Here is a 72089-nt window from a genome sequence, read left to right on the forward strand (position 1 = left end):
TAGAAATGTTTTCCTGCTTGTTCAAGATTTTCCTCCTTGGTCATGTATCCAATGGGCGCTAGACTCCAGTGCACCACACCAATAAATATTATTTTTAAGTTTGAGAAGAGGACATGGGCCAGATGAAATTATCTTGTGGGCTAATTATGACCCATGGGCCATCAGCTGGACAGCACTAACTTAGGCTACAAAGCAAGTCAATTTAGTCAAGCTACCAATATCCCTCCCTCCTTTCCCCCAATGAATCCAATAATCTTCTTTCTCTGTCTTCCTTAATGGTTTTCAGTGACCTTCCTTTATTTCTTTCCTCCATTCCAACACATCTCTGGGCTTCATTTTATTAGGTCATTTCTTTCTTTCTCTGTGATGGGCTATAACATTCTTTTCACTACTTCTTAGGATGTTGCTTGTTTCTTGACCTGCCTTCCCCTGCCTAAAGCCACTTCCCAAACACTCCAACCCCTAGCAGCTCTGGCTGCTTTTCTGCAAAGTCTTGATACCGTTGCTTTAAAAAAACCCTTGAAATGATGCCGAGACTACACCAAAGTACTTGAGATTTTAAAGTTACAGCATTGGAGGGCTCCACAAAACTCCCCAACAGATTTTGACTATACAAGGAAGGATGGCCATTTGCAGAATCTTATAAGTCCATCTTATAATCAGTTTGCATTGCAACAATTTAGACTGTGTGTGGTTGTGGTGAGTTCAAAACTAGCTGCATGAGAATAAGGAAACATATGCATGAAGAAAGGGGTGCAAACAATATGAGTAAATACTTTCAACAGATCTTCTTAGGCACCAACCATTGCATTTTGCTCTTTGTCATACCTATGCGATCTCATTGAAATCAGTGAGCGTGCATGGCTGAGGTCAGAATTTAGCACTATTCCTTCACATTTTTCACTACAACAGAATCCAATAGACCAGATGGAAGTGGAAATTTGATTACTAGTGAATGTTTAAATTCTTCCTGTATATTACAATTAAAGAAACTGAGCTTTTCCATTATGCTGATAATGCTGAAATAACCTTCAAACAGTCTGACTTTTCATCCTAGACCTGAATTGGTCTACTAGCTGGATATCATGCTGTAGGTAAAGACTGTGTCCAGACTTCTCATACCATACTATAGAATGATAGGTGCACATCAAGATTGGACAGACATTTTTGTTTTATGCCATATCCCTTTCTGTTTTACTGTATTCCTACATCTAGCTGCTATGATAATTGGCAAACCATCAGTAATTTAGGGAGGTAGACTAGATCGCTAAATGTAAGCTCATCCCCCCCCAAATTAATTTCCCTCCCAGTGCAAGAAGGAAATAAAATACTAGCTAAACTATGGAGCAGGTAGTGCATCCATTCTGCAAACTTGCACATTGGCTCCAAGTAGAGGTGAACATGTGACAGTGAAGGATTTTCATAATAGGATTTTGTGCACAATGCATTGATCCCAAGGTACACTTGTGCATCTCTCTTTTTTAAAAATAAGATTATGACCTGTAACTAGTAGTGTTAGGTTTATGTGGCACATGGCTTGTGAATTGTCAGTTAACCTGGGACTATGAAGTGGTATGTAAGGTAAACATAGCCGATTGAGGGGAAAATGGATGACTGAGTAGAGCAGGCATAAAAACTAGGGTTGGGCTTATCCATTTGGAGAAAATTCAAGAGCATCTAAATATGAAGGTGCTCATAGGAGAAGTGAAAATTTTGATTGTATTCTTTCTTACCATCCCACTTACTTTTTGTCTCGTGCATGCAGACATATCAGGAATCCTTTCCCCCAGAAAAAAATAACAGCTTCTTCCAGTGGAGTTGTTTTGCTGAAGAAGGTGGTAATACGGTGGCTTCACTGCCCAAAAAACAGCCATCAGAGGAGATATATAGACAGCCATTGGAGAAAACAGGCAATGTCGAGTGCCATACTTCACAGAATGAGAAGTGTGATCTCTCTTATAAGATACGCAAGAGCACTTTGCAGAGCCCACATCCAGTATGTTTCTTTTGAAACTTTTAACATGTGTCAATAGTTAGGGAGATCGCTCTCTCACACAGCCCCCCTCTATTCAATGTTTTGCCCTAGATCAAATCCAGGAATACACAAGAAACAACTAATGCTTTCACATAACTCCAAAAACATGATCGGAAGTAGTCTAAATGGTTTAAAAATGTATCTGGAATGATAAGAGTGAGAGAATTGCAAAGCTGAGTGGTTCTGGCACCTTTACTTCAAACACAAGGAGTATCTTAAATCCAGTTGTACCTCTTCATTGATTAACTTACAATATATCATTAACATTTGTTCTCAGAGTTAGAATTCTCTGAATTTTTGTTCAGTGTTAGAAAATATGCCTTTAAGGAGAACTCCCACACACTCTGAATTAATGTTTTCCTGGAGGAAAACGTCCCTTGTTAACCAGTTGGGAGGCATCATATTCTGAAAGTTGCACACAACATTACTCAGTTCAGTTTTAGAATGTAGGAGAATTCTGTAGGCTACCGCCGAGAAGTCATCATGCATGATAAAACCCACTATGTTAAATACTGCAAGCTACGTTGTTGTTTGCACTGTATGTAGGTGCATATGCTGGAAAACTTTCTTATTGGCAGCAGAAGCATATGGCAGAACTTGCTACCCCAATTCTGGCAGGTTCATATGCATACATTCTGCAGAATAGTCCTAGCAACAATAGATTTTGGGGTCTTGTGTGCAGCTAACCATATGGAATATAGGTGCATGTGTGCTGCTGTGTCAGCATACCAACTTGGGTGTCCATTGTGGTCTTTCCAAATGTCTATTATTTAAATGCACAAATGTTATCTGAAGTATTTATACTGAAATTTCATTCATAATGCAACTAAAGCCTGCCCCGTTTCTAAATTTAACTATACAAATGGGCTTTTAAAATTGAGTTTTGCTTAAACAGTGTTATAGTCTGTGAAATATACTATTAAATCCTGTACTCATAAGATGGTTCATATATATCTTTCCCTTTCTCAAGTAACTGTGCAACCTCAGAATAACCTTGCCATTTACAAAATGAGCCAATTAAGTTTACATTTTAGGGAGGTTTTCAGTTTAATTATCACTGTTGAAAGATATGTCTCCATTAGTTTTGTGCAAACATGGCAAAGAAAACTTTAGGTCATTGATGGATTCTTGTTTTATGCAAGCACTTTTCCAAGTATGCAAGCTAACTGTGATCAAGATAGTTGTCAACTTAAAAAAAATTAGGGCCATGAAGTGAAATAGATCAATGAAAATCCTTTTTAATTTTCTTTAGAATCCCACTTGGAATTTATTTTCAGCTTTACAAAATGAAATTCCAATGTGGAAAAAAAGAGTATAAGTCAAATAAGGTTTTTAAAATTTTCAAACTCATAATTATACTCATTCAAATGTTTTTCTTAACTTTCTTCCTGTTTTTACAATATTGAACATGTTTGCTTTCTGAACATTAACCAGATTATTTAGGTGAACATCAATCCAGCACTCCACTCATTTAGTAGAAATGAAAAGATGAATTTTCTATTGAAGGCTGTATTCCTCTGCAGTTGTATGCATTTCATTCCCATTGTGTGGTTCTTTACCAAGTACAAACAGAGCTCTTCTATTCCCTGAGGACAAAGAACAAACTGTTTGGGGAAAAAATATCTACAAAATCGTAAATCTTTCCTTCTCCTATTTATTCTTCATGCCATTCAGTCAAATTTAGAGAATGGCTAATTAACTCCAGACTCATGGCTGACTCAGATGGGCCAACTTTCGCTTATCTGGTAAGATGTAGCCAAACTTTCAGACACTTTCTAGTAGACTGCAACTCTACATTTTCCTCATTTCTGAACTTTTAGGGCTACTTGTCAAATGCAGTATTCCTAACTTGAAATTCAACTTCAAAAAAGATAAAAGACACCTTTCCTCATATTTTGACCACCAGAAACACTGCAAATATAGAGACAATGTCAGGTCCAGTGTTGGTTTTTATGTACATGTTAAACTGATTTCCCAAATGAGAATATTTCCACTGCAAAACATTTAAGAATTGGTAAGCTACTCAATCTTTTCTAGTTCTGCAATAAAATAAATAGATTTTCTTTGTATATCCATCCAGTTCTTTATTATTGTGATTAAAATTCTTTAAAGAAATCTGTTTTTTAAGAGTTAATGTGCTAGTTGTACACTGTGCATCACCAATGTATTGAAATATACAGAAAGCTGCAGTTTTACAGAATGCTTTTCCTATGGTAAAAACATGCTGCAAAAATAACACTTTGTTAGATTACTATAGTCAGTGAAGAACAACAAACTGTTGACTGTGTTGTGTATCTACTTAGTGAAAGCCAATGCACTGTAAAAAAAAATTGCATCATGATTAACTTTATCAGAGATCTGCATTATTAAACCATGTTGCATACTTGTAATTAATCTTCATATTGTATATATATTCTTGAAATTTAGGTTTCATTTTCAATCTTTAATACACAATATTTAGAATCCTGAAAAAAATATAAGCTCTATTATAAAAAAAATACTGCTTTTAAATTGTTTCACGTTGACAAGTCACAAAGTTGAAAGTAAACTATGTTAATCTTATCCGACTTCTACTTTGATATCTCATACATTGGTGTCTGAGTTGCTGTAACATGGTAAATGGCAAATCTGCAAAGAAACGCTATATCCTTAATCTTAATTGTACACGGCAAGGAGCAGGTATTTTGTGTGTGTGTGTGTATGTAAACAATATGCTGCATTAAGGGCAATTCTGAAAATACATTATTTTACCCAAATCCTGTAAAATTCTCTTGTACAACTTCCATCATTTCCTTTCTCATGTGGTCCCAATCTTGCAGTCCTAGTACAGGCAGAACACCTACAAAAATCAATGGATCAGGCCTATTACTAATTTGCTTATTGTCTATTTGTTCTAATACTTATTAATATCAATGGGAATCACTGGAGAGATAACTTGTTTGTTTCCTTTGTTGTCAGTTTTCTCAACCTTTTTGACTGAGTGATCTCACATTTCTCAACTATAGAAGTGTTTGTCATATGTCCCAAACAGTGGAACATGTGATACCAATAAGAGCCCAATCCTGTATTCCTTGCTCACGCAAAACTACCATTGACATTAGAACTATGTGTGAGGCTCTAAATGATTCAGGCAGGAGAAGCAAGCAAAAAGATTCCAGCCGGGAGTGGGAATATTTATTTACTCACCCACATCACTTCTGATTTCCCAGATGAGAAAGAAGATATCAAAAGAAAGTACAAGAAGGACATCTTCACTGTGGAGAAATAGGATTGTTTAATGTTTGCCTAACATTTGGTTTGAGTTTTTTAACTCAGAACTTTTTGGGGGGAAAGAATAAGGCAAATGCCAAAACCAGTTGGGCAAAAACTGTAAGCTTTGTATCTTATCTATGAGAATCAGGTGATGTGGGTCATGCTAGTTTTTACAGTCATAGTCTATAGTCTTCCACTGATAAAATCAAATTTGACAGTAACACAATATAGAGGTTTAACTGACAGCACACACAGCACATTTGCTAGTCATAACACCACAGTTTAATGACTGATGCATGTGGGAAGCTAATTCAGATTTTTTTTTCTGAATGGGATAAATGAGCATCCAGTTAATACCAATCATGAATTCAAGCCATGTGACAAAATTGATGCTACATACCCTGTTCTCGTTTTGCATATTCTGCAAATTAAACTGCAGGAAGAGAGCCAGTTTGTACACACATCCGGAAAGAAAGTTCATTCTGCATTTTGACACATCTACCAATTGCAGCTAAATGTATCCTGCTTGCTGCTGTTGTGTCCACAAACTAATCAGCCTTTATCTGTTAAATAGCCTAAGAATTACAAATTGTATGCCTGTTTTGAGGGAAAAGTACAGGTTATAGAATTATACAAGCAGACATAGTATAAATAAAATATTCATATAAAAATAGTCTCTTACAAAATATACTCTTATCCTATGGTTCATTTTCCAAAAGGTGGAAGTTTGTCTGGAGTTTCATATTTATTTTTGATGTATTCCAAACTGGATTTTCATAACGCTCCTCTTTAATTGGAAAAAAAAAGTGTATTGTAAAGAGATTATACTCACTACCAGTTTGATTTTTCCAGACAACTAGCAGCAAACAGAAAAAAATTATAAAAGATGCCTGCTTTTGTACTTAAACATCTAGTACAGCAGAAAATATCCTGCAAATCCAACTAGTAGAAATATCCGAGTAAAGAATAATATATACAGCTTCAGTTTTTTCTTGCCGTATCTACAAAATAATTATTCCACAAAGAAAGCAAGCTATCTACTTTAATTGCAGAATAGTTCCAAAAATGTGTAGAGTTCTTTTTTATTTAAATAAATTAATATTAGTTTTATCTGAATAAAGTGTTAAATATTGCTATTATTATGCCCAGATGTCCCAAATCCCTGTGCTAAAATCTGCAGCACAAAAACAAGAAAGGCTGATAAACCAGTGTCTATGGAAAACGTCAACAGTTCTACTTGCTGTAGCAAATTGTGTGAAATGGAAAGACAGGCAAGACCAGCAGAAGCTTTTCACAAGTGTAGAAACCTAAATCTGCACAATCCACACTTCAGTAGAAATTCACACTGGAGCATTGTCACCCCATCCTGTGCAAAGACCATTTTAAAGTTTTGATTTGTTTCTCCCACCCAACCCACCCCTTATGCACAGTAGCTTGTGTATTTAACCATTTTTTTCCAAACCAAAAGAGTCAGTTGCCAAGCTCTCCAATTGTTTCCACTTGACTGGGTGTTCTTTTCGTAAGGCAGTCATTGCATTAAGCGTTGGAGGTGCAGATTCATTTAGATTATTTTTTTTCTCTGTTTTGTGTGTCAAGTGGCTTGTTTTTTTGTTTTGTTTTGGGGTTTTTTGGATAATTTATACAAGTCTTTAATGTGTATCCACATAAGTACTGAAACATGAGAGGAAAAGACAGATCCGTTCATTAGCTTTTCTTTTGGAAGAAAGCAGGTCTTTGCTACAGTCTTGAGTAGTTGTGTTGAGCTCATGTGCAAATGTATTCATTCCTAGGGATCTAGAGTCACCTTCCCCAGCCACACTTTCATTTACAGGTGTACACTTCTGTTCTTTCACTGCACGTATTACACTTTACGTAGCAACACCAATGAAATTTACAGTTGCACTGCCACACTCGTGAGTACTGGTGTGTATTGTAACCTCGACCACAACACATCAGATCACAGCCATTGGTTTGCTGGGCTGTTTTGTTGCACATTCTGCCCTGTGTTCCCACACTGCCAGTGACAGGGTCTTCTTCACAGTAATTTGGAGATTTTTCTATGTACACTAAATCTGTATCCATGGGTTTGCGGTAGGACAGTGGCTTCTTTATTTTAAGGAAGGTTGGACGCTTGTTGCGACTTGCCCTCACCGGTTCAACCTGAACTGCTTCATTGTATTTGTCCTTAAGGATGTAGCCCAGCTCCCGGAATTTAGGAAGGGTTGTCCAGCATGTCTTAGTAGTACAAGATCCTGAAACTCCATGGCACTTGCACTCTAATTTCATGTTTTCTTCAAGAATCTAGATTTGAAAGAACACAGAATGTGTTAAAACATTAAGACTCCATCAAAGAGACATTCGTCTGATGTAATGAAACTATTGTTCTCAAATGTGCTCTATATAATAATGGCTACTAACCCCAGGTCAAAATTCATGCCTGCCCAGGCTGCAGATCTCACTTGCTGGCTATGTAATTGTCACAGGCATCAAACTCCTATTGATGTCAATTGAGTTCTGTCTCCAGAACATGCACAACTGATTCCATCCCTACTCCATGTTGATCAGAGAGAAGAACTTTATCCAATTTCAAACAAAAGCAAAAATGGTGTCTTTACCAACCAACTGTGATCTTCACATTGCTTACTATGTGTTTATACCTGTGCCCATCATGATGTGTCTATTTTGCAATTTTGGCATATGCCAAGAAGATGGAGAGTTGCAGAGAAGCACAAATAACACACCTCAAGTATGGTAGTTTCACATGAAATCTCATATGTACCACATTCTGAAAATGCAATGATTTTTGCTATAAATGAATTATGCAAGCCAAACAGGGAAAATAAATTCTATTCCAGTACTTAGACCTGAAAATGGCATGAATAAAGCCAGTGAAAAACGTTGCAGGAAAACTTTCACCCATTTTTCCTCATGGTAAATGCTGCAAATTAATGTTACATCTAAGAAAATCTATACATTACTTTCCTGTGTAGTAGTAGTAGTATGTGCCATGTACTCAAGTCTATTCTCCATGTGGAGAAGAAAACAGGACCCCTTAGTCTGTAAAATTCTCAGCCTTCATTGTAGTACAACTGTAGATTTCTCTTCCAATGTGAAGCAGGGATAAGAATGAGAACATAGAATTCTTTAATATTTTAATTTGTCGTCATCAATTATCTTTGAATTTTTTCTATTATCTCTTTTGGTAGCTTAATGCTTCTCTAAGGCACTACCACTAAAGCAGTGCTTGTTCTACCTGGTTTGTGTCTCTTCCCCCTGCTCCCCTCCCACCTCTTCTTTTTTTTTTTTCTTTTTTCTGTAAATGTCTCTTTTCTACATCTTGTCATCTTCCTTTTTCTTTCAGGGGCAGGAAGCCCCATAGATTCCTTATCCCACTGTTGCTTTCTTTCAACCCCCCAGATCTCTTGTTGGCTTACTCCTGTACTGTTCTCCTGCTGCTGGTGGTTTCCAAATGCTGGCAGAAGACAAACTGATTCATTTAGTGCTAGCTGTAAGAGCCCTGTAGTTGAGTTTGCGTACCACCTGCATTGGGTTAATGTAAAAAATACGTGGATTTCATAAACTTCATTTTGTGCTGGTATGCCAGATTATGAATTGTGAGACAGCAAAATAATGCTACAGGCAAGATTCGCCTATGCCTTAAGGCAGAGTCTCCATTTGTGGAGCGACTGTAAAGGGTGCAAGAGGCCTAAAACCTTCTTTCTCAAGGACTTGCAGCTGGCCAGCACAACCCCAAAAGTGGGCAGCCTGCCAGGAATAGACATGGCCAGGGTGACCTGGAAACTTGGAGCATCCCTTCAGCTGCCTTTGGCCAATGCATCTCCTGTGGATTCCCAAAATCAGTTTAAAGCTCCCCACCCCTGTGAAGCCCTCATGAAAGGATGACAGTGAAAATACTGTCTATTCTCTTAGGGGCAAAGTGGCCAGGTTGTCATAAGAAGATGCAGACTGCATTAATGGGGACAAAACCCAACTCTACATGTTCAGAGAAATAGAATGCTATGTACTTAGGACAGTCTTAAATCACAACACAAATGGTGGGCTTCTTAAATTGTGTGCTACTTAATCCCAACCACAGAATTTTAGTTAATATCTGGTGCTGACCAGACCAATTCTTGTGCAAGTTGGGGTTACTGAAGATGGAAAAAATCAAGCTACTTTAAGCATTGCAAGTATAGGTGTTACACTCATTGCTTTTATATACTGTAGCCTTATAGGCCGTATAGTGACTGCTATTGCTTAGCCTTCTGAGGAAAGTTGGAACAATTTTTGTGTGTCTGCTACAAAAAATAATGTTACTAGGCTTTTCTGTTTTTGTTTGAATTTTCCCAGCAATGAAAAGTTGGAGTTCAAAAAACATTAGATATGGCCTGATCTCACTTTTGTTCCATGTGTTGAACTGTGGACTGATGCCAGGACTGGTAACGTATCTAGAGAGTATAATTCTGAACAGATGATAGCAATAATTTTAGGGTACAATAGAGCACATTTTGTGGAATTATGGGAGAGTTTGCATCCAGATCCAAATTTAATGATTAGCAGTGATCTATCTAATGGATGGACCAAAATCCAGATCTGGAAAAGTTTAGATTCAGATCTGCATCTGAACAACTTTGCAACTCTGCTTAAATTTAGGCTTATATTATGGATTATGTTGGTTATTTTGAGATACTTCCTCACTCAGTTACTGCATTCAGTTATTGCTCAGTCATTCATAATGGTAGTACATCAAGGAGATAGATGGGGAGACAAAAAAAAAGGAGCGATCGCTCAGGAACCTGAAAATAATACAGATTCTTTCAGCCTTAATTGTAATGTATCTGTCTTTTGAGGTGACCTGTGATACATTTCTCATATTAATAACTTATCTTGTTCAAAAGGCTGGTTTTGCAACCTAGTGCAAATGTTCAGAGTGGCAAGAAAAATAATAAAGTCTAACAACCTTGTACTAATTCTCACATGAAACCTCCATCAGAATAGTACAAATTGTCTTGAAATGGATGTTTTATTGTCAATCTACTCATGAGGTCCTCCCCCGATGTAGGTTACATTTTAGATAACCTCAGTTCCCTTTCAGTATATTTCATTAACATCCTGTTTACAGACAGTGATCACTGAGGGAATAAACAGTTTGGTTGGAAAGAGCTGAGTAAGCTGATGCAATGGATCAAAGATTGAAAGGATCCATGCCATGTGTTGAGCTTGCTTTTCTGTGTGATGTATCTTGATGCCAGCTGGAAATAGCTTAGGAAGTTTTCTGGGCTCAGTTAGGACTGGGTGAAAGCAGTTGGGATAAAAAGACCTGACTTCATTTGAACATGATACTTTTGAATAATAGTAAATGAACCCAAACATTATGGGTTCTTTTTAGAAGAACAAAACAACATTTTTTGTGTTGTGCCATGACTGATGGTGCCCTTTTAGTTGTTTTTAATGTAAGTTTAGACTGAACAGCTAACTCTTTTTGTGATTTTATGCATCATCTAGGTGGGGCAAGTTTAGAGTCACTGTGCCAAATTCACCTCAATATATCTTCATAAGTGGTCCATTGTAACTTGCAAATGCAAGTTCACTTCCCATCCCACCTCTGCCTTTCCTCCTCATCCACTCTTCCTACCTTCAATCCACAAGCCCTTTTATTCTCCTCTATCCCTTTCTTCCTGCTGCTGCTTCCAATCCACTACTAAGTAAGTTCGGCAAGAGACAAATCAAAACCATAACTCTGCATACAGTCTATCCTATACCTGAAGCAATGCAAAACTGCAATATGGTGGTTTGTTACACTGTACTATTGTGATGTCAGAAGCTTGGGTTATTTGTTCTGCATTAAAAGGTACATACATTGGCACCTTAATGCTTCTGGGTTACCTCACTACTCCACCAGTAATTCAGTTGGCTTCATAAATGCAAGGAAGGACCTGGGTGATATGTGGCTACCTAAAGCAGTTGGTGAGGGGGTGTGGAGCTATTATTCTCTTTGGGCCTGGGCATCACACTGCATGTTTGCTGCTCAAAGGAAGCAGCTTACCCTTAAAAGCATCATTCTCTATTACAAAAAAATTAAACATAAAAATGCCAAGTTGCCATATTTCAGGAAAATCAGGTTCTGTTTGTTTGAAGATTTAGTTAGTGGCTCATATTTTTCACATTAGACTAGGAACTAATATACCATAGTTTGATTTGCTTTAAAATACTGGGGTCTGGGGAGTGCATAACTGCAAACCTATGTCCTTTGTTTCTTCACCAACTTACCATACCCAACATTATCAGCCACAGAAGGCACATCTGTTGTGTACCAGTGAATGCTCAGGACTGTGCTAATTGCTGACAAAGGGAGTGTCTTTAGTTTTGCCCACTTTTTTTTCAAGTTCCTACAGTAAACTGTCAGTATTTGTTGATCTTTCTTTCACCCCCCATTAGCCTCTGGGAAATAGTTTACAGTAAAAGGGTGTGGAAAGGAAAACCTGCACTAGTACTCTGTGGTGATATTACCAGCAGCTATCCCATCTTTGGGCACTTCCATGAGGAGTTTAAACAATGGACAAAAAAGAAAAAAGTATGAGGGAAATATACAGGTTGAGAACTAATTTCATGTCTAACTTTTCCATAATATGTTGTCAAATCAGATCTTGTAGTATTTCTGTTACAAAAGTTAGTCAGAATTTCATACTTTCATTTTTTTAAATAGTTTTTTTCACAGTTTCATTTGCTAATCCATTGATATACTCTTCTGGGATGGTTTTACTGTGTCAAGATAGCCTATCTTTCAATGCAATGGACAATGCAAGGTCCTGAGTTTGGTGTGACACCAGTGCATTGATAATGCTTTACTCTGTCAGCACAAACAAGGACACAGGACCTTGCTGGCAAAAAGTCACCCAAAAAGTGAGTAAGGCAGGCCACGGGATTCATAAAGTCATTATACCTCCTGAGCAGCCTTCACCAACAGGGTTTCTGCAGAGTACCCTGCTCTGGGGACTCCTAAATATAACCCCTGAGCTGGAGGGGACCTCTCTACCAGCAGGGATGAATCTGGCCCCATTCTATATGTGCAATATGGATCCTCAGTGTTGAAGGAATGTATGTAGCCACTGCAGTCAAAGCATACTCTGATCCTTGCCATAACAGGTGTATAATCTTTTGTAACTTTGGCTGATGTCATGTGATGGACTAGGAAATATACCAGTCTTCTACAAGTATTCCTATGTGTACCTTTATTATATGGCAGTCAGAAAAAAAAATCCATCATTGGAAAAATGAAGCCACACTCTATCTGGAAGAGAGCATGGCAGAAAAGTGACGGAGGTGGTTGCAACCCTTAGCTGCCATACTGTAGGCAAGTAGTATTAGAGAAGTTGGAGAGGATGAAATCCTTTCCTCGCCCTCTGGTTGCCAACTTTCTATGTGCCCAAAACCAAACACCCTTGCCCTGCCCTGCCCCTCCTCTGAGGTCCTGCCCCGCCCCTTCTCTGCAGCCCCAAGACCACTTACTCCATCCCCACTCCCCTCTATCGCTCACCCTCCCCACCCTCACTCACTCACTCATTTTCAGAGGGCTGGCTCAGGGGGTTGGGGAGCGGGGGCGGTGAGGCCTGCAGGTGGGGATGCGGGCTCCTGGGTGGGGCAAGAAATAAGAAGTTCAAGGTACGGTAGGGGGCTTCCAGGCTGAGGCAGTGGGTTGGGATGTGAGAGGGGGTGAAGACTCCATCTGGGGGTGTGGGATCTGGAATAGGACCAGGGATGAGGAGTTTACAGTGCAGGAGGGGGCTCTGGGCTGAGGCAGAGGTTGAGGTGTGGGACTGTGTACGGGCTCTGGGCTGGAGGTGTGGGTTCTGGCGTGGGGCCAGAAATGAGGGGTTCAGGGTGTGGGAGGGGGCTCTGGGCTGGGGCAGGGGATTGGGGTGCGGGGGCTATAGCTGGGGGTGCAAACTCTTGGGTGGGGCTGGGGATGAGGAGTTTGGGGTGTAGGATGGTGTTCCAGGCTGAGACTGAGGGGTGGTGGAGGGCAGGAGGGGATCAGGGCTGGGGCAGGAGGTTGGGGTGCAGGAGGAGGTCAGGGGTGCAGGCTCCAGGTGGCACTTACCGGAAGCTGCTCCCAGAAGTATCAGTATGTCCCCTCTCCAGCTCCTATGCCGCGGCATGGACAGGTGGCTCTGTGTGCTGCCCCATCCCCAGAAACCATCCCCACAGTTCCCGGCCAATGGAAACTGCAGAGTCAGCACTTTGGGCGGGGCAGCATGTGGAGCCCCCTGGCTACCCCTATGCATAGGAGCTGGAGGAAGACATGCCACTGCCTCTGGGAGCTGCACAGAGCCAAGGAAGGCTGGGAGCCTGCATTAGCCCCACTGTGCCACCAACCGGACTTTTAACGGCCTGGTCAGCAGTGCTGACTGGAGCAAGCAGGGTCCCTTTTTGACCGGGTGTTCCAGTTGAAAACAGGGCAATCCTACCTCACACCCTATTTACATGTGCCAGACCCAGAGATATTGGAGAGCTACATAATTTTCTAGTGGGACCATGAAGGGTAAAGCCAACCGCTAGACAAAATCCTTCAAAAACTTCAAGACAAGTATTTACAAGAATGCCACATGGGAAAGACACATTTTCTTTACAAGAAACCATATGCCAGATGAGACCATTGATCTTTATGGATATGTCTACACTTCAGCTGGTGTTGTAATTCTCAGTTTGAGGAGACATACCTGCAGTAGCTCTGTTCAAGAACGTGCTAAAAATAGAGTATAGTCATGGTGGCTTGAGTCATGGAAGGGGCTAGGCCTCCCTTCCCCCATGTATGTGCCTAGCATCGCAGGTGAGTACCTACTCAGGGTGGCTAGCTCCTCCTGCAGCTCATGCCACCGCAGCTTTTACCATGCTAGCTCAATAAGAGGGGATATATGTCTTCAAATTGGGAATCACTTCCCATTTCCACGCATAGATATACCCTGTGTTATAGACTGATGATAAAGTTAGGTCATATGAATTTGATCAGTTACCAGATGAACTAATTAAAGACCAAATTATTTGTGCTAAAACTGGTAACCTGAGCAAAGCAAGGTTATTACAAGAAATAGACCTGACTTTGAAAAGAGCAGTGGAGATCTGCAGAGCTAGTGAAAACTGTACTTCACAAATAAAAGTTAGCAAGCAGTGAAAGTACTGAAATGCATCTAATTAGAAAGGACTACCACCACCTAAAGATAAAGGCAAACAACTAGCAGAGACCAGATTTGTTTGCTATAAATGTGGAGGCAATCACAAGATGATGCAAAGGGGTCAAGCATAAGGAGTGTGTTGTCATCCATGCAATAAGAGCAATAATTTCAATAGGACCATAGAAATGTAGGGGCTGGATGGGACCTTGAGAGACAATCTAGTCCATCCCCTCATGATGATGCAGGACCAAGTGTACCTAGACCATCCCTGACAGGTGTTTTGTCTAAGATGTTCTTTAAAAACTTTGTTGGGCATTCCACAACTTCCCTAGGTAACTTGTTCCATTGCCTAACTATTCTTCCAGTTGGAAAGGTTTTCCTCATATCTAACTTAAATCTCCCTTGTTGCAGATTAAGCTGATTACTATCTGTCCTATGCTTGGTGAACAATTGATCACGATCCTCTTCATAACAGTCTTTTATATATTTGAAGACAGTTACTAGGTTCCTCCTCATTCTTCTAATCTCTTTAGACTAAAAATGCTAAAATCTTTCAACCTTTCCTCATAGGTCAGATTTTCCAAACCTCTTATCATTTTTGTTGCTCTCACTTGGACTTTCTAATGTGTTCACATCTTTGTTAAAGTGTGGTGCCCAAAACTGGACACAATACTCAACCTGAGGCCTCACCAGGGCTATGGAGAGTGAAAAATTACCTCTTGTGTTTTGTATATGATACTCCTGTTAATATGCCCCAAATATCTTTTTTTGCAACTACATCACACGGTTGCCTCGTATTCAATTTGCAAAAGTGTGATGCTTTAACAGTAAGATAGATTCACAAACATACACTTTGAGGATAAAATGGTAAGGCAGAAAAAGTTATTTGAGTCTCTAAATACATTTACAAATCAAGTTTCTACAACAGGTTGGGTTTGTGGCATTGGATTAGATATTGGAGCAGGGTGCACTATAACCCCAGAATGCATATACACAAAAAGATTAGTGACCACCCAATGTTAAAACTAAGCTTGGTTTGCATAGCTGGTATAAAATGAGTCTGGTAGCAAAGCTACACTAGAATGCCTACATAAGGACAGGTTTCACTCAGAGTTTAGAATAATGGAAGGAAAAGACAAGTGTATTTGAGCTGAAGAGCAGAGTGCACATGCCTGTGATCAAACAGGGGGTATAACTTACCTGAACAGGAGGCAAAACAATACAGTGTGGGTTGATTACAGATAAAATAATTACATTGATATAAATATATTATACGCCTATTAGTAATGAGAGAGAGAGTTAAACCTGAGCTTAGCCAGACGGTAAATAAGACCATGTCTCTGCTTCAAAATGCAAGAGTTGTTTAAGTTTGGGATGTATGTCAAGAGTTTTGGCAGGTCCAATTTCATACTGAAAGTATAAAACTGTGTACCTTCAACTCTTCCTTTGGTAGATATGTTTGAGCAACTTCCCTTTGGGATTGCCTTGAACAGGAAGTGTATCAAAGTATCATGCTCAAGACCTTCGAGGATCTGGAAATAATACCTGAGGATCTGTTGATTTAGGGTAAAAACAATGACAATACCATGAGAGAGTATACGTTCGACAATTAGATTCAGAGGAGTTTGACCGTAACCAAGAAAGATAGAGGCATTTGTTCAAATTGGACCAGAGAGAGAAAGAGGAAGAATGACAACTGGGAGAGGTGGAAGACCAAGCTCCAGTCTCCCTGCACCAATGACTCTTTATTTAACCAAAGTGGAACAGTTTCAACAGGAAGGACTGAGGGATCTGAATATCCCATAGCTCAGTGGTTAAAGCACTCCCCCGAGAGGTGTAGGAGATCTCCGTTCAAACCTTTTCTCCCCATCTGCCTGAGGGAGGAATTGAACCTGATCTCCCACATCCCAAATGAGTGCTCTAACCATTGGGCTAAAAGTTATAAGGTGGGCACCACTACCTGCTCCTCCAGCCAGAATTTGTATGGGACCTGATCCACTGGGTGGCCTCTGAGCATGCATACTGGATTAGGTACCACAGGTGAGATAGGCACTCCTGCACCTATCTTTTCCCAGTTTGTGGATTGCACATGAGATGGGCATCTGGAAGCCTAGGGTGAGGCAGCAGTGAACATGCCTGGAGACAGAAACTTAGTCACCTAGTGAACTTTGACTCTGAAAATTTAGGCACTGAGTGAATTAGGGGGGGAGGGGTCTACAGGATTAGCAGGCAGCCAAGAGGCAATTTTGTGGATCTCAGTGGCACCTACCACTGGGACTTTGGTGTCCAAGTGCTTTTGTGGATCTGAACCATAAAGATTAAACTGTTGCATATTCTGTATGACGGACATCCTGTTTATAGTACTACACAGCATGATGTCAGAAATGCTAAGCTTTGTATACAAGACCCCTCTATCCATTGAGAAGTGTATGAAGAGAGCCTGAGATGTCTATAGTGGTCAGGCATGAATGCTACTATCAAAAATAAGTGTGGAAAATGCATGAAACAACTTGGAAGAGCACTGAAACTACACGATTATCCTTGCTCCATGATTAGCAAAGATCTAGTCCAATTAACCAGGAAAGATTATCTCTGATCAGTGGACTACTACTAAATCTCTCTTTTCTAAAAGGGAGCTGTTGCAAAACAGTGCGTAGTAATGTAGTAACACATTTTAAATTGAAATTCCATGGTAAACTAGGGGGGAAAGGACATCAGCATCTAACCATCTTCTTGAGCTAAAAGCCATTACCCCTGAAGTAGTTGGAAAAGAACTAATATGGCAGCCGCCCTGTACGGAATAAATATACAACAAGAATTCTGAACAGTCAACCCCATTGATTGCAGGTGAATAGTCAGTTCAAATAGAAAATGGCTGGCAAACTGCCATGTGGCATCATTACCCCCACCACCACCTCTGAGAGCCAGTCTTACTCTAGGACCAGAAGACAGTTAAACAGGCAGGATTGTTGTTCACTTGTACTTCAGGACGCCCAGAATACTATTGATAGAAGAAACATATGCCTGGTAGTGACCATGCAAGAGGTGCTTTCTAAGGTGCAGTATTTACTACTTCGGGACATAACACAAGAATTGCACCCAATAAATAATCCTACCTTGATAATAAATGGTCTGTTTCTGAAGGGCAAATAGAGTTCTTCCTGATTCTAGCTGATGACCTCCATATGAGCCTAAACGTGAAGACTGGTATCCCTTTTAACTTTTTCATGGCTTATGCAGTCATATGATGGCTTTGATTCTTGGCCTTCATGCTGAGTTCCAGAGTTCTCTTATACATAGTTGACTAGGGTTTAAAAAAAACAAAACCCTAATCTTACATTTGCTACCCTTGGATACCAACTACCCCTTTGCTTTTGCATTATGGAAAAGTCACCATTCTATAATAACTGTTTTCCAAACATGCTTTGTATTTAAATGAGATAAACAAGTAAAGAAATTAAAATCATTGCACAGTCATGCTACCCCATGTTGCTGTCAGCCCCGGAAAATTGAGTAGGATTCAAATGTTAGTCTGTTTTTCCCTGAGGTCGATGTCATTAGGGAAGAAGAGCCTTTGTATATTTTATTGATCAGCACTGTATAGAAAAAAAGAAAGTAAAAAATACCCAGTGGGACACAGAAGAATTCTGAAGAGCAAAGTTGAGAGGAATGTAGGGAAACAGTCTAAAAAAAACTATCTTATGTCTGATTTCCCTGTAATGATGATAAATACCACATTAGACTACTATGCTCTAAATCAGAGGTTCTTAACCTTTTTCTTTCTGAGCTCCCTCCCCTTCCCCAACATGCTATAAAAACTCCTCAGCCCACCTGTGCCACAGTAACTGGTTTTCTGCATATAAAAGCCAGGGTGGCATTAGGGGGTAGCAAGCAGGGCAATTGCCTGGGGCCCCATGCCACAGGGACCTCCATGAAGCTACATTGCTGAGGCTTCAGCTTCAGCCCCAGATAGCAGGGCTCAGGGACCTGGGCTTCGGCTTTCTGCCCTGGCCCCAGCGAGTCTAATTCTGGCCCCTGCTCAAGGACCCTTAGGGGGCCCTGGGCCCCTCGTTGAGAACCACTGCTCTAAATGTTTTTTTTCCACCTCTGTTGATATCAAAGAAACAAACAGAGGAAGAAAATTCACTTTACAGGACCCATTAATTTGAGTTATTGTTGTAAAGAATAATTTTGAAAAGAGAATAGAACTCTGCAGAAGAATATCACTTTTGAAGAATATGGACAGTGAGTAATACAGATTCTCCCATTCTTCTTAAATACGTGCATGGAATGCCCTCCCTGACTTAATCCACAAGACATGACCCTCTCCTTCAAATCATAGGAACTGTCATACATGATCAGATCAGGGATCTATCTAGTCCAATGTCCTGTCAGTGACCACAGTTAGCACCAGGAAAAAAACCTGCATTAGCCAGTTGGGGGGTAACCCATCCCCCCAAGGTATGATTTCTTCTAGCCCTGCTCAGTTCTGAAAAGTGATTATAAAAATAGGATTCCGTGTATATGTCTCAAAGATTCTGTATCAACCTTGCTCGATCCTTGATTTTTTTCCCCTGACAACCCTGCGAACCTAATTTTGGACCCCAGGTCAAACTATATTCCTAATTCTCAGGTGCCTTCACCAGATGCGCCCTGCCATATTATGCCCCCAGTTACTTCTATCTCAGCAACCCCTGTAGTTGATAACTGAGCAAATCTGATATAGAATCCAAGGCACAATAAACATAGAATGCTCCATATTGAGTCCCTTTTGAGAGTAGAACTGTATATTAAGATTCTTACTTCCACTTGCCTTCTTTCTCCCAGTTCTATCATGTTTGATAACACGGTGGTCTCCTGGATAGCTTCCTTTTAGATATCATATGAAGAGACCTCAGATGCCGCCCATTGTCCACCAAAATATAGATTGAAACTAACAAATTCAGCTTGTTTAGGACCTTTGAATAAATGATTTTAGTCACCTGGCTCAAGGTTGATTTCAAACATACTCAGTGACTAAGCTTGCAATGTGAAGCCAAACATTTTAAATCACCCTTTCTTCTATCAGTTGGCACTGGACTCATACAAAAGTATTCATGATTATGCATTCACGCCTTTCTACCAGTATGACTACATGAGTTCCTGTATCAGGAAATGCATTGCAAATTACTTATCCCCCATTACTTTATTGGCAATCAAGCTTTTAAAGTAAAGTTGCAAATAAAACATCTCTGCGCTTACAAGTAGTTTTAGAAAAGAAAATTTGAATTTTGTTTATATCAAACCAGTGGTTACTGTTGTTCTTGGTGAATATCAAGACCAGCTACCCTGAAGGCTGGCACCAGTTTCATTTAAATGTCAGAATCTATAGACTGCAAATGCTAATCCAAATATTTTTACAGAGAAAATGGAATTGTGTTTGAAAACATAACTATCATTGTTGATGCTAAATTGCAACCATTGTTTTTAAAAAAATAACCATAGGAAGACCCATTATCTAGATTAGGTTAGATCAGTGAAGTGCAAAATAAGTGTAATCACATAGGAAATATAAAATAGATAACTAAAAGGTACTTGGAAAAACAGCTTTTGAAAAAAAAAATCTAAATTTTCCAGCTTTTTATTTAATTTTAATAGGGTAAAGCAACTATCGATTATTTATTTCATCTGATTTCTATGCTGCATTAGGAGGAAACTACCTGTTCTGCCATGGACTAAAAGTGTTGTCAACAGCAATCACTGGAAGGTAACCAAACCATAGAACGATTCAACACATAGTTACATGTATTATAAAACAACCAGAAGCATGATGTCCTGGGTGAAATGGGACAATGACACTAGGAAAAGTTTTATTTCGGATTGTCGCTTACTCTCGTCCAAGCAAAGTTCTAAATGCTTGTGGAGGACAATAGATCGCAATATGAGTTAAACAGCCCTGTTGCCTAAAGTACTGGCTTCTTCATGAAGTTAATGTTGAAACTGATTGGAGAAAGATCTCTGTCATGAAATTAGAGGTGTTTGGGGTGTGGGGTGAATATTATATTATCTAGTCCATTCTCCCTGTTGATATAGAATTGTCCCCTACTGTGCATTACCTTCATCTCCAAAGAGATAACGGATGGCATCTTCATGCCAAAATGAAGGAAAAGATGATGGATGTAAAGGCTGTAGAAAAGAAAATAGCAGATTAGGTGAACTCCCCTAACCTAGAGGCAACTTTCATTAACTTGCAAGGAAAGACAACAGTAAGTGATTTTCTGGAATTAGACCTGACATACACAATAACAATTTATTACCATTTGATCTATCTTCCTTGCTACATGTTCACAGATAGATCATCTATAAAATAGCTGACTGCTGTTGTACTCTGCAAGATGTTAGAAAAGCAAAAGACACTTTTTCAGTGCACACTTTGACCTTAGGAGCTCAGTTCTGCAGTCCATGTACAGGCAAAAATCCAGTGGGCCCCAAAAGAGAATCTTTAGCCTACATTTTGCTTTCAGACTTGCTCTTCTATTAGTAGTATGTGAGTTGCCATTATAAGGCAGGATAGTTGTGCTTTTTCACTCAAGAGTTGCTGAGTGTATAGTACATGTTTCTGTATGTTATTTATGAAGTGCTTTGAGGGTACTTCTGGATAAATGTGCTGTAATATAACTAATTTACAGTGATGAGTTTGAGAATAGAATGTATGAAAGTTCTGTCTCATTCAGGTTTAATTACAACCTTACTGTCCTAGGAATGGAATACTCCTGTGTCATTGACACTTGTCACTGACATTTGTCACTGCAATCTTTGTTGCAGGGAATGATTCATTCCTCATTATTGTGGCAAAGACTGTAATGGAAGCAAGAAATGATACAACTTGAATCCATTCTTGTCGCAGTGAATGTCTACAAAGTGATGTGTTAGATTGTTGACTCATTTCCACTGAACTCCATCTTCCTTGCAACTTTCTCCACTGGGAGTCAAGTACTTTGAGTTAAGAGACACTGGTGTTCTATATCGAAGAATCATGAGTGACCCAGCTAGATCTCTTCAACAATGCTTAAGTTATCAAGAAAAAGGCTTCCAAAGAGTGATAGAAACCAAAACAACAGTCTCACCAGTTTCCAGACAACTCATCAGAAAACATCTCTTTTGTGCTATTTTGGACAGTTGACAAGAAGGTGTGAGTAACAGTAGGAATACATTAGAATTGGGGAAATTAAATTTAGGTTTTGTAATGACCCAACCACTCCCAGTCTTTATTCAGGCCTAATCTGATGGTATCCAGGATCTACAACCTATCCTGAAGGACAATCCCTCACTCTCACCGAACTTGAGAGATGGGCCAGTCCTCGCTTACAGACAGGCCCCCCAACCTGAAGCAAATACTCACCAGCAACCACAACATCAACCCAGGAAACAAACACTACTACAAACACGTGGTGCCCAAATCTGTCACACTATCTATTCAAGGGACACCACCATAGGACCTAATCACATCAGCCACACTATCCGGGGCTTGTTCACTGCACCAGCTACCAATATGATATGCAGCATGTGCCAGCAATGCCCTCGCCCTGTACATTGGCCCAACCGGACAGTCTCTATGCAAAAGAATAAATGGACACAAATCTGACAGCAGGAATCATAACATTCAAAACCAGTAGGAGAACACTTCAACTTCCTTGGTCACTCAATAACAGACCTCAAGTGGCAACTCTTCACCAAAAAAACTTCAAAACAGACTCCAACATGAAGCTGCAGAACTGCAATAATTTGCAAACTGGATACCATCGATTAGGACTGAATAAAGACTGGGAGTGGTTGGGTCATTACAAAACACTAAACTTAATTTCCCCCATTCTAATTTCTCCCTACTGTTACTTACACCTTCTTTTCAACTATCTGTATGGGCCACTCTCTTACCACTTCAAAAGTTACTTTCCTCACTTGGTATCCTGCTGTTAATTGATTATCTCGTAGACTGACTTGGTAAAGCAGCCCCAATCCTTTCATGTATGTAGGAAAAATATCGCCTGCTGTCCTGGAAATTTGCATCAGTGGAGACACTCCCCAATTTTCGAATTCCTGTTAATTTAGATGGGAGGAATAGCTCAATGGTTTGAGCAGTAGCCTACTAAACCTAGGGTTATGAGTTCAGTCCTTGAGGGGGCTATTTAGGGAACTGGGGTTAAAAATAATAAATTAAACTTATCGGAAATTTGCCCTGCTTTGAGCAGGGGGTTGGACCTAGATGATCTCCTGAGGTCCCTTCCAACCTGATATTCTATGATTTATACCTGCTCCTGTATTTTTCACTTCATACATCTGATGAAGTGGGTTCTAGCCCATGAAAGCTTATGCCCAAATAAATGTGTTAGTCTCTAAAGTACCACAAGGACTCCTCATTTTTTTTTGCTGATACTGACTAACACAGCTACCACTGAAACCTGTCTAACCAATATAACTCATACAGGCTCATGTAAGTACATGCATGCATTGAGAAAATTAACCCTCCGGTTACTGGATATAAAAACAGTGAAAAGCATATACATCCAAAAAATGCAGTTGGTGTATTTTTTCTTATTATAATTCAAACTTTTCAGGTGATTTCACATTCTATCCAGATCTCTCAGGAAGCACTGTCTCTAACAGTGTCTTGATAAAGGTAAAACCGACAGACTGCCAAGCCTCTGCTTTGCCCATAAAGGGAAATAAAAACCTCTGAATCCGGAAAAGGCAGAGTATTTCTTCACATTTCATTCATAGAGATAGTGTTTTTAAGCTTCAGAGGCTAATAACATTTTATACTTCACAGTAAATTACTGATATATTTAACTCTTAACATTACTTTACAGTCAGAAGGTAGTCCCTGAACCAATTACTTTTAAATGACACCTTTATCCATTTCCTGTCTCCTCCATCTTTCCCTGCCTCCCCAGTCTCCAAGAGTATCTTTAGGAAAGAATACTCAGTCAGGCTTAAGCCTTGCTAGTTTACTGATCTTTAGAAGTTGACATGAATTCTATGTCATGGTTCAAAGCATATTTCCAAAGATAGGACCTAGGAACAGTCACGTTATGGGCCACGTTGTGACACGTCATATTGTATACTCACAACTCGATATCTTGATACAAATTTGGCTTTTAAAAAATAATTCCAATGACAGCTTTAGCTTTTTTACTATTCTAGTGTGGCCTTCATGCAATTCTTCCAACAATGTGACTTGCGGATCTCATTGTCATCGCACAGAAACCTAACATACAGAGTCACTATTGTGGAGTTCATCTTTCCACACTGTGTGCTCCACCATACAAAACATTCACATCACCCTTGAAATATGCAGTTTTAATTAATTTAATTTAAGTACTGGTTTGTTGCTGCTGCATTCTTTCTTGCAGAAATAGGAACTTCTTCCAAAAAAATTTAAAAAATCTAAAAATTGGACTTGGCTTTAAAGGATTTGCCACCTCTAATTGCAACTGGAATACATCAGCACTTCCATGTTTTCAGATAGATTATACTATCAGAGATAAGATCCTACCATCAGAGCCTATCTCAGCAGCTGCTAGGTTACAAGATTAGCATACTCCTCTTCAGGTCAAGAATTTTAACAAGGAGCTTCTGGCCTGCTGTCAATGAAAATTTCCTCCCATGCAGAAGTACCTGGAATTTCCTGATTCCAAGAATAATACCCAGAGATTCTTTTTCTAAACAAAGGTTTGTTTAATGTCTTGGTTTTGCTTACAGAATCTTTAATTAATTTGTCTTGGTCCCAACAAGCATTTTATGTGTATGATGGCATCTATACCTGCAGTGGGATACCACAGGCTAAAAGTTCTAATCTGGGATTCAAATGTACTGACATCTTGGTACATTAATAATTCTTGGTGTGCTCAAATGTCCTTACCTTCAGTCCAAACCCAGTTACTATTCTTTATTAACAGTCTCTATTTATTACTGTAGACGTGTTAGATAGCAAAATTCCCAATAAAATGAATGGCCCCTCTTTATATTAAGGTTCCATTTAGAAATCACTTATAAGGGGTTATAAATAATCTTTTAATAAAGGGTTAATCAATTAGAGTTTACCAGGACAATAGATTGCTTGCAATCATGGCTTATAACTACTTATTACATCTTGTAGTGGTGTGCTTATACCTATCTATAATACATATCACTCATGCCTGTAATATGCTTACACATCTATAATCATTTATTAGCCCTGTATAAACCATCTACAAAAGGAACCTTAATATAAAGTGTCACCCAATTAACTAGGGATCTGACTACTGTGGCATGCATAGACATAGTTACCGGGTATTTTGGAAACTGTTCCACTTTTTTTTTCTGGAGGAGGTTTTAATCCTTCTACTTGCATCATTTATCTTAAGTCTCCTGACTAGAAAAAAGGCATGTTTCTCCTTTAAAAAAAACAAACAAAAAAACAACCCTATAATCCAAACCTTTTGGGTTCTTTTAATATGCATTCCAAACTTCTCAAATAAATTTCCATATTGTCACCTTCATTAGTATGCCATCCATATGGTTGATCACTTAACTTAAACACTTTCATGCTGGATCATTTATATGCCATAATATAGCCAATGTGCTAGCCACTCCAGGGAAAAGCCATATGGAAATAGCTGCATAAGAATATTGATGATCAGATATTTAAAGGCTCTTGATTGTGCTTCACCTACTAGTATGCTTAAGGGAAATCTAATTTCATTAATATTGCCACCTTCTAGCAGTGGAAAAGATGCTCTGTTTTAGCACTGGAAATGGATCCGCATCTATCATAGTTTCTGAAAATGTGGGCACTGCCATCTTCTTTCTGTATGCCCACAATGGACCAAATCTAAAGGAGTTTGGTCCCTTGTGCGCTTTGCAGGTTCCAAAAATGTCAGGACACCGGCTAACCAGTTCTCCTAAAGATTTGCAACAGTCCCTGCTTTTGGCATATGGCACTGCTCTGGTCTTGATAAATCTGGCATCTCCTGTGCAGCCACATGTGACTTAGCATTTTACTAAAGCCATTACAGGAGAAAGCACTTCAATATAATTTTCATCTACCCTTTCTAGAATATTAGGTATTTTATATACCTTGGATCAGTTTAGGTGTTAAGTGCTTTTAACCATTTATGACCCAATGATGATAAATCTGAATATGTTGTTAAAATGAAGTCCAGAATATGCTTCTACTCAGATCATTTTCCTAAAACCTCAAATCTTTTGTGCACAAGTTTTCAATACATCATTATTGAAAACACAAATGATAGTTCTGGCATTAATTCCCAGTTTAGCTATATAGTCATGTAAAAGTACATGTACCTATTACTCTGTACTCATTAGTAGAGTGCCAGGAAATGTTAGCTACACAGTCATTTAACAGTACTTGTACCTGTTACTCTGTGCTGATTAGTAGAATGCTCGAAAATATAACGGGCATTTCACCTTCAGCTCTATGTCTGGCAATATGGGTCTTATCTTTTCCTGGCTGTGCAAAGACTGTGCTGCTTCACAAGCTCTTACACAGCACATACTCTTCAGGTTAGCCCTTTAAAGAGCATGTCACTCTCTCATGTTTTCACGATAGACATCTAAGAAACTTTTGCCATTGTTTTCCCAAGATGATATGCTGTTTTTTACTGAATGTGTTTTAAACTGCTTGCTTCCAGATTTCTGGGCACTCCTTTTCATTAAATCAAACCTCTCTAGCCCATCTGAATGGCCAAGGCTAGTTCCAAGTCCTTTCTACGTATGGGTTGCAGTAAGCATTCTCAGAGCTCATGGCTTTGCAGAGAGCAGGGTTGTGGTCTCCATTGTGCTGATCCCAGGATATTAGAGAGATAGGCTCACCTACCCTTTCTTCAGATCATCTGTGTAAGCTTGAAAGCTCATCACGCTCACCAACCAATAAAAGATATTGCTTCACCCACCTTGTCACTACAGGCTACTTAGAGAAACTTACATTCATTGGGCTAAACTGTCTGCTGGTTTAAACTGGTGCAACTCCATTGAAGTCAAGTGCCTCTCACATGCATTGCTTCAAACATCTTTATTTAGGCCAGCTGTAAAAGTGGGTTTATAATGCTTACCCACCTTTGCAAGGCTCTTTGAGAGCATGAGTATTTGTCTTCTGAGTTACTGAACTTGTTAGAACTTTCTTGCACTGTTTACCAATGTTTGGAGTAATAGGCATGCATATGTAATACCTTAGCTTTGGGTATTGTGTCGCACACACAGAACACAGTATCTGGCCCACATATAGGGTAAGAGTCAAGTACATCAACAGTTCTTTGGCTCAAGTTGTAGAGACTTGTGCTGAAGGCCCCAGGTTCCATTCCTGCTGACATCCCATGATGGGAGGAGCATTAAACATATCTAACTCATGTAGATGCACAGTGACTGAATATATCTTCTCAGGAATGCACTGCATGAGGCAAGACTGCACAGGATCCTTTGTCTAATTTGTGTTGTAGGTTATGTGTGGTGTAAACACCCATCTCTTTAGGTATGTGGAAAATGACATTCCAGAAGGACCTAGCCAAACAGTTATTAGCTTGTCAATAACTTGCAAAAACATTAATAACTTGACAAGCACCAATAAATCCTTTAAAATCTGGAGACTCTTCTATTCCATTGATTTAATTTTTAATGGCCAAAAATCCATATTACCATGCCTAGGATAGATGCACAAATCCATATTTAGATACCTAAATAAGAGACTTGAATTTAAGGGGTGCTAGATACCTATAACTCCCAATGAAATTTAATGGAAGTCGAGTCACGTTAAGCACCTAACTCTGAAAATCTTACCAGCTCTTTCAGAGGCCTAACTTTAGGTGCCAATTTTGAAAATGTTGGCCTATGATGCTCTTTTTCCTTTATGTAAGCAAATGAACAATTTCAAAAACACAAACAAAGTCACTGACTCACACACCTACCTACACAGGGAAATTCCAAACACAAGTACAAAGAAAAACATATTTCAACATAACCAGGATCAAGATAACAGAAATTATACAGAAGAAGCCTCTGCCATCCATAGGACAGAGCTAAGGTTGTTGTGATGTGATGTAATGTAATATGCATTTCTTTATCTTGATCACAATAATATGTTTGTGGTTTTTAGTATGTGAATAAGGTAAGATTTATGATGCTGTAAACATTCCATTTCTTTGCTTTTAGTATTTAGGTTTTGTAAGCGATGTGATAAGTAAGTACACTGTTGTCTCTAAACAAGTGTAAAACAAAATGCTTTGGTTTTGGAATATTAGTGAGACACTGACAACTCTTAGAGGGTCTATTCAAAAGCACACTGAAGTCATAGGGCATCTTTCCATAGACTTCAGTGGGAACTGGATCAGACCTATAGAACAGTGTACTATATAATGTCTAAAATAATCCTTCATTTCTTCTTCAGTACTTATGATGGAGTGTCCACCCCACACAGGATTAGAAGAGGTTTAAGTGGCCACATAGACCAATTAACTCCACAGGCTGCACCTGGAGAGAGAGCCAGGGAGCAGGGAATTGATGGTGAGCTGGCTCAGCTGTACAGAAATAAATGGGGCCTATAAACCCCAGGAGCTAAAAACTGACAGGGTGGCTGGGGAAAAGGGCAGTCACTCCCTTGGAAGAGGGAGGAAGAAGTTGGTTTAGAGCTGGTACTCTCAGAGAAGGAGGAACAAGACAGAGTAGGAAGCAGTCCAGAAGACGCAGTGAGGGCTGAGAGGATAGAGCCCAGAACTGCTGAGCTGAGGGTCCTTGGATTGGAACGCAGAGTACAGGGCAGGCCCAGGTTCTCCTACTGGCCACTGGGCAAGTGGCATCATCAGGGCAGCACAGGAGAAGACTGCCTGAGACTATTTCTATAGAACAGTGGTTCCCAAACTGGGGTTTGAGAACCCCTGGGGGTTCACAAAATGTTACAGGGAGTTCTCGAGAAAAAATTCCCTAATGGCAGACAGAGCTGTCCCTAGGGACCCTGGGCAGCACAGGGCCAGCAGCCTGGAGCCCCTGGACTTCCAAGAGTTAAGAGGATCAAATCAAGTATCTATCACAATGAGGAGATTTAAACTTCAAGACTCCTTATAAGAAAGGGAAGTGGATATTTTTTGCTGTTTTTAAAATTAAATAGGCAGCTAGTATTGTTTTTCTTAATTATTATGACGAACAAGTTTAAGCTTTGTTGTAACATGTGTCATTTGTCTGGACTGCTCAACACCTGAATGCTTGTGTAGGAGGAACTCTTTGAGCTGGCTTCTTAAATACCTTCATGTTGTTTCACATCTGATACTCCTCGATGAAACATAGGAGCTTTGTCTTATAACAGGCTTATTCAAAGTGATACAAGCTATGAAAGTGAGATCTCGGAAGAGTGTTGCCATTTTCATAATGTAATAAAAATACTGTAATGATAAGTAAAAATATAAGAATGGCCCTACTGGGTCAGACCAAGGGGCCATCTATATCAGTATCCTGTCTTCCAACAGTGGCCAGTGCCAGGTGCCCCAGAGGGAATGAACAGAACAGGTAGCCATGAAGTGATCCATCCACTTTCGTTTATTCCCCAGCTTCTGGCAAACAGAGGCCAAGGACATTTAATACATAGTGTGTAATAAGCATGTCATAAAAACAAATTTTATATTTTCAAGATCACTGCTTTTATAATTTATACTCAGGCGAATGAGAAAATCCCTGGAAATATTCATTTTTAGGAGGGGATTCGTGAGACTTGACATTTTAGTGAAAGGAGTTCACAGGGTGTTAAAGTTTGGGAACCACTGCTACAGAAGAACTGTAGGTAACCCCAGAAGGGAGAATCATGAAGAGGATGCTGCAGTTCCTAGAGTGAGGCAGGTCTGCAAGGTGAGCGGATAACAGGAGAGGTACCCCCTGAAGAGGGTGCACCAACTGTCAGAGCTAATCCACAGGATGGCCCGCAGGAGGTGCCGCTGCGGTGAGTAGACCCTGTGACAGTCCTGTATCTCAGTGGTCACTAAATGACTTATGCTGCCAACTTTCCAAAGAGCAAATGTGAATTAACTTTGGAAACATCTCCCATCTTCCTTGAAAAGTTGGCAACACAGCCAGTGACTTTGTATTATTTAAGCAAATTAATCATTATAGTGACCCTCTAATTGTTTCTGTTATGAAAAATTCATGATACTAAATGTGGAACTTGAGAAGGTTTTTATTATTTATTAACAAGACTTGGCCCTTTCTTACCTATCTTTGTCAGCACTAGTAATCACCCTCATGAAATGCCTGTTTTGCTCATAATGCCAGAATCCTCTAAAATTGCGACTGCAGGTAAGTGATAGCATTTATCATTCCCTAATCTTCAGTGTAAATCAGGAATTCAATTTTCAACCACATAAGATATAAGAGGGAGTTGAAAGCCAAAATACAAGTAGGACCATGTATCACAACTTCTGATGAGTTGAAAGTGGAGGACAAGTGGAATGAAAATTCATTCTTGTGGATTACAGCTCTTGTGCAGTCTGATTCCTTCTCATAATTTAGAATAACATTAATGTTCCCTTTATCTTTACTCTGGGCTGTTGAGAAGATGCAGAGCTTGTCTGTCAAGTTTAGTCTTGTTTTAAGACTATTATCTAAAAGCAGTAGGAAAGCCATAAAATAGATCTTTGATCCCTTCAAATGCAAACAAAATACTATGAGAGAGCCCAGGACCTGTATTTTTTTCACACCTAGGAAATTACCGTGCATAGGCCTGTCAGGTGTAGTGCAAACATTCACCCGGGGGGCGGAGGGGCGTTAAGAGAGGAAAATGGAGGGTGGAGATTCCAAAGTGATCCGCATTTATCTTACTTTAAATGAATGGAAGTTTCACCATTGACCTCACTGGGAGCAATGCATTCAATGCTTGGCCTTCTTGAAAATTCTACCTTACAAACTGCATGTCAAAGGAGTGGTGCATGGGCTTGCCAGAAATGACTTGCTGTGTCCCGTAGATTGCCTGGAACTATGAAATCAGGGCATCATTGTAGTGATGGTTTGTACAGGCCCCATGCAGTGGTTGTCAAGGAGCAAGTACACACTCTCCCTGAGCAGAATGTCTACAACAGTGCAGGGATTGCAGGGGTGGGATATGTCCAGGCCTCACAAAAACAAACTGCTCTGTCAGGAAAGGACTCTAAATTGGGCTGGCTTGTGCTCTTCCTCCACATTTGGCTGGACGTAGGAACCACACCAATTGGGAAGTTGGAAGCAGCTTGCTGGGAGCAGCCTTGTTGCCTTTGTTTATGGGTCTCTGGCTGCAACAAGGCATTTGTCTAGGACATTTGGATGAGCCCTGTAAGTCCCCAATGATTTTTGTTTGTTCTTCCCCTGGCTTGAACCAAGCTGTCTTGTCACACTGTTAAATCAGTGAGCAAGCCAATGTGTACGGATATTTGGGTGCCTAGAAGAGTATTTTCAAAATGGTACATGCAGTTTTAGCAGTAGAGCTTCCATATATTGAGATCACAGGTTTGAGTGAAATACAGCACGCTACTTTCAACAGTTTATCCTGTAAGTATTTCATTTGTGTTTTGGTGAGTTTCCTTTGAAATTCCCTTTATTTCTTCAGCTGTCTGCATCCCTGCCCCCTCTATATCCTCACTCACCCTGCCCCACATTTTTGGACTCCAGTATTGCAATAACCTCCTCTGGCCAGAAGGACTAAATACAGCTGCTAGTGGAGCCTGTCAACATCTCTCCAGCTACCACCTGGAAGGGAAAAAATTGCCAAGGTGAAAAGCATTCCCTCTTCATAAAGGAATGAAGGCAATGAAGTTAAACCAGTGAAGTAGTCTGTCTGTCTCCACAAGGCTCCCAGCCTCTGTTCCTCAGGGGGCTAGGACCCAAACTCTGATCCTTTGTTTTATAGTACAATACAATGTCAGACTCTGAGGCTTAAGGCCAATCTACTTCTTTGTAATCCATGGGAATTTGGCCATTGTCTTTAGTGGGACAGTTTTACATGACAGATTTAAGTAATAAGTAATAATTTACCATTCATTGTAGAAGCAAACTGGAAAAAAAAAAGTTTGGACCAGTTCAGTACGACATACCGGCACTTTTGGGATTTCTGTGACTAAGTGGCTTTCCACACTCAGAAGCCAGGCACATTGGTGTTTTTACGATACATCCCCTTTTAAAATGGTGTGGTGCCACAGCCAGTTCTTCTGGATATATTTGCCTCTCCAAATGTTCCTAACACCCAGTGATATGAGCAACTGAACAGAAGGTGGAGAATAAACTCCTGAGAGACTATTTACAACTTTAAACTATTTTCACTCAGGAATAATTAACAATTGTGATTATTCCATTAATATTTACTGCCTAACTGTAATGCTGAAAGTGGATTGTTAGCTTGACATTTAAAGGGCATGCAAAAAGTTAAACACTGGACATTTCTAAAAGCAAAGATCAGTAGGTTTTTTAAGTAAAGTTAGAAAATAACTAGTGTAACTTTTTAAAGGGCATTAGAAAGTTCTGAGCTTCAAGAAACATATGGCTGGGCTGCCAATACTTTTGGTATCAGTAATCAAGTGATATTACAATGACAGAGCAGCCTTACCCAGTTTTTAATTATTCCACTATAAGTTGGTCTCCTAGACCAGTGATCCCCAGCGCAGTGCCTGCGGGCACAATGGTGCACACCGGGGCATCTATGTGTGCCTGCGTACTGGCTGGCAGACTAGCATCTGCCGAAATGCCGCTGAAAAGCGACATCATCAAGAGACGTGGCCACCAAAATGCCACCAAAAAGCAGCATCGCCAAGAGGCGCCGCTACCAAAATGCCACTGATTTTCGGTGGCAATGCCTCTTGATGACACTACTTTGGCGGCATTTCGGCGGCAATGCCTCTTGATGTTGCCATTTCTCAGCAGCATTTCAGCGGATGCCTGTCCGCTGGCCATGGTCCTCAGTGGCTTGTTGTCCAGTGCCTGCCACCTGGAAAACATTGGGGACCACTGTCCTAGACTCTCTGGAGTCTAAGGTAATTTTCTGCAGCTCCAGACACAGTAGAGCATTTATCCTGATGTATAACCCATTTAAGACACTCCTGCTAGTCTGACTGTTGGGATATTTGAATACAAAAGTACATACATTTACTTATTGTACATTAGTCAGTTGGTCTCTGTTCAAAGCTCTCTAAGAGCCAGAATGCGGCAGGCTCTTTTCCCAATACAAGGGCCATTCTCCCCTTGCCAAGGCCACCCAGAGGATTCAGGGGGCCTGGGGCAAAGCAATTTCAGGGGGCCCCTTCCATAAAAAAAGTTGCAATACTATAGAATACTATAATCTCATGGGGGGCCCTGTGGGGCCTGGGGCAAATTGCCCCACTTGACCCCCACCCCAGGGCGGCCTTGCCCTTTGCTCACTTCTCGTGCTGTCATGGTACTGTGACTGCTCCCTGCCAGCACTCTTGTGACACAGCCATCTCTGATGAGGTGGGGAGGGCAGGCAGGGCCTTAGCTCCATCTCTGCCCCAAAGTGGCTAGCTCAGGGAGGGCTTTTCACCCTGCTAAAGGATAATACAATTACTGCACTCTCTTTAACAGACACTGTAAATACATAAAGCTGCAACACAAATAAAGGTGATTGGCAGTCTGTTCAAGAGATTGCCACAGGCTTGATTGCCCCTGGGGTCTACTCAGGCAAGTGTCACCCAGGCCTACTTGGTATGGTGCTGCTCTGTTCCACTCTAGGGGCCCCCAGACAATCTAGAGATTGACGAGTCTGCTACAGCCACGGCTAAGAGCCACGTGGCTTTTAGCTTGTGCATCAGAGGCTCATACGCTGAGCTTCAGAGGTCCTAGATTCAGTCCCTCTGATGACTGGCGTCTGCCAGCGTTACACAAGCTGGCAGAGCCCAAGAAGTAGGTCCCTCAACACAGAAAGTCTGATGAGACAAGAGGTTGTCGCTGTGCAAGACAATCCACAAATGCATTCTTCCGGAAGGCCTGGAGCCAGCCAGCATAAATCCTTGACAGTCTCCACTAGGGTGACCAGATGTCCTGATTTTATAGGGACAGTCCCAGTTTTGGGGTCTTTTCTTATATAGTCCTTACCTCCCACCCCCTGTCCCAATTTTTCACACTTGCTGTCTGGTCACCCTAGTCTCCATAGGTGGGGCTTCTATGGCACCCAGATTGTATTTTCAAACTGCCCTCCTCTAGCTGGACCCTCTTGGAAGGGGAGCAATGGAGATATCCTCCCTCAGGTGCAGCTGCTCCATTTGATCAAGATGTTGCCAGCTGCATTCCATCCCTATTCCACACCAGCAGGGGTGAATCAAGCCTCAAGCATGCGCAGGCAGGGGGTTGGGTATAGTGGTAGAACTCTTGGTAGCTTTTACAATGCCTGACTGCGTTTTGTCTGGCTCCAGGCAGTGTTGTTAGTTCCTTTAAAGCTCATGCATCGATTTGAAATTTTAAAATATCTACATGGCCTTTAATTTCATAGCATTATTTTTTCAAGCTATTTCTTATTGTTGTTTTAAGTGTCAATAGTGTGCTGGGTGCAGGGCCGGTGCAAAGATGTCTCGCACCTTAGGTGAAACTTCCACTTGCGCCCTTCCCCGTCCCCGAGGCCCCGCCCTGAGGCGCTCCCCTCTCCCCGCAGCAGCTCCCCCCCTCTGCCCTGAGGTGCCCCCCCGTGGCAGCACCTACCCTCCACCCTGAGGCACCCCCCTCCCAGCTCACCCCTGCTCCGCCTCCACCCAAGCACACCGTCACTGCTTCACTTCTCCCACCTCCTAGTCTTGCAGCACCAAGCAGCTTAGGTTCCAGAAACTTGGGAGGTGAAGAAGTGAAGAAGCCACAGCATGCTCAGGGAGGAGTGAGGCAGGGGTTTAGCTGGGTCGGGGAGTTCCCCTGTGTGCCCCGCCCCCATTACTTGCTGCCTCCCCACACTCCCCCTGCCCCACGCTCCCTCACCTAAATGCCGGCAGCGACCAGAGTGGCCGAGAGATCTGGTCACTGCCGAAGAAAATAGCCACCCCCTAAATCCTAGTGCCCTAGGCGACAGCCTAGGTCGCCTAAATGGTTGCAACGGCCCTGGCTGGGTGCTTTATTAAAAAATAGTCCCCCACACCCAAGAGCTTACATTATTATTTCATGTTCAGTGTTACCATGTTACGTCACATGCATGGACTGAATTAAAATATGTTCAGATTGAATGAGAAACTGCTGTTAACTGGAGATTGGCAGTTAACTTCCTTGACCTCACTATAGGGGGTCTGGTGATGCCATCCTGATACGAGCACCAGAGAGGGTGGGGAAAGTTACAAGGCAGCATGTCTGAGGAATCAAAACCTATTTCTGAACTTAACTCTTTGCTAGGGCAATAAAAGGACAAGGACAGGAAAGGGGACTAGAATGTCATGGTTAGGCATCACACAAAAGTTTGTGGTAACACCGTTAGTCCTTCATTTCTAAGCACCACTGTTTCATCTCAACTTCCCTCTTCCCCAAAAATAAGACAGTCATAGTACAGTAGATTTATTCTCAGTTACTTGATCAATTTGGGAATGCACTCCTTATAATTTCTCATATCCTTCGCTTGATAGTTACAGTACCCTCTGTTATGTTCACTTTGAACCTCTTCTACAATGCATATTTAAACTCAAGAGCCCAAAAAGAATTGGCGCATTACCAATGCATCAGGGCCGGTCCCAGGCACCAGCAAATGAAGCAGGGGCTTGGGGTGGCCAATGGGATGGGGCAGGGGCAGCACGTCCGGGTCTTTGGCAGCAATTCAGTGGCGGGTCCCTCAGTCCCTCTCAGAGCAAAGGACCCGCCGCCCAATTGCCACTGAGGAATGAAGCAGCGAGGTTGAGCTGCCGCCGAAGTGCCGCTGCTCATGACTTTTTTTTTTCCCCCTTTACTGCTTGGGATGGCAAAAAAGCCTGAGCCGGCCCTGCAATGCATGATAGAATTACTAAGTTAGCACACCTATGTGTGTCTGCAAAGAGAAACATCAAATAAAAATCCACTTTGATGTGCCCTTGGATTACAAAAGCCTTCTAATGTAGCCTGTGTCATGATTTATAACAATGACTCATAATGTGGCATTATATTTAATATGATGTAACTCTGATGCAAGATGTCATTCACAGAACTGCAATGTCAGAGAGAGCAATTTGATAATGTCCTTGCCTCTGACTCAGAATGAAAATCTTTCAGTCAAATCACCAAAATTTCTAGGCCCTTTCATAACTACTTTGCTATTTTAGCAGTTATACTGGTATAAATGTATTTTTCCCCCTGGGCCATAACTACCTCTCAGCAGTGGGAGTTACCTGCAATCATTTAAGTACCTCTGTATGTGGGAAGTCTAATTTGCTAACTGAGGATTCAATCCCACAGTTGTTCCATGTATGGGATTCCTATGCAGTTAGTGGAAATTCTAAGTGCAGATCAGTAGTAGGATCATGCCTACAGATTAATAGGAGCTTTATTTCCATTGTCTGATGCAGCTGTTATGATTTCTCCTACAATTCTCCCTATGCTTCTTGCTTCTCACTGTGGTAAATCAGCATTTCGGGACATACTAATTCACCTGATATGATGTGTCTCCGTATGGGAACAGAGCTATAGGAACCATCATTAGCAGAGACAAGACAGGCCAGAACAAATTGACCTATGAGCTTCTAACATTGATTGGGGGACTTTTATCAGGGTGCATGCAAAATCCTTCCCAGGATTGTAATTTGTAATGTTCCCAGTTTGGGTACTATTCATGCACTAATTTGGATTGAGCTAGTGGCCCTAAAAATAGCAGTGTATCCTGGGTGGTGCTATGGGCTAGCTTGCAATTACTTAATTAGGAGGGCTGGAAGGGGATTTTACTCAGGTGGCTAACCTGTACCAATGCAGCTACGCTGCAATGTTTAGTGCTAGCTCTAGCAAAGCTAGCATGTGTATGTCCACCCACGCTGGGAATTATATCTCCAGCTGCAATGTAGATGTGCCCTAAAGAGAGTTTCTGGGAATTCCAGCACTGCACTACAGGAGCAATTGTTGAAGAAATTAGGAGAACTTCTTGCTTGCACAGGTTCAGAAGGAAACCAGAAAGACAAAATGAAAACTGTTTATCCCTTCACTCAGGCAGATAAACCTTTGTACATACTGTAGATACACGAGACCAGTTGCTGACAGCCATGGTCAGTACTGGGTCTATTTCCTAGCATAGATGGGATTAGAGACCAGGAACACATTATACAGATTGATTCTACATGGGGCACTCATTATATTATCCTGGGTCTGAATGTTACTGCTTTATGTGCATCAGAGTTCATTAGCTATTACACTAGTGAGGACACTCTCAGGAGAAGGAGGCTGAGAAATTAAAATCAGAAAAAAACAAAAAATGGCATGGTAAAAAATCAACAACTACATGTGAAGTACCTACTTATACTTACTAAAGTTCTTCTCTCGTGACTCTTCTTACTAATCAGTCTCAATCATGCTTGCTGAAAACCAGCTGATAACTCTCTTATCCTGTCTGCACTAGCAATTAACCTGTTATCAATAGGCTGTTCCAGAGAACCAATTGCTGACAACTATTGTCAGCAGTAGGTAAGTCTCCTAGAGTAGACCAGGTTATTCCTAGTATTTGGAATCTCTTGGAAAAAGAGCCCCAAAAATATACGGATCTCAGATATTCCTTGAGTGCTGCCTGTTGACACACAACATGCCAATCTTTTCTCTGCGTCCAAGTTCAGCATTTAAAAATCAGCAATCTCTCCCACTTTGATGCAAGCCTTCAAGTAGTGCTTGCTGTAGAATGAAACAGGTGATGAAAACATTGTGATCCCTCACAGGTATATGGGAGCAAAGCCTGATTTCTGTACTAAACACAGTCATTAGCTCTTCATTCTCTACTGGTTTGTGGACATACAATAACACCCTCCCAAGCTTGTGTTGGTCTCCACCCCACTAGATCATTAAAGATTTCAAATAAGATCAGTAGTTCGGCACTCTGAGGGTTTCAGTAACAGGTATACAAATATCTCCATATCAGATTAGATTCTGAGCCTGCTGGAGACATGGCAGTTTGCCAAACATAGCACACACCATAGCTCTTCCAGATAGTAACACAAACACAGTGAAACTTCCCAGGGTCCATTTTTTTAGGACACACAAACTTGTGCACACAAATTAGACATACAGTCATTGTGATTGTGTGCACATTGGTGGCAAAGGCAGGAAGAACATTGTGTGTTGCACATCTCAGAGGCACAACACAAAGCTCACAGCCTAGAGAGGCAAGGGCATGACTGCCATGTTACACTGTGCTTCTGCCTTGGCTGGCTCCAGGACTTCTACAACCCCTGTACCCTGCCACAGCAACATACATACAGCTATAGTGGGACCCAAAATCACATTGCAGGACCCAGATGTCTAATACATTTTAAAAAAGCAACAAAGAGTCCTGTGGCACCTTATAGACTAACAGAAGTATTGGAGCATAAGCTTTCGTGGGTGAATACCCACTTCATCAGATGCATGTATTCATCCACGAAAGCTTATGCTCCAATACTTCTGTTAGTCTAAAGGTGCCACAGGACTCTTTATCAATTTTTACAGATCCAGACTAACACGGCTACCCCTCTGATACTTAATACATTTTGTCTATATAATTCTGAAAACCTGGGCCCTGTAACTATAATATGCAATGTTTGGGATGCTTTTGCCCCATCCTTCAGCTGTGCATTAGTGATGCTTCCTAAAAAATCCCCAGTGCCAACAAGCTAACAGTCAGCCAGATTTCAGAAAGCCATTTTAAGCTTTTTTTTTCTGCGAGCCCTGAGCTGCAACCATTACGTGTAAATGAGCCTCTCCAAGAACCAGCTCTTGCAAGATACAACAAAAAAGGTGGAAATCCGCATATATGGTCCAATTCCTCTGTTATCATTGACTTCAGTGGAGTTACACTGATGTACACAGAGTAAACGTAACCTACATGTTAAAAAGCTGTTGGAATATAAACTGGCTATGCTAACTTCATCTGCTGTAAAGAGCCTAGCAGCCAAGATGCTGAGTCTCAGAGTCTAGTGCAGGGATTGTTAAAATCAAGCTCTTTGAACAGTTACTCTCTAAGTTCAGAAAACATTAATATTTCTGTTGTGGTAACAACTTAGTGTTCTGAGAGATCATCTCTGCACTGGAGTGCCAGACCCAGGCATCTGGAACACTGAAAAAAGAAATGTTAACATAACCTCTCTAGCTTTCAACGGGAATAAGTCTGAGGAAGGCTATGCTGTTGCTTGTGACAGAAACAGTCGTTCCTTCTCAAGGCCCAAATGCTGTGGTCTTGTGATCTCTCAGAGCCGTAATTATGTTACTGCAACAGAAATATTAGTGTCTTCAATCCACTTTCCTCCTTCAAGCTACTCAAATCCATGCTAAATCACACCAAGACAAAGAGAAAGACAAAGCCACCGCTTACGGGCTGGCTGAAAAATTCCATTGAAGTGCCAACAGTGGAGAAAGTGAAATAAAGAGCTAAGAAAGCATGGGGAATTATTTTAACTCAAGGGGCTGGAGCAGGGGCCAGGATGGGGCTGTAGGACAGTGAATTACTATGTTGAAGAGCCCTTCTACTCTGGAAAGTAACTGTGTATCAATAACAGAACTGTTTGCTGAGTTCCATTCAGTTACACTGTGCAAACCAAGCAAAGGCCATGGGGCTGCACAGGTGTCACTGAGTCCATTATTTGGGGAACCATTCTGTTGATGATGCACCTGAAGGAACAGAATCCAACTCACTGTCCTTAGCTCTCTTGCTCTGTAATACTTAACGGTAGTAAAAAAGCAGTAAAAAAATCACTGACCACTAAAGTCATCAGAGAGGAGTCTCAACCACAGGGAGCAGATCTGTTCAATAAGAAGGTGTATTTACATAGTTGCTTTTCAGAGCAGGGCCACACTCGCGCATTGTAATTTAATGTCCTATGGGCCAGAGATCCTGGCCCCTTTGTGCCACTAGCTAGTGTAAAGACCCACATTGGGCAATTTCTAGCTAGCACAAGTTAGAGTGCTCTGAGGCTGCTCTCATACACCCTGGGGACCAAACCAGCTCATGAGAATCTAAGGAGCACACTGGTTACCCTCTTCACCAGTCCTGTGCTGAGCACAACTCTGCTGGACAGGAGTGCCAGGGCCTCCGTCTTTGCCGCACAACAATAGAAAATCTGAATACACTGCAGTACTGTATATTGCAAAGGAAGCAAAACCAAGAGATGTCAAGATTCCCAGAATTGTTGTGTAGATTCCACATAAAATGTACATGTTTAAAGCTGCCAGGAAGACAAGAGTTCAAACACTGTTTCTGCATGAATGTGCTTTAAGCTGCCTAGTTCTAAGGAATGGTGGGGGAGCTCTCCATTTAAAATGATAACCCTGCCTTATGTGTGTATATATTATGTTGTATTAAAATGAGTCAGTTTGTGGTCTCTTAGTTCCACTTCACTCAAGTTGTTTTTTTTCCCCCTTTAGCTATAGTCCCCACACAAAGAGCAAGATTTAGACAGTTGGGTTGAAAGTGATCCCTTTTCAAAAGAATGATCAGAAGTTCATGTCTGAACCTGAAGAGAAGCAGATTCAGCCACACAGTAGCAGGCAAGCTTTCTACCTTAAGCACCATTTGACTTCCCAGCTAAACTGTTTGTTTGCATTTTCTGCTTTATGACTGGAAAGAGTAACATTTAGACAAATATTTGACAGATGGATCGTCCACAAGTTTGAGTAGCTTACAAAAGTGCCTATTGGCTACTGTAAAATGGCATTAGCCTTAAAGCACATTTAGTTCTGAACATTGTGCTGTATGTGTTGTAATCAGGCCTCTGATTCTAGACAAGGAATTGTCATATGATGGTGGAGAGCAGAGAGATACCTACCTTACGCCCCGCCTCGTTGTTGTGCAAGTTCATGAGAGTCCTTGCGTTCTGTTTAATCTCCCTTGCATCCACAAACACTTTGGCGAATCCTATTCCGTATCTGATGTCAGCAGAACAGCCTCCCCATTTCCATCCTTCATCTTTATGGTACTGTCCCTGTTTTCTTTATCACAACCACAGTCACTTAGGTTTCCCTGGGTACAGGCAGCAGTGATCGCATGGGCTACTCCAGCGGCAATGATGGCATATGTGAATGCTGCTTCTCTGCTACCTGAAATTAAAACAGTCCTGTAAATATATGGGACAACATTTGCGATAGGATTATTTAGAAAAATATGTGCAAGTCAGTGCAGTGCAAATGCCATATGGTTATAATTCGAAGTGTTGTAAACACGCAGACATAAGCAGTACTCCACCATTCAATGTTTTGAGTTTTGTTGATGTTCAGGCACTCTCTGAAAAAATAGAGCTCCAGGCTGCAGTATGTTTAAGTTTAGGTATTATCCAGATAACCATATAAATATTTTTCTGGGTTATCATTAGAGCTAGTTGGGAATTTTCCAACTAACTGTTTTTTGGTGAAAAATGTCAGTTCGCCAGAACTGTTTGTGGGAAATTGATGAAATTCCTAATTTGAAAAAAAAAAATTTCAAAATTATTAAAAATTTCCCATTTTAAAGGAAAAGTTTCAAATTTTGGTTTGAAATTACTTTTCATTTAGAATTTTAGTTTATTGAATTATGCAAAAAAGAGTTAAAAGGTCAAAAACCAAAACGAAACATTTCAAAATTATCAAAACAAAAAATGTAAACTGATCCAATCTGATAACTTTTTCAGATTGTCAGTTTGTGGATGTTTTCAAGATTTCAACCTTTTGGTCTGATTCAGGATTGGAACAATAATTTAAATTTCAAAAATTCTTGAGACAGGAAAGTCATTTCATATCAAAAATAAAATACTGACATTTTCAGTTAGTCAGTCTTTTGATTATGAGATGGTAAAAAGGCTGGTGATCACATTGAAATGCCAACTAAGTCAAGTGTAAGGACTAATTGGTGTGTATATGGCTGTTGGTGGATTTTTCATGTGAATTTATTGTATTTTCTCTACCTAAAATTTGTGATCTGCTTTCAGTAAATTAGCTTTTAAAAACATCTATGTATTCCAGATCTGTTATGATATCCAGGGAATGAATCTCAAGTATCTTGTAATATTCTCAGAACTAGCTATGTTCAAAATACTCTGAATGGCAAAGGACCTCTCTAAAATGTGTAGGGTTTGAAAGAGTTGGTTGCTTTTGATAGATATGCATAAATGGCCATTGTCACTAAAAATATCATTTTGCACATTTTTGAACAAATTGTTTTGTTTTGGGGGGGAGGTTTGGACAAAGTTGGTGTTGCATAGAAAATACATGAAACTTAATGTTGCGACATAAGTATGATATGAGAAATAATTTATGTTCCTTATCCTGAAGGCTTCACTCAGACAAAAGTCCCAAATGACTGAGTAAGGACTGCAAGATTTGCCTCTATGAAACCTGCCCCTTCTCCCACACCCATTGTAGTTGGTAACAAAATTCTTATTTGCTTCAATAGAATTAGAATCAGGCCTTTTATAAAGAAAGGATGGATGGGAAGATGTAATCCCCTTGTTAAACATCTGCCAACTGAGCCCTGTCATATCTCAAACAACCACTGGTGAGAGCTTATGATTCATGGAACAAGCAAATTTCTGTTATTCATCAGACTCCATGAGAAACATCAATTAAGGAAGGAAATATTATAGGCACTTCATTCTCAGCTGCATCTCTTTTCACATGTGATCTATATTTTTATGTTTGTCTCTAAGTGGTTCATTCTTTAATGAAAAATATCTACTTTCTTACCTCATGACAAGGAAGCATAATGGAGAGAAAAAAATCAACAAAATCTATTAATAAGGAACCTTCTTTGCCAATTATCAACATGAACAGTCTTTCCACTGATGGTGCTGTGTGCTATGTTTACAAATGAACTAGCAATCAAAGGCTTTCTTAAAAGATTTCTTCATTTGTCCTTCGTAAAAGAAACAATTTATATCAATGTTGAAGTGATTGGATATATATGCCCTTGCAGACTATGTTGATCTATTATTGTTAAGACTAGTGGTTTGTCATGAAAATTTAAAGGAGAAGGAGAAGTCTCCAGTAGCCTACAGTTCAAGATCCTAGTCTACAACCCCAAAACACTGAGGGTACATCTACCTTGCAATAAAAAACCAGCAGCACCGAGTGTCAGAGCGCAGGTAAACTGATGCCAGGGCACAGGCTGCAGGGCTAAAAATAGTGTAGACATTCTGGCTAAGAATGGAGCCAAAGTTTGGAGACCCTCTCCCCACACGGGATCTCAGAGTCAGGGATCCAGCCCGAACCTGAACATTTACATTTCATTTGCTTAAGAGCCTTTGGTGAGGGACTTTGTCAAAGGTTTTCTTAAAGTCCAAGTATACTATATCCATTGGAGCATCCTTGTCCTCGTTTCTTTGACCCCCTCAAAGAATTCTAATAGATCAGTGAAGTATGATTTGTCTTTATAAAAGCCATGCTCTTCAGCAGGGCCATCCCCAGACATTGTGGGGCCCTATGCAGCCCCCCCACGGGGGGGGATGACTGCGCCCAAGGTCTGTGGGGGGCAGGAGCAGGCTTGGGGGTAGAGGGGAAACTGCACCTCAGCATGAGCTGGCAAAGTGAAGCAAGTTGGGGCTGGGTCGCTCCACTTCCTCCCTCCTGGTGACTGTAGGGCAGGCTCGACCCTGCACTCACAGGATGGCAGGAAGTGGAGTGACCCAAACCTATCCCGCTCTGCTCTGCTCCCCTGGCTCCCAGACTTGGGGGGCATGGGGGAACCACCACCCCAACATTCACCAGCAGAGCAGAGCGAGCTGGGGCTGAGTTGCTCCACTTCCTGCTGCCCAGTGAATGCAGGGCACATCTGACCCCTGCTGCAGTCCCCCAGGACATAGCTCAGGGGAAGGGGTGGAGTGGGGGCGGGGCTGGGGCAGAGAAGGGGCGGGGCTATGGGGAAGAGGTGGAGTGGGGTGGGGATGGGGCGGAGCAGGAGTGAAAAGAGGCAGAGTGGGGGCAAAGCAGGGGTGGAGGCTATGGGGAAGGGGTGGAGTGGGTGTGGGGCTGGAATAGGGGCAGCTTTCCTGGCCAGTTCAGACAGCTGGGGGATTGGGCTGGCCACTGGAGCAGCATGCAACTGCGTAGGGCACCAGGAAATTTGGGGCAATTTGGATTTTCTGGAGCCCCACACAGCGGCGTATTTTGTGTATGGGTAAGGACAGCCCTGCTCTTCAGACAATTATGGTAAACTGGGACATCCTAGCTAGTTTACTGAGGAGGTTATGCTGCCATCAAGGAGGCTGTCAAAGTTGGATGCACTGAAATCTCTAGGATTTCCTACAGTTTATGGGGCATCGCTATAGAAAATGGGCCCTAAAATCCTTTAAGGGATGACTTGGCAACTTTGTGGGGTGAGCATTGCAGAGATACTAAGCAAAATTATTTCTCATTAGATTATTCTATGAAAGGGAGGGGATGCTTTAAGTCTACATTTACATCAGTTTTTATTTTTGCACCATTTCCCATCTACCAAAGGTTGTTTTCAGGAATTGCTTTTCTTCACATAAAAAAAAAGACATGGGCCTGACTCTAATCCTACTTAAATCACTGTAAGTCAGAAGTAATGTCAAATTTTTAAAAAATCTCCTTTTTTGTTGAAAAACAGTTGTCAGCTCTTCAGTGCTGAAGGATAGGAGATTGTACTGTAAAGAAGGCAGGTATCCAAAGGAATTCACCACATGGGAAGACTCAGAGACCTCATACAGTATTCATAATGTATCACACACTAGTTTCATCTATTTCAGGCTGCTGTGTTTTGCATAGATGACTCATATTCTGAAGCAGTTACACTTGTTCTGTCCTTAGGAAGATAAATGGTGTGGTGAGATGTTCCAGCATTAGTATATGTCATTTTGTGTTTATCTAATTTTATTGCTTTTGTGCCAGTTCCATGATTGTGTTTTAAATACTCAAAAGGTGCAACTGGACTTTTACCTTTGTATTCAAGCAAGTAAGTTATAAAGTGCAAGATTTAACCTGCTCTGTAATGTGTGTTTTGCTCAGAACACTGCATATATTATGCTTTTTAAAAGAAAAAAAGAGAGAGAGAGATTAACTAAGAGGGGGTGAGACAGTTGTCTTTTTTTCTTTTACCTAATAAAGATTGTTTTTTAAAGTGTTTTGGAGCCAGGTGTTGGCACACTCTGCATTTGGCCAGAAAACAGGTGCACATTAACACATCAAAAGCACTGTTACAGTGTGTTCAATTTCTGCCCAGCTTCTGCCTCACACTCATCCTTATGTGCAAGTATATGTCACAGCAGGACTAATCTATTTTGGAGAGGAAGGGATGAGGCTGGGCACAAATGTCTTAAAATACATTAACTACACCCACTTGCAGTTAGTCTTCACCTTGAAATGTCACTACAGCACCACGTAAGGACAATGTGGGGAACAACCCACTGTGAGTTTTGAGTATTAGAGGGGTAGCCGTGTTAGTCTGGATCTGTAAAAGCAGCAAAGAATCCTGTGGCACCTTATAGACTAACAGACGTTTTGGAGCATGAGCTTTCGTGGGCGAATACCCACTGCGTCAGATGCATGTAGTGGAAATTTCCAGGGGCAGGTATATATATGCAAGCAAGCTAGAGATAACGAGGTTAGTTCAATCAGGGAGGATGAGGCCCTGTTCTAGCAGTTGAACTAGGGCCTCATCCTCCCTGATTGAACTAACCTCGTTATCTCTAGCTTGCTTGCATATATATACCTGCCCCTGGGAATTTCCACTACATGCATCTGACAAAGTGGGTATTCGCCCACGAAAGCTCATGCTCCAAAACGTCTGTTAGTCTATAAGGTGCCACAGGATTCTTTGCTGTGAGTTTTGAGAGAGCCAGTACTAAGGTGGAATAATTTCACTTTGCTCTACTTCCTTCATCACTCAGGAATATATGTATATGCATCTCACAGCAAAATTAGCCCCCTTATCTTAACTTTCCTGCAAAAATTTAGCAATATAAAATTCGGGATCTTATTGCTAGAAGTACCACTGTAAGGGCTCAGGCTTTAACCTCAGTCCAGTGCAGTAATTTTAGTAGTAGTAGTATTTTTAAATCCAGAACTACTGATGATTATAGCATTAAAAATGCTTTATAGACAGGACTAGAAACTCTTGTAGAGGGAGAAGAGGTAAAGTGGCTTTAAAAGATTGTTAGAGTCAAAGAAAATAGAGGGCAAAGAAGCGAGTAATTATTCCTGCCAAGTTTTTATTGTGAGGGGATAACAGAGGGATGCTGTAAAGAGGGAAGAGAAATATGAATAGGACGCAGAGCAATGGTTTCCACACTATGGACTGTGGAGCCCTCTTTGGGGGATATCCAGAACACTCACAACACTGTTCCCCAGGGAAGGAGGGTGATTAAGAAAGCTTGAGTCAGTGATCCTCTTTCTTCTGTAGAACCTGAAAGGTTGGAGAACCTCAAACGGCAGTGCTTGGCATTCTGTAAATGCCTAAGAGGGTCAGACATGGGGTGTAAAAGCAAAAGAGCATGTCTTAAGAGAGAACTCTGAAGAGACTATTGGGAGAGAGTGTAGAGAAAATATAGTCATAGAATGAGCTGCCAGACTGAAAATACGTCAACATGAACAATCCTCCAACCCAACAGCTAAAAACATCAGAAAGGGACCCAGAAATAAAAAAAAAATCTTTGCACGATGGTGACATCCATGGCAAATCTTAATAATCTTTAATGACAACTCCTCTTGGAGCTGCAATTGAATATAAATGTACACAATAAACAAACTAAGAGAGGGTGACTAGGATCCATGCAAACCACAGTCCAGAGTGTTGGGTCAGTGTAGGAAATATCATACATCCAAATTATGGTTCTTCCAGCCAATAAAGTGCTGGGATGCAGAATGTCTGGGGCATCTGAGGTGGGGGGTGGAATGACGTGCGGTGCCTACATAAACCTCCTAAGATTGCTGGGGAAGGGTGGAGAGTTTGCTACACTTGTACAAAAGTTGTAGCTTGTACTGACTGGTACTCTAGCTAGAGTGCAACTCACTTTGAAGTGCCTCCGATAGGATATGCAGCACCCCACTAGTAATGCGAGGCTAGCCCCCAATCTTCCCCATGCTCTCCCAAGCAGCTGCATTATATCTGCCTCTTGTTCCCATGAAGTGCCCATGAAGGGGAAGCCATATTTTGGCTTGTATTGCATAAATACTGATAAACAACTTAGCAAAATCCACTTAGGCTAAGAAGTCAATTGATGGACTGGAACACTGCCCTACTCTCCACTCTTTCTGCTTTGCAGAACTTGCTGCAAAGCTAAAGACAGGGATGGGGGAGAAATTCAAGCATAGAGACAAAGTCACAGTGAGGAAATTGTCCTTAAGCCCCCTAACCAGCTAGTAACTTATTCCCTCCTTTTTGTCTCTGGTGAGCAAGGCCTACAATGGATACTAACTTTAGAACACCAGATTTTAGAAACCTGTAGAAAAATACCTATTTGTGCAAGTAAAGGCTGCTCCTATAATTACATGGGAGATGATCAAGTTCTTTCTGACTTTGGCTACATTACAGGTACAATCTTTACATTAAGCTGAACTATACTTGAACAAGTGCTTCAATGCTCTAGGAACACAGGTTCTTCAGTGTTGGACATGAATATCTTCTGCTTTTTCTGCTTTCTTCTGGACTTAACCTATGCACTGTGGCTACTGGAAGAAATTCTTGCTCTCCCATGTACCAGCATGTCATAATACTATTTACTTTGATAGAATATAGTTTGGTATTCATGCCTCTAAAAACCAGTGAGACTTCACTATCACAAAACTGGTAGTGTTTTAACTGTCTTTTGATTCAGTGGAGTTCTGTCTTTGGACAATGGAATAGATCCTTCTCATTGTAGCATGTGATAAACAAAGCTGTCTTCAATCCTGTCACCAAAGACTGCACAGTAACACCAACCACAGGAGATGCTGGGCAAGCTCATTACATGTCATAAATAGAAGCACTGGGTTTATCGTGAATCGACTAAACCATAAATGCCACCAGTTCCATACTGCTCACATTTTATTAATGGAAACTCCCTTTATTGCTGAATATCAGATCAAGTATTTAGTAAGCAGTAAAACACAAAGAACTATTTTGTTTGGGCAGTACAAATCCATAGATAGCCAAGCGCTACCAAGATACCAGTACATGGTCAAATATTAAGTGCTTTTTAGTGAAGAGATCACTTGTTCTGGTGATTATTAAATACATAGAAATAAAGGATATGTAATATGCCATAAACGGTAGGTAAAAGAAATGTAAGGTGTGGTGTAAAGCCTTTTAGCTGCCAAGACACAAATTCAAGCTTTCAGGTTCTTGTGTTTTTCTTGCAACATCTAAAGCAGAGTTACATCCCATGAAAAGAACAACAGCCTGGCCTTACAGGGGATGGGCTTGGTGATCTACTAGGTCTCTTCTATCTCTATCTTCTGTGAGTTTAGCATCAGTTACATCATCAGCTGCTGCAGAGGGAAACTTTGAACTCAGATTTAGCAAATACTTGAATAAGGGAATAATGTTTTGACCCTTTTAGCTTTTAAATGTATTTATTTGTACTTAAACGTGTATGTATGACAGTTGTTTCTTGCACAGAACAGCTACTGAAGTCAAGAACAGAGTGCAGCATCACCTTAACACTTGTTACATTGGCCACAATGTGGCTCTTCTAACATTTAATGTAACTATGGGAAATGCATACTGTACACTACAGCCCTAATTCTACAAACCTGCACATCCATACTTTACCCCATGAATAAAGTGTTGACAGGACTGGGATCTAGCAAGTCAGTGAGGGATCTGTTTGTGTACTTGGGCAAACATGGACCCATATTCTGTTACTGATTTGGAATTGCCACTCTTTTCCCCCCTCCCCAAACATTTCTGTTCTTCTTTAAAACAGAATTCTTCATTTTTAATTAATGTAAATTAAACCCTTTTATAAAAATTTCTGTCTATCAGTGCAGTAATAATCAGGGTGCATTTGGCATTCATAGGAAATCGGGATCTAATCCTGCAAGGTGCTGAGTGCCCTCCACTCCCAAAGAAGTCACTGAGAGCTGATGGTGTTGAGCAGTTCAGTTCTAAGATTCTAAGTATGTTTTTAAAAAGTTTGGTCCCCCCATATCAGCCCAACCATAAATTGACTAATCTGGGAAATAAAAAAGACAAATTTGTATTTATCTCACTGGAAAACATACGTTGTATTTTCTGCTATTTAAAGCCAAGGGGTCAGGGAGGGAGTTATCTGCAGTGACATGAACTGAAATATATGTTGATTGTGAAAATAGAAAGATGGAAAATACAGCGTACCTTGCCAATTATGTGCCATGACTAACATTACTTCACATCTCTATAGAGATCATAATTCATAGCTAGTAAAATGGGGAGCAGAACTCATCCTCTGACTACTTATCTCGGTCTGCCTTTTTGAGAGAGAGAGAGAGAGAGCGAGCGAGCGTGTATGGGCTTGATTCTTAAAACAGCATATGTAATTAATTTTAAAAGGCAGCTTTAAAAATTAAAGTATGACCATTTTTCCATTTAAGGGCCCAAACCTGGGTGCTGAGAGCTCCCAACTCTTCTACTAACTTTAAATGAAGTTGAGGATGCTAAGTTAAAAATTCTTAGCTAACTGATTTAAAGAAATAGGGTGAATTGTATTTTAAAAAGTAAGCAGGAAATATTTCCCATCTTCAGAGGCTTTAGTCATGCCCATTTATCAATCTAGATTTTATTATGTTTCATTAGCACAGATTAATAAAGTGAAATTCTGAAATGGGATACAAACAGATATATTCAATTTCATAAGCGAATTCTATTTTAAGCATATAAAGTAGTTACTCAAGGCACAAATATTGTAAAATCAGACCCATCATTCTGCATTTCAGAAGATATGGGTCATCCCTTTTATAATCTTCACTTCTTATATGACACTATGTCAAAATGTGTTTTATGTAGTTATATTTTCTTTCAGAAAAACCTATATAGTGACCCTGCAATAGGCATTTAGTTACTCTAGGTTCTAATGTAATGTAATCTTTTTGTTTCTCTAAAACATGTACTCACAAGACACATTTGAAGGCAGGTATGAGAGCCTTGTGATGTGAATTCCAACTAATGTGACCTTGGGGCAATGTTTTTATCTTACTGTGACAGTCACAGCCTAGAAAAATTGACTCTTTGGCATAAAGCAACATGCTAGGTTTTAGATATATTGTGCCAGATTTTCAGCCTCACCTCTGTTTTTGAAGGAGCAGTTTTTTGCCTGTGAATAACTAAGCCTGCATTACTGCATATGCAAATACTATGCATATTCTAAAATACAGTGGCAGGAGATGAAAATCCAGCACATAAATGCAAGTCCTCATCCTACAGAGGAAAATGGTAAAATTCCCATTAATTTCACTGGGACCTGTATTTGGCCCTTTCAGTTTATCTTGGGGGCTCACGAGATCCAGTGGTTCAAAATATATAGTATTTGGTCAATCTCTAATCAATCACTGGCTGCATGTGGAAAAAATAAGGTCTGTATTGTATTAATGGCACAATACCAAACAGAAACCTTTTGCTAAGATGGCAGCCTTGCCTATTTGTTTCCAGGGCAAATATCTTCATTCTGACTATAGAAGCTAGTTTAATTTTAACCTACGTTCCTTCTGCAAATCATTTTAGAGTGATCTCCTAGGCCTGATATTTGCTTTCTGTAATTCAAAAAATCAAAAATTTTAAAGCCTGTCCCATGAAATTACCCTGGAATTGAATACTAAAAAAATGTTGGTTCAAAGATGTGATAGAAAAATAATTCTGATGAAATGATAGCAATGTTGTCAGCTGTAGCGTAAGCAGGACTCAGCTATTTATCAGTCTCTTCTAATCATCCCTGCCTATTAACGCTGAACTATTGCTGCCTTTGGTGGTGCTGCATTAGTAGTCAATCCCAGGTTCCATTTTTGCTAGCATGGGCAAGGCCAAGAGGATTGTCCATCACGATGGAAGTTATGGACACTGAGTTACTTTAATAATGTTGTGGCAGATGTGTCACTCAGGATATTCTTGCTTTTGTTGTATAATGTACAATGCCTTCATTATTTTTAGGTTTTTTAATGTTCAAATCTGCAGTGAAATCCTTTTGTTTAAAGTTGACGATCTGAGTCTCAGGCACATGCATGGCAATAGTGTCTCGTGTGTTTTTTGTGTAATAGGATCATCATGTCCTCTCTCCAAAGGTTGCATTCAATGTTTTTCACAGGCAATCTCTCAGTGAGGGGAGTCTCCACAGACTTGCCTTGAAATTGCTTTTAGTTTTGCTGTGTTATGTTGTTATGTCAGAGTCATAGGGTCTTAATAGACATGCGTTGAAGTTCTTCCTGTTTAATGTCTGTCATAGGATCTTCAAAGACCTGCACTGAAGTTGGTTCTAGTTTTGCCAGGTTTCCATAGACTTCCATTGAATTTGCTTTCAACTTTGTCTTGTCATATTGCAAAGGCACAACTGTATCATAGTATCATTAAGATCATCAGAAAGAGAAACATCTTTTTCCTTGTTTTCTTGCATCACCACATCGTCTTGATACTGTCTTATTCTGGGTGCAGTTAATCTCCACAGGAACTAGGAGTCAGGACTCAGTTATTTGAGAGATTAACACTCTGTTTATGTCCTGTCATAGCTGTGGCAATTAGCAGGTTCACCCTTTCTTTGTGCATGGTATTACACCCTCTGGGTTGGTCTGCTGAGTATTTAGTGGAAACCCCTCATGGTTGAATTTGCTCTGTGTTTCATGAGAGCCCAAATTTGAGCTTCATGTTGTTGTAAAAGACTCATCTGCGTCGTCAGGCCTTTGGATCCTTTCTGACACTTCATTTGAATAGATGTGAGCAGAACCCTTGGACTATCTTACTCCAAAGACTTTATGGCTTTGGTAATGGAAAGTCCCAAAATGCTGAAGTGTGGACACCATTATGCATTTGTTAATTTAAAAAACACTCATAATTGCATCACCACATCATCTGCACTGTTATTGACATTATTATTACCAATTATTATGACCAGATATCCATATTCAAATGTCAGTAAAGTCTTGCTCTTGAAGGACAAACTATACTATAAACACTAGAAAAGACATTTATGCAGTAAATTGGATGGAAACTCACTGTGAATATATTTGGGAACCTAGTACCTGAACAGGAATATGCTATGTTGATAGTGAATAAATTTAAGTGGTCACTAGCTATAATCCTTCATCCAAAACTGTCTTTGAAAGACAGATTAGCAAAGTTATATGTGACTGCCCCCAAAAAAGTTTACAAATAATATCTAGCTGTTATGTGGTGCTTTTCATTCATAGATCTCAATGATTTTAACAAAGGAGGTCAAAATCTTTATCCCTATTTTACAGATGGGTAAAGTGAGTCTGAGAGAAGGGGACATGACTTGCCTAGTGTTACCCAGCAGATCAGTGGCAGAGTTAGGATTAGAACCCAGCTCTCCTGAGTCATAGTCCAGAATCAACAAAAGAAGGAAAATTAAACTTGTATTGGTTTGATTACACTTGCACAATACCAGAATTCAGACTACCACGTAATAAAACAATGATATCCCAAGATTCAGATTGATAACAAAACTGTATCTGAAGTCATAGAAAGGCAGGGCTAGAGGGGACCCCAAAAGGTCATCTACTCCATCCCCATGCACTGAAGCAGGATCAAATATACCTAGACCATGCCTGACAGGTGTTTGTTTATTCTGTTCTTAAAACCTCCAGTAATGGGGATGCCACAACTTCCCTTAATAGCCCATTACAATACTTAACGGTATCTCCCTTGCTGCAGTTTAAGACTGTCCCACTTATGCACATGAAGGGCAGTTGATTACATCCTCTATAATAGCCCTTAATATATTTGAAGACCTCACGAGGTCCCCTCTTCCTCTTCTTTTCTCAAGATTAAACAGATCCAGGTTTTTTTAAGCTTTCCTTATAGGTAAGGTTTTCTAAACCTCTTATTACTTTTGTTGCTCTCCTCTGGACTGTTTCCAGTTTGTCCACATCTTTTGTAAAGCATGGTACCCAAAACTGAACATAATAATCCATTCGAATCTTATCAGTGCTGAGTAGAGTGGAATAATTACCTCCCATGTCTTACTCCTCTTAATACACCCCAGCATGATATTAGCCTTTTTCACCACTGCATCACATTGTTGACTCTCATTCAATTTATGATTCACTATAATCCCCAGATCCTTCTCAGCAGCACCACTGACTAGCCAGTCATACACATATTGTATTGGTGCATTTAATTTTTCCTTCCTAAGGACAGTACTTTGCACTTGTCTTTACTGAAGTTCATCTTGTTGATTTCAGACCAATTTGTCAAGGTTATTTTGAATTCTAATCCTTTCCTCCAAAGTGCTTGCAATTCCTCCCTGCACGGTGTCATCCACAAATGTTATAAGCATACTCTCCACCCCATTATTCAAGTCATTTATGAAAATACTGAATAGTAACCATTGATGACTACTCTTTGAGTATGGTCTTTCAACCAGTTGTTCACCCACCTTATAGTATTTTCATCTAGACCACATTTCCCTAATTTTCTTATGAAAATGTTGTGTGATACTATGTCAAAGGCCTTACTAAAATCAAGATATATCACTGCTTCCCCCCCATTAGTTAGGCCGGTAATCCTGTCAAAGAAGGAACTTAGGTTGGTTTGTTATTATTTGTTCTTGACAAATCCATGTTGGCTATCACCCTGTTATCCTCTAGATGCACAGTAATTGATTGTTCGATAATTTGTTCCAGTATCTTTCCAGATATTGAAGTTAGGGTGACAAGGTCTATCGTTCCCTAGGTCTTCTTTGTTTCCCTTTTTTAAGATAGGTAAGAACAGTCAACATGAATATGCCGTTGTCAAGGTAACCTATTATCTTAGATTTACACACACACCTCCAATTAGCATAGGAGTTGTATGGCTGAATCCTCACAAACTGATAGAATTTCTTTTGGGGTACTTAATGTAGTATTAGTATACATATATGCCCATGTTGTAATAATTTAACGATGCAGTGGTATTTCAACAAGTTCCATTACAGTCATTTTGAATTTGCATCCTAATCTTAGCACAGGCACCACAGTGCCACTTTAAAGTCACATGGCAGTCATCTAATAGAGAAAGCAGAATGATGTCATGCGGTCAAATGATTTTATTGCAAATTGCAGCTGTGGCACCAGTGGTATCCTGCCAACTTCCAAGATAACAATTTTAAAGATTCAGCCATACTGAGAAACATCATCAGTGTACACACATTAACTAATATTTTGGTACCTTTTACACTTACAGCATTCTAATGGCAATCCAGAGTAATCATGTGAAAGGAATGAGAAAGTAGAGAGCTACAGCTACTACTCATATAGAAAAATATACAAGTGAAAAATATTTTGAAATTAATATTAAATTGCGTTGTTATTAGTGCATTGGTTACCATATGGGAGTTATTTTAGGTTTAACATTTCATATTGCATGTATCATTCCTGTCCCCATTCCCAGTATTTATGATAACAAATGTGAGAGTTTCTCTTTTATCTTATCTTAGTTGTGGGCATTAAGTCTGGCCTTTGTCTTTACTAGGTATAGGATTTGCCCTTCTTAACACAGTGAAATATTAGCTTAGATGATTGTGAATTGTAGTTCATACTGGTTCTTTACAGGGCTTAGGGAGATGGAAAGAACAGTTGATAAAGGGGAATGGAAATCTGAGCAGCTTAGGGAAGCCTAGAAACTGAATGTTTTTTTTTCCATCTTCTTATAAAATGATATTGTCTGAATCAAATGTGCAAGGGTTTCCACACATGCTGATACAGACAGGAAACAGAGAAGATCAAGAAGACAATCTGTGGAACACAAATAGTTACACTAATGTTATTAATATTTAGTGGCATTCAATAGACCCACTATTTTTCAGCGAGTTAACTCAGCCATAATAGTTTACACTGGAATCAGACTTGCCATTAAAGGATCCCAGGGATGTACTCCTGAGCTCCAAAAAAGCTTTTTTGCATGGGATTGATTGTCTTTCTTATGCACCTTGCAAGCAAGATGCATATAGTATAGTTTGAAATGCAAGTGTAAACATTGTTTAAATCTGAACATTGTTGCTTATGCATTTTAAGTGAGTTTTGTTCATTATGGTCCACATTCAATCCTGGTATAAGTTCTGAAGTCAATGAAGCTACGCCAGGGATGAGTTTGGCCTGATATGTTTGAATACACTTATCTATATAAGCATTATAATGGGTAATTAGATAAGGTAACACTTCAAAGATGGATCAAATCCACTTCCTTTAATATCGACTTTCTTTAAAAGTACCTAAATATAGCCTACCAGCTAAATCAATTTTGAAAAACACTGACAGTGTTTACACAACGTACCACAATAACTCTGCATGTTTGTTGCTCTTGGGCACATACAATTTTCTTTTGTACAAATATATATGTAATTGTTAGATTAGGGTGGGCTAATCCTACCCGCCTTCCATGCAGAACTATCATTGAGGTCAGTCAGACACATGCCTGCATAAATCAGTGGCTGGAATGAGCCAACTCTATAGAAGCAGTTATAGTCTTCCAGTGTAACAGACACCTTTTGAGAAGTATGCACTAATGTTGTATGCCTCAGTCTTTGGGTGACCAATCTGAGACATAGGGCCTGATTTTCAGAGGTGTTGAGAACCCACTGGCCTTCAGTAAAAAATCTTTTTATGCCTAAGACTTTTCCCTGGTTTTGTTCTTGCATGAAAACATGGACATTGGAAATCACACACACATACGTTCAAGTAATACTAAAACATTTACTTAAACCTGCCTAAGTGAGGAACTTCAGATATATAGGTGCCAATGCTGCATTCTTGGTGTACCAATCCCAATGACTTTGATGGGCATCTTGGGTGCGCAAGGAATGCCGTACTGGTATTATAGTTAGGTCATATTCTGCCCTGGTGCACCTGCCCTGGGTGGATTAAGATAAAGTGGGGCGTGAATCCAATCCAACCAAAGGGCTTCTCAACAAACCAAAGACCCTGCACAAAATATCAAAGAGCCCAGTACGCCTGGTGTAAAAGTGCCCCTGGCACTCTTGGCTCCTTGCCTTGCCAATGCTACATCTTGCTTCCCAAGCACCATAGAATACCTTCGCTCTCTATTACGACAGTGTTCCCTCTTCCAATAGATCGTTGAATCTAAACTTGTTGGGTCCCTGGGCACTGTCACAGTCCAAGGCATAGAACCCCAGAACTGTGGACTCCACTGTCAGACATGGAACTCATATCGGTATCAGTGACCATTTTTAATTGTGAATTGAAAAGTGACTATGGCCCTTTAGGCTGAAATTTTATCCTTAACTCCTCTCATTGTTCCCAAGTATGGCAGGATCAACAAACACAAAGAAGTCCTCAGGTGCCATAAGTGCTGCAATATATAGTTCTGAGGACAGTATTTCCCCCTTCATTTGCAATTTCCTCACATCTAAATTTGTATTTTTATTGCTGCAATTTGAGTGCAATTTTAAAATGTTAGTACAAAAAAACCCAGTATGTATGATCAAGAGAGATGACTCGAAATTGGAAATTCAGATTAGAACCCCTTTGACTGCAGATGTGGTTCAGACTTGAATGCCCAGATATTAACTGCACCTAAGGTTTGGGCTGGGTTGAATTCTAAACTGGCAGGTGTGTGTTTTCTGATTCTGTTTTCAAAGAGGCCAGTCTCTCACCAAATAAACAGTTAGTTTTCAAGAGCTTCCTGGTCTAAATAGTGGGAACCTCACATAAGGCACTGACCCTGTAATAGTTCACTCTTTGAGGGCTGATAGCTACAGAGAATGGCTCATGAGCTTTCTGTGTGTAGAGTCCAGAACTTAGCCTCCCTTCAATACCGTCTCCCAACAAAACCCCTAACCAGATCCAAATCTCCAAGTCCCGTTGTGTGTTGTACATGCATGAAAAAAGGCACAGGGCATAGGCTTTACAAGTGTAGGACGGTGGAATATTTAGAGGAAGATGGCTTTTTATTTGCTTTCTTAGAGTATTTGAGAGGGTTTCACTAGATATCCAATAGAGAAAATGCACAGATATCTATTCTGGTAATCCTAGAGAAAGGGGCAGATGAAAATACACTAAAGAGAATGCACTGGCTGGCACAGAGTGGATGTCCTGGCAGGTCTTTCCCAGCCCTAGCATGTATGATTCTGTGACATTTTGATGTGTACCAACCCTTTTTGCTAACCTTTTGGTGGACTTCAGGTCCAAACCTTGCAATAACCAGTAAAGAGATAACATACCCACTTTCAGCTCTTTTCCAAAGACCGTCCTTTCCCCCAAGGCAGAGCAATTCCAGCGTCCATTTCGGAATTGAAATTGACATTCGTTGATTCCCATTTGAGACCCTTCTCCGATCACTATGATAGCATCGGGTCTGCTCTGACAGATTGCCCTCTGTCTAGGAGCTAAACCCGGGATCTTGTTACAGATGATGCTGGCCCCCAGTGCCACCACAGAGGAAAAACCCCTGGAATGAGAGAAAAAGGGGAAAGACTCAGAACAAATAAAATTAGCACAGCAGCTTTCAGAGCGAATCGATTCCTGAGGCGGCAGCGTTCTTAGGCGCTTTCAGAGGGAGGCATCTTCTCACTCCAAAGCATGTTCTCTGCCTTGAAAGCGCTTTCAACCTAGGATCTTCACATTCGCGTTGTGACGCTACCTTAGTAACCTTTTCCCGGAGCAAGCGGTTTTCAGGCTGCTTTGTGTCAGGCTATAGATTGGTGTAAAGGAGATAAAGGGGCTTAAGCCCAGCATAGGAGAGCGAGAGCCCCATCCTCTGTAACCCTGCGCAGGTATTTACGTGGCGCCGTGCGTTTAAAACCTTCCCCCGGCTGTTGGCTAATGCCACGGGTAGGTTGTGGCACATACTCCCGCAAAACAAAAACATCATTTTACTCCACCAGCCCCTGGCCAAGACCAACCCAACTTTTTGCTGGGCTTGTTACCCTCCCCAGCCCATCCCTTGCGGAACCTGGGGATAATAATAGAATAATGACGTTTAAAGGAAAGATTGGGTCAATTTCACGGACATCGGAGCCTCGCCCTTCCGCCCCCCCATCACTTTTCTTTCTGTCTATAATTAAAAGAGCGATAAACAGCGCGTGGGCTTTTGCCAAAACGTGACCCAACTTCCTGATTCATAAATTAGAGCGCATGCAACTCCGGCGCCCAGAACAAGCACACGCACACTCCAAGGGCTGTGGTTTTCATTGTTATTATCATTGTCGTTGTTTGATTAAGCTATTCAATTAGTGCAGCTGGGAAAAATAAAGCGGACCCTCCCCTCTGATCCTGGGCTGCAGCCCACTCCCTGCCCTGGCAGAATAACGCCTCCGATTTGGGTGAGGAGTAATGCTAAAGATGCTGCTGATCTCCAGGTGAGAGGAGAGGGTTTGGCTCTGGATAGCCGGAGCTCTGGCTTTTCCATTGCTTTTAATAAACAAAAGCGCCCACTTTGACCAGTCCGGCAGCAAATGACAGGGTGACCCATGGCTGCCCTGCGAGATCGCTGTTGCGCTCTCAGGAGCCAGTCCTTATCCCCCACAGCAACAGTCTAAGTAGTTTGCACCTGGGAAGAGAGGAGATGGTTTCCCCGGAGGTCCCAGGGTAGGAAGGGGTAGGGAGCCGGCGCCCTCTCTCGCTGGTGCTCGCTCTCCTGAACGTCTGACAAATGTCCTTTCAAATCCCATTGAAGCGATACTCGCCATGCATGTGAAAGCAGAGTTTGGTTTGATTTCAGGAGATACGGTAGGTACAGAAAGAGCATAAAAATAACCCTAGCACATTGCCATTCCAGTCATGCTTCCGGCACATCACCAATGACTTTCCCATTCCCCCGCTCTACACTACACACCAAGAATTCAGTTAAAGGCAATAGCATTTCTGCTCTGTCTTGTTAAAAAAAATAACAACATTCTTCCAAACTTTCCCAGTTAAATATTAACAGGTCTGGACAGGATAGGCAGAGAGAAATCGTTTGCGGTTTTTTTTTAAATTACTTACCCAATTTTGATATATACAATCCCTAGGCTCAGAAAGATATGGAAAATCCAACGCCTTGTTTTCCTGTTCATATTCCTTGTTTGCTGATTTTCAGATCACCATGCAAAATGATGCCTCTAATGCTATTCGTGCTGGTTAATTTCTCGTTGCCTCAGACAGTGTAGCTCCGGGTCAAGGTAGTGCAGACAAAACGGACAAACCCTCTTGTGATCTGAACAGACAGTGTGTGTTTGTAAATCCCAAGAGACAAACACCATATCCCTCAGCTGGGTCTCTCTCTCTAGCTCTCACTCACCCACCCTGTGTCTGTCTGTCTCTCTCTCTCTCTTTTTCTTTTTATTCCGGATTTGTATGCCTGTCACACGTAATACTTTAGTGCTGGGAATGTATAGGCTGCAGTGATTGCTCTCTGCACGCAGCAGCTCTGGATCTCCCCTCAGGTTCAATGTTACTATCTATCTCTTCTTTTTTTTCTCTCTCTCTCTTTCTTCTTCAGCTACTTGGGCGTGTTCTCCAAAGGAGGGAGTTGTCCAGTCGGGAGGTGGGGGTGAGGGGAGAGAAGGGAATAAGAAAGCGCAAACAGACCACCTGCTTGTAAAGAAGCGCCACCGATTCTCCTAAGCGGAAGGTGGGCTTCTGCAGTCCTTCCTTAAGTCAAGGATCAGGGAAAGGAGCATAGACTCTACTGAATGACAGTCCCAGCTAGAACGAGTGTAACAGGTTAATTTCCTTATGAGACACCGCAGTAAATATGCTTGTGAAGATATGCAGAAACCCCCAAAGGTGTGCAAACCTCTTGACGCTTTAGTATGCTAGGCTACACCGATCTGCGTTGCTTTCATCTCTCTCTAGGATGATCCGTTTTTCCTTCTCTTTTCTCTTCACCAGTTCAGTGTTTAGGGTTTTCCAAGCTTTCTTCCCCCTCCCCCCTCACTCTTCCCTCGTTAATGGGTAGTTCGTGCCCTGTCAGGGAGGGAAGGGGGATCTGAAGTTGTATGTGGGGATAGTTTTCCAGTTTTGCTCTGTAGGGTGAACATACCGGCGGGTTGAATGTGGTTGTCACCAGCCCAAATGCTCCTCCCCTCTTTCTGCCTACCCACTTCTTAATTTTTCCAGCTCACTTCCCTGCACCCCCATCCCCTCGATTTCCGAGTCAGGATTGACAAATGATCACTGAGATAAAGCCTCTCCCAGCAGCAGCAGCATCCCTGTCAGTCAGGGGCATGGCGGAGGCTGCTTTGGAAAGAGAACTCTTTCTGTGTTCAGCCCACAGCCTGAGCGAAGTCCTCAGCCCAGGACAATTTAGATAGTATCTACTTGTATTATTAAAGGAAGGCTAGACTACCAGACAACAGCCCAGAGAGAAAAAGCTCATTGTTGCCTAAATACTTCGTCGTTTGCCCTTTCCACTTATTTTTTGATTGATGTGTTTAATGACAAAGATGGGGGCATTTAGCTGCTCGCTCGGTGGCAGTCAAGTGTCCTGCTAGGGGCTCTTTGTGTCAAAGCCGAAAGGATGGTTTCGGATCAGGTATCATTGGGCATTAGCCTACTCGCTGTCCCTCATCAGGAGAACGTGTATAGCAAGGAGCTACTGGACATCATCAGTACAATGCTTTTAAGGGAAAGCAATTCTATACAAACCGGCTGAGACATTTACCACTTATACCTAGTCTGCTTTCCTTTCAAGTTCTTAACCTTGTTTGTTGCCTGGTTGCTAGCGAAACTCATCGGTTTTGCAGTATATGTGCCTATTCCCATAGCTGTGGTTCTTGATTACCTCCTTATAGTTGTTTGTCAGGTTTGGGTGGGGGGCTGATTCTGCTGCTTAAAACACAGTGAGCAGGAGCCTTTAACAATGCTCACTTGTTGGAGAGGGTTTTGTGCGGTCATGGGATTGCGGGAATTAACGCGGATATGGTGACTATTTTTTTATCCACTTAAAATATATCAGACAGGGAGGGTTACCTAAATGATAACAGGGGTGTGGTGCTGGAATTGTTCTGCTCATAGTATTTTTCTGAAAACAAAAAACAATGACAGGACTTCATGATTTGTACTAGAAAATTGATTTGAAATAACTTAGTAAGAACTTAGTAAATTTGAAAAACTAGGACTGGAAAAGCAATTTACAAACTTTTTGTTAATTCACTGATCTTGTAAAACCCAGTTAGTGGCTGGGCACTGGTACTCAAGGCAATATGAGCTGTTTATTACTGCAAAAATCCACACTTAAATCCTAAAGTGTTTGCTTATTGAACTGGATGGCTCTACCCCACGAAGATTCCCCAGACAGGTGTGAGATTTTAACCCTTTGGCGTTAACACAAAAACAAATCACCATTATTCTGAACTGTGTTCACAATCATTTTTGTGTGTACGTGTGTACTGTGAGGGTGGTTCTCCTTTCTGTGTGTTTTAATTTAACCAAAGTTTCATTTTTATATCAAGTTTCTTTGGCAACTGTTCCCTTAGGCATATATTTAGTCTGGTTCAGATTGCATGAGGTGGATGACCAGCTCTGCACCTTGTGATCAAAACAAAATAAAATGGGGTGGGGGAGAACCACACGTGCAACTTTACACACACAGGAGAGAGACGGAGAGAGAGAGAGAATTTTTGAAGCACAGCTGAACCACAGATTTGTTCTAATAATACCTAGAGAGGAGACAAGGTAAGTTTTCTTTGTAAACGCACCATCTAGTGGAAGAAAATGGGTCCTGCATCTAACACTAAATATTAACATCAGTATATGAAAGAAAATTATGAATAAATCCCACCCGGGGATTTTACTTTAGTCTAAACGAAAATGTTCTGCTTTTTAAAAAATGTGCAGAACCCAGAATTAAGATAATATAGAAACTTAGTGGTTGTGTTTTAAATCACTTATTGAAGTGTTGGCAGTCTAGTTTGCACTGCACAAGATAGCTAAATTTTTCAAAAACAGGAGTCACAATTTAGTACTTTATGGTCAACATCCAGCAGCTTCCCATTGAAGTTAGTGGGAGCTTGGCACTTCTGAAAATCAGGCCACTTTTATTTAGATACCTAATTGTGGATTTGGGAGGTTAATTTTGGGCACTTGCATTTAAACGTTTTGGCTATGTTCCCTGCCTAAGGCATTTACAGTCTCAGATGGAAAATGTTTTAAGGTATGACTACAACCTACACTAGGTCATAAAGTTACCCAACACTATGTCCAGAGCAATATTACACATGTTCTATATTGCATAAGGTATTTTCCAAGCACCTCAAAGGGCATATTTCTTAGACACAAGGCAGCAAATAAATGTTAATTTTAGATACTAATGATAAACTATTAATTATAATGATTCCTCATGTAGGAAAAACCATGGAAAAGGGTGAAATCCATGAAAAGGCATGAAGAAAAGTGTTGTTCCTATTTATACTGCATCATTCCCTCAGATCAGCATGGCTTAGCACCTTGTGTTGTTTCTCACAGTGAGCCCCACCTCTGGATATCACGCTGAGAAATACATGTAACACCATCTACTGCCATATGGATCAGTTGTGGAAGAGAGGGACAATAGCATTCTGTAGTAGGCATGCTGAGCACTTTGGAGATCATGGTGTCCTGAACATAGACACCGTCAGAACTGATCACATTTGTGGTCAAATGGGCCCTGGAGAGTACATAAATAGCTTATTTGGACTGTGTAGGACAGTGATGCACAGAGGAGCATTTTCATGTGAATGTGTTTCACCTAAGTTACATTGGTTTGGTAGGGAAGCATATGCATTATCTGTGTTTTCCAAACCCCCAATTTTACACTGTGCAGAAGTTCTGCAGATGTTAGAAAGATAAGTTGTGTTTCCAACCTATCTGCATTTCCAAAGTACCTATCACCATAGCATATGCTTTGCCTGTACCAAATTAGGGCAGGGACCATATTTTTATGGTTTTTTACAGCACCTAGCACAATGGGATTCTGATCAATGACTGTGGGGCTTCTAGTCACTACTGCCATAATAATACAGAGAGATCAATGGGATTTGAGGAGTTTCTACCCAGGGATCTTGGCCTTATGAGAGTGGAAGGCCATAAACCTGGCGACTAAGTGCCCTATAAACCTCCCTCAAGGAGGCCAGACTGTGACAGACTTAAACTGCTGCTCCAAGCCTCCAATATAATAATAATCCCTCCACTTCCATGTCAGTGATTCCCAAGAATTTTTTTCACAATACTGTTATTTAACTTTTGGTTTTTGTCTCTTACTACTTTGCTATCATGCAGTGTTGTAGAAATATCGGTCCCAGGATATTGGAGAGAGAATGCAGGTGAGGTAATATCTTTTATTGGACTAGCCTCTGTTGAAGAGAGAGACAAGCTTTTGAACTTACAGAGAGCTCTTCTTCTTCTGTCTTGCTGTCATGTGATTAAATGTTTTTTTATTCACTTTAATCAGGTGCACAATGTACTCCTGTTTCTGTACTTTTTGGAATTCCAGACCTTGCAGAGTTTTCTGTATATTGTTGCTCCTCAGCCAAGTGGTGGTAGACTTTGGAGCCTTTCAGTTTTGTTTCCCATTGGAAAAGAAATCAGTGATACAGAGCCTGGGGTTTTTTTTAGTGTAACTTGTTTTATTTACACTATATTCAACAGTCATTGAAGAGATGTGATCACAAACGGCAGGCAGCCATTCTCCTCTTTCCAGAATCTCATCCCAAACACCAGTTCTCTGAGCGAATTTCTGCCCCAAGAAATTGAATAGTTTAAGATATTAACTCAGAGAACAAACTCTGTTGCTGCTTGCCACAGCCCTCCTGAAAGAATATACATAATAAAATAAACAACAATGCAGCATTTCATCAAAAATTTAACACAGTTCACATGCTGAGAGAATTCTTGAGACTGTGTAATAGTGCCATCTGGTGAGTCCTGCCTGATAGTTTTTGTTGCATGTATATACTGTATATGACAGTATCATAGCTTTTCTATAGGTTGCTGCTGCCACCCAAAGCAAGTTTTAAATGACATTTCAAATTAAGTGCTGCATTAATAATAATGCTGATGTTTCTAATGATGCTATAAAACAATAGTTCTCTTACCCACACTTTTGCTTGAACTCCACATAAAAAGGGAACAGGCTGTGTGGAAGTTTACACCCAGTCAAGAGTGCTGAGATCTTGATGCCTTAGTTATTATAAATTCAGAAATGCACATTGGGTGTTGAGACCAAACTCATCTCTAAACACGGAAGAAATAAGAGTAATTTAAAATGCCCACTCCAGAGTCAATTCATGTTCCCTGCTCTCTTCTAATTTGATATGCAAAATAAGATATAATTCAGGAGCTCTTTGGAATTTAATCCCTGTTTCTTTCTTTGTTGTCTCTGATCCTGAACCCAGAAACAATTGATTTTCCCAGCTGATCTGAGTAGCATGAGAAACTCTAGGTCAGCTGTTTGATATCTGACAAGGTTACAGTCCAGGTTAAGACTAAGCACACTGTTGTCTCCATATGGTTCAACACCACAGCAAAAGCATGAAGCACAAAGCCCTCCTCAGAAAGTGGAGTCAAATTGCTTAGGCCTTGGCTACTCTGGCACTTTACAGCACTGCAACTTTCTCACTCAGGGGTGTTAAAAAACACCCCCCTGAGCGCAGCAAGTTACAGCGCTGTAAAGCGCCAGTGTAAACAGTGCCCCAGTGCTGAGAGCGCAGCGCTGTAAATTAATCCCTGGGGAGGTGGAGTACCTGCAGCACTGGGAGACAGCTCACACTTCAAAGCGCTGCCGCGGGAGCGCTCCCGCGGCAGCGCTGTACAGCTGCAAGTGTAGCCATACCCTTACTGTGCTGTTGACTTTCTCTTATTCTGTTGGTTTACATGATATTTACTTTGTGCTGAGGTGTGTATATAGTGATCCTTTGCAGAGTGTAATGTGTGAGGACAGGGTATCTGGCTTGGTGAGGTGTCTGATAGCGTATTAGTCCGAAATTGCGCTATAGACTTTCCTAACAGTCTCTGGAGCCTAATCTAGACTTCTCACTTATTTTGCTTAGCCTATAATGTGTCTATATGCACCATTTTCCTTTATCATGTGCCTGTTAGATAGCATTTAAACGCTACACACTAAAACCAGTACAACTCATTAAAATAAAAACATTTGCAGCCCTCTCAAATACAACATTGATCACAACAGAAAACTGTGGTACAAGGGCTAAACTTGTGGACGTCAGAAAAATTAAAACAAAAACAAGGCAAAAAAGGGACTGGCAAGTATACCAAAGCGATGTGAAAACAAAGGAGGGAGCCTAGAAACCAGCAAGGCCAAATATATAAGTGAGCCTTAAAAGTAACCAACAAGGAACCTCAGAACCCATGGTTCACTGGGGGAGCATTCTAAAGATTAAAATCCTGAACAAAGACTAGTAATCTAAGCATGGTGCAACCCTGATAGAATCTAGAGCCACTGAACCAGCCTGCCTCAGATTGTTACCTTACACCCTGCTACTATTTCAATCAGTAGCTTTTTTTTAACCAACACTAAGGCTGTAAATTTTGTCATTTGGTCTTCTAGAAACAAGTGGAAATGTCAGAGGAGCCAAACCAGCAGGACTGTGTTCTGCTGATTTGATAATTTAGAAAAAAGGCTTCACTATGCCTAGCCCAATGGGGTCCATGATGAGGCCTTCTAGGTGCTATGATAATACAAATAATTAATAATTAATAGTACTGACACGTGCACCTATTCTGTAAAATAATACTTTGCTGGGTATTGGGCTGCATGGTGAGGTAGGTAAACTCCATTTTGCCATTATTCAAAAGTTTGTCTCTCTCACCAACAGAAGTGGGTCCAATAAAAGATATTCACTCACCCACCTTGTCTCTCCATTATTCTCATATGGCAGAAGAAGAGACGTGATGCTCAGAGAGGCAAAGTGTTCTGTCCAAGGCCATAGGGTGAGCTGACGTGTAGAATTAGGATTGGAACTTGTGAGTTCCTGACTCTCAGCCCTCTCTTCAGACCAACCGCCCGGGCCAATCGAGGGGGCAGGAGGGTCATATGGCCTGGGCCTCAAGCTCAAAGGGGGCCTCAAATTTAGATACTTGTTATTTTTTTGGCATTTGATAAGTTTCGCAACTTGTTTTTATGCGCATCCCTTTCGGACCAAAATGTGACACGCTCTCTCAGCTTAGAGCTGCAAATTTAAGCAAATAAGAGATGTGATTTGGTAAAACACATAATTTTGTTTTTTTTTTAACTGATATAAATTTTGTCATATTGACGAGTTAAAAATGTTCATGAATATTAATAAAAATATATCGGTTCTGATGGCACAAGATTAGACTGTGATGAATGTGTCCTCTCAGATTAGCTGATTATATAAACAAATCACTACCAGTGACTGGTGCTGGATCAAGTGCGTGTTGAAAGGTAGAGAATTGTTACATTTTAGTGTCTTTATAGTTTTATGTCTAGTTGACTAAGGAATTATTTATGTGTGAGAATTCCTCATTATTATCTTCATATGGTAGCTAAAACAGGTGACTGGTTGGTTGATTGAGCCCTAGCTTGGTAGCCTGGCCACCATCATAGGCTTTCGTAGTCTATAGGCCCAGAATCAAGATGAAAATTTGTGAGGACAATCCTGTACAGTGAGTTTCGTGAGGACACACTTTTGAAATTTTTGGACATTATCCCTCTCTCTGTATTCATGGCTGTGTTTACTATATATATGTCATGCCTTTGTCTTCAGCTCAGCCTGTTATATTATACCTTGCAGGCTTGAGTTTTGATTCAGTGATAAGGACAATAACATGTCAAAATGAAACAGTCAGTGTTCTTAATTAGTATTCCTTCCTTTTTACGGCTTTTCAACATTTGTGTACCATTCAGCATTCATGTACATGTTACAGTAGAAGATTTCAAGTGTAGATAAGCTATTTATTTACAGCAGAATATTTCAAGAGTGGATAGGCTACATATTGACCAGATAGATCACTATGAAGAGGAGATTTGAAAGTGGTGCAAGCAAGAGATGGCAAAAACAACTGAGTGAAGCAGCAGCTAAGAGCTCAAAGCCAATAACTTAATTTCTCAAGCCACTGGAAAACACACCTTACCCAACAAACAATGCTATCGATAATGAAAACACGGGAACTGCAACAGGTGATATTTCAATGCCAATACCTGAACATGAGGATAGTAGTCAAGAAGGATATTTGCCAACAGTAACAGATGCAGCAGAAGATCCTCTGTACAATCAAGAAATTCAACAGCAACAGGAAGATGTAGATCTTACGCAGCAAGAGCAATTCATGAGTACTACAAGTTTGACTGTGACTGACATTGGAATTATTGACAAGAGCAATGCTGCCAAAATGCAATCTTTCCTTCAAATTAGTTGTTTTGAAATTCCAGATAACATTCCACAAGATGCTGTCAAGCTTCCTTCCCCACTCTGGACTTTAGAGTACAGATATGAGGACCTGCATGTGAACCCCTAAACTGAATTACCAGCTTAGATCTGGTTTTGCTGCCACCATTCCCAAGTACTAACTCTCTTCCCTGGGTAGTCTTGAGAGACTTCTTCACCAATTTCCTGGTGAACACCAATCCAACCCCTTGGATCTTAACACAAGGAGAATTTAACCATCCTCCGTCCTTTCCCCCACCAATTCCTGGTGAGTCCAGATCCAATCTCCTTGGAATCTAACACAAGGAAAAATCAATCAGGTTCTTAAAAAGAAGGCTTTTAATTAAAGAAAGAAAGGTAAAGATCATCTCTGTAAAATCAGTATGGAAAATAACTTTACAGGGTAATCAGATTCATAGAGCCCAGAGGAACCCCCTCTAGCCATATGTTCAAAGTTACAGCAAACAGAGGTAAATCCTCTTAGCCAAAAGGAACATTTACAAACCCAGATTTGGAGTGTGTGGACTGATGTCTGGTCCCTCTTAGTCCCAAGAGCAAACAACCCCAAAACAAAGAGCACACAAATAAAAGCCTTCCCCCCACCAAGATTTGAAAGTATCTTGTCCCCTTATTGGTCCTTTGAGTCAGGTGTCAGCCAGGTTACCTGAGTTTCTTAACCCTTTACAGGTAAAAGGATTTTGGTGTCTCTGGCCAGGAGGGATTTTATAGTACACAGGAGGTCTGTTCCCTTCCCTTTATAGTTATGACAGATGCTGATAACCATGCTTTCCCTACTCATCTGCTGACAAAAACTCTTCCAAATGGCGAGATCTGCACAAGAGACTGGTTATGCTGGAGTATGGAAAAACAATCTCTGTACTGTGCACCCTGCTTCATTTTGAACAAAAGTGCTGCAAATGCATCAGTTCTCTCTGATCAATCAGGATGGAGCATCAACAGAGGTTGGAGGAAGTTGAAAGACCGAATACCATCACATGAGAGTTCAACATCACACAAAGAAAACTATGTTGCATGGAAATCAGCCAGTAGGGCAGCATCAGCTGAAAGTTCAGTTGAGAATTTACTCTTGATTGAACTCACTACAGAAACTAATAACTGGAAAAAACTTCTTGAGCGCATCCTGAATGTCATCCTTTTTCTTTCTCAGCCAGGATTGGCTTTCTCTGGTTCCAATCAATGTATTGGTAATCATGCAAATAGAAAATTTCTAGGTATAGTTGAGCTCCTCAACAAATATGATCCACTTTATCAGAGCAAGTTAAACGTGTTCGAGAACTGAAAGAGAGTCAAAAGCACATGCAAGTCCATTATCTCTCCACATGCATACAAAACGAGTTTATTGAGCCGTGTGGGTCATTCAAACAAACAAAAATTCTCAATGAGATTTGAAATGCCAGGTATTTTTCAATCATTGTTGATGCCACTCCAGATTGTTCTCACAAAGAACAGACTACGATGGTTATTTGATATGTTATGATTGTAGACAGCTAAATATTTTCAATTGAAGAAAGGTTTATTTTGTTTGATAATTTCACAAGAAAAACTGGGAAAGAAATTGCTGCTCAAGTACTAGCAATTCTAGAAGGTTTTAAGTTAGATTTGCAAGTCTGCATTGGCCAAGCCTATAACAATGGGATCTAATATGGCTGGGAAGCAGTGCCGTAACAAGGGCGAGGCGAGTGAAGCACTTGTCTTGGGCGTGCAAACAGAGGGGCGCAGCTCTACCGCGATCGGCGATGCTTCGGTGGCAGTTCTACCACCGCAGCTTCTTCGGCGGCAATTCGGCAGTGGGTCCCTGAGTCCCTGTCAGAGGGAACGACCTGCCACCGAATTGCTGTCACTGCTTCATTCATTCTTCGGCGGCAATTCAGTGGCAGGTCCTTCCCTCTGACAGGGACTCAGGGACCCACTACCGAATTGCCACTGAAGAGCCTGGAGCCAGCCCTTGCCTTGGGCACAAAAATTCCTTGTTATGGCTCTGCTGGGAAGTACAAAGGTGTACAAGCAGTTCTGCTTGAGCATAATTCAAACAGTATTTTCTCCAGCTGTGGAAACCACCCACTGAACCTTGTAGGTATTGATTGTGCTGAATCATGCGAGGAAGCAATTACTTACTTTGGAACTGTTCAGCAAATGTACAATCTCTTCAGTAGCAGTCCACAAAAGTGGAAAATTCTGAAGCAATATCTTCCCATTTCACTGCATGGGACCAAAACTAGATGGGTCTGCACAGATTGATGGTGTTCAACCAGTTGTGCAGCATTTGAATTCAGTGAGAAGGGCTTTAAATGAACTTGCATCTCTCAATCACACTGCACAGGCTTGAACTAAACTTCAATCTATTCAGAAGCACATGTCTAAATTTGAATGCATTCTGATGTCATCTTTGAGGATGAAGCTACTTACAATGAACCACCAAACTAATCTGGTAATTGAAGCATGCAATGCTGCACTTGATGTTGAGAGGGATAACATTGAAAGTTTTATCAATGACATTCAACAGATTCGTGAACAATGGAATGCGATCCTGACTGAGTCCAAATTAGTAGCACAGAATATTGGCATTTCATCACCAGTCGCAATTTACCTACTGAATCCGATGCTGAGTGTCTTCCTTTTCATCATTGACACTGCAACTAATTTGTACCCTTTTGTGTGTTTTTTTTTGGCAGTTCAACAGACTGAGTAATGAAGATCTACTTTCTGCAGCTGAACAATTTCAGCAACAGTACAACAAAGAAATCTCAAAAGATCTCAGTGATGTGGTCATCTTCCTCAAATGAATATATTCCACAAACTTTAAATTGGATTGCAAGCCAAAGGAATTGCTTCAAGAAATACTCAAACTTGGACTCTCTGGGGTGTTTCCTAATATCACAATTGCATTGTGTATTTTTGTCAATTTGCCTGAATCAGTGGCTTCAGGTAAATGCACCTTCAACATGTTGAAACAAATAAAGAACGATCATTGTTGAACTATGGGACAAAAGCATTTGAATGGGTTGGCCATGCTTAATATCAACTCTGACATTGCACAAAAGCTAAATTTTCCCTCAATAATTAGTGCATTTGCACAGAAAAAGGCTAGAAAAGCATTTGTTAAATAAAAAAATATTCAAATTATGTCTCACTCTTTTTGTCTCACTTATTTTGTTTTTATGTGTCATCATTTTTTTATTTTTATTATGGTTAGGGGCCTCAAAAACTGGAAGTGGCCTGGGCCTCTCTGGACCTCTGAGAGAACCTGCCAACAGCCTTCATCTTTCTCGCAAGATTTTCACAATTCTGAGAAACTGTACGTTCTAGGGAAGTGGGAGCAGTTTTTTCCAGATCTGATACATTCACTGTCATCATATGCTAATCAAAGAATGCATTTCCATCTCTTTATTTAGCATTGACAACTTTCTCCTGAACAAAGACAAGGCCCAAGTTAGGTCTTTGAATCGTTCATCATTTGTTTCCACAATTGTGTTTTCTATTAATTTTCTGTCTTGAGTTGCTTTTAGGGTTTAGGCAGTGCAGTGAGTTAATACACTAGCAGATCAGCTCTGAAACTGTAGGCTCAAATATGGATTAGATCAGAAGAGCAAGATGAGTCTGGTTACCTCAATATAGTCCTTTTGGATTCCTTCATAAACCCAGAAAACAGGCCAGCAACAGTGACACTCTGCATATCATAGATTCACTGCTGCCTTGGCTAAGCTAAGTAAGGAAGTTTTCACAGTGCTTGGCTCTGGTCAAGGTTATTGATGTCTGATTTTTCATAAGCATAAGATCCAAAGTTACCTGCCGCCTCCCGTTCCCCCCCCCCCCCCCAAAAAAAAGCTTTTAAAAGATGGCCTCTTACAACACAAATTCATGGGAAGGAATGTGATTAAAAGCCCATTTTGTAACTAGATCCTAGAAACACATACCATCAATATTCCAAACTCTGACTCCCTTTTATCAGGTTAATGATAGCTGCACTGTTCTGTTGTCAAAACATCTCTATAATAGTCAGCCTGGAGAATCTTTTCAGGGGCAGAATTTGAGAGGTTAATACACTTATGTCCTAAATGGTTATTTTTAAAACAATAAATTCAATAAATAAATAACATTTACAAATTTCCAGGGTACACTGTTGTCTGCTATTGTAATACATCACAAGGCTGACCACCATGATGCCCCTTTTAATATCTCAGTTTTGCAACTTCATTTAGAGATTGCCAAGTGAATAGTAAAACAAATAATAAATAGCAGGCTTCAGAAGTGCATCCTGGGAGGGGTAAATTATGTAAGCAGCTGCTGCAGGTCAAGATTCAGGAGAATAAAACAGAGTCGCTTGGCATAGGCAGGGCCGGCTCCAGGCACCAGCGAAGGAAGCAGGTGCTGGGGTAGCCAATAGAAAGGTGTAGCACTCCGTCCGTCATTGGGGCGGCACGTCCAGTTCTTCGGCGGCAATTCAGAGGCGGGTCCTTCACTCCCTCTCCTCTTCGGTGACACTTCAATGGTTTTTTATCTTTTTCTTCGCCACTTGGGGTGGCAAAAATGCTGGAGCCGGCCCTGGGAATAGGTGCTGGGTTTGTAAAATTTTTGCTCAGAGTCAGGGGGCAAAGCCCCCGGTAGGGATGTAAATGACCAAACTCTTATACTTGAGGGCCTGGGGAGTAAAACCTCCAAGTAGCCATGGATGATGGAGAGGCGGTAGTGCCACCCAGGCACCTGCTCACAATGCCACTCAAATTTAGCCCAGCTACTCTACCATCTGGCATCCCCATGTACCAGATTGCAATGCCACTCAAATTTAGCCCAGTGTCCTACCATTTGGCATCCCCATGTACCAGACTGCAATGCCACTCAAATTTAGGGGGTGGCTGGGCAGATAACCTGCCCCTCAGCCTTAGCAAAATTCTGGTTGCAACCCAGCTCAAACATTGGCGAGGCTGGGCCTGCTTTCCAGAATGTTGGGAGGTCAGGGGCCCATATAACCCATTGCCTGTGTCCCTCAGTGTCCGGACTCTGGCATTCAGAATGTCAGGACCAATACTGGAGACTTAGATCAGTTTTAGATTT

General features: G+C 40.9%; 1 protein-coding gene across 1 annotated transcript; it reads right to left on the minus strand.

Annotated features, from left to right (window-relative positions):
* Positions 1 to 6712: 6712 nt before the first annotated feature.
* WNT7A (Wnt family member 7A) lies at positions 6713 to 59631 on the minus strand. Its single transcript, XM_030568537.1, is given in 5 exon segments — positions 6713 to 7588; positions 40377 to 40517; positions 40520 to 40647; positions 56874 to 57100; positions 58636 to 59631. Coding segments are annotated over 5 exon segments (1047 nt in total). The 5' UTR covers positions 58707 to 59631; the 3' UTR covers positions 6713 to 7108.
* Between the last annotated feature and the right edge of the window lie 12458 nt (positions 59632 to 72089).

This window comes from Gopherus evgoodei, chromosome 7 (assembly GCF_007399415.2).
Source record: "Gopherus evgoodei ecotype Sinaloan lineage chromosome 7, rGopEvg1_v1.p, whole genome shotgun sequence".
NCBI classification, from domain to species: Eukaryota; Metazoa; Chordata; order Testudines; family Testudinidae; genus Gopherus; species Gopherus evgoodei.